Genomic DNA, 69,595 nt, shown 5'->3' with positions numbered 1-69,595 from the left:
TCATCAGAAGACCACGATCTTGAGGAAAAAAAAGCCTTTTTGGTGAACTTGTAAAGCCACATGTTGTTTCTGGACAGGGACTCCAGGTCAAGAGTTTGTTCTTGTTGAAATCACAGCTCTAGGTACCACATCACCCGGCAATTTCTGTGCTTTGCAGCCACCTCTGGTCTCCAAAGGAAGTATTGAAACAGGGGTTGCTTTAAAGCACAAGCAGCAGAGCGCACAGGAGCTGTGGGGTGTCTGGTGCTGCACGTGGGTTTCCCCTTGCACAGGAAATTGTGGGGTTTGTTTTTAACTATTTATCAAACAAAAAATTCACCTCAGTGCTCGAGAGCTCAGTTGTCCAAAGAGAAAACCTAAGACAAGCAACGGGTCCCAAACAAAAGCAAAGCAAAACACAGACAAAAGATCCATTAGGTCCTCAATAAATTCCGTTCAAGTGAGTCTAAGACCAGCGGATTCAGAAATGGGATCACTATAACCTTCAGCGATGCAGCCCATTCAATTTCAGTGAAATCGCCTTCGCTTCTTCTGGGATAACGGATGGCAACCTACATCTCACCCAACAAATGTCACCTCTTCTTGGAACACGTGGCTCCTACCAGGCCCCTCACCCCAACTGGTGTCACACCTGATCACAGCAGCACCTTTAGACAAATCCTGCCCATGAGAGGCCTCGCTCGGCTTAAAATCTTGGGCACACAGGTAAGTTTGCTGTAAGATGGGCAAAGACAATTCTCAAAACAGTCCTGTGCTGCAGGGCCTTCCCAGCACCCTCTTGCTCACGTGAGCTGTTAAAATGGCCAGAGCTGGCGGTAATTGCTGTTGACATTGTTGGAGCCTTGCCTCACCGCCACAGACAAATCTTTCATTCATGAAGAAGTGCTTGTTAAGCCAGCGCTGGACTCCAAACCCACTTAATTAGATTGGGGAGAAAAAAATAAAAGAAGTTGCCTAGCTGTGGTGGGAAATTTGCACACAAAGGCCGGTGTCTGGGCCATCCCTCCGCTATTGTGTCTCCCCAACAGTTTTACAAGAGAACAGCATCTCTCTCCCGTCCCTTTCGTCCCCGGCACTGCAGAGGCAGCGGTGACCCTCATTAAAGACCAGTTTGTTAGGGAATGTTTTCCCAATGATTCACTAACAGGGTTTTTCTCCTCAGCAATCAAGGGCTCGCGAGTGTTGGGTAAGAGCTCTCCAAGGGCTGATTGCTTCGAGAATTTCCAAAGTAAAGAGTGCAAACAGGTACGTGGAAAAAGCCTCTTTCGAGCAGTTATGTAAACAGGCCCAATGCCGTTTCAAAACCTCCATGCTCAAATTGTCAAGCCTGACTCTTGTGTTATATTCACACCCCCCGTTCTGCAGATCCCCACAAGCAGCGCTCGTGGCAGGACACAGCGTGCAGGACACAGAACAGCACGCGGGGTGATTAGAAAATCAACAAAACCTCAACACCCTCCCCAAACACAGCTTCTATTTTACAAGGAGCAGACACCTCCATCCTATCCACGCTGAATTCCAGATGGCACAAGCTCTTTTGTGAAAAAGGAGTCAGGAAATGGAGTAAGAACATGGATTTGGCTTTGCCCTAATCTGGCAATTTTCGGTCTTCGTCTTGGCTTTTTTTCTTTTGCCCATCAATTTACCTGTAAGCCCTTTGAGGCAGTGGCCGCAGCTCTGAGTGCTACAGCACATAAAGCAAATTGCCAGTATTAATAATGGATTGCAAGAGCATTTCAGAGAAAAGTACATGGAAAATATCACTAATATTTAACTGCAAATGTTGTTTCTCCTCTGCACATATTTCTTTCTGTATGAATAACAACAATCTGTTCTGTACTAACAAATCACCATGGAATAATTTTTCTATTATATGGTAAATAATGTTCAAAGTAAAATTACCTAATTCCGTATGACAGCTGCATTCAGCTGTTTCTATATAATTCTCTACCATAATTGAATATTGTTTTACATAAACCAAAATGCTTATGTCTTTATGTGAAACACAATAAACTCATAGGAACTATACTGTCTTATTTTTTGAAATTCCGTGGAGTCAATATGAATTTACAACACTAGAATACTGAGAAAAGTTAATGAAGATCACAGAATCCCAGAGTGTCAGGGGTTGAAGGGCCCTGGAAAGCTCATCCAGTGCAATCCCCCCATGGAGCAGGAACACCCAGATGAGGTTACACAGGAAGGTGTCCAGGCGGGTTGGAATGTCTGCACAGAAGGAGACTCCACAACCCCCTGGGCAGCCTGGGCCAGGCTCTGCCACCCTCACCCCAACAAGTTTCTTCTCAAATTTAAGCGGAACCTCCTGTGTTCCAGTTTGCACCCATTGCCCCTTGTCCTGTCACTGGTTGTCACCCAGAAGAGCCTGGCTCCATCCTCCTGACACTCCCCCTTTAGATACCTGTAAACATTAATGAGGTCACCCCTCAGTCTCCAGATCCAGAGTTAGTTTATAACACGCCTTTTGTCCTCATAATTCACGTACATTGATAAGAAGCTGAACACATTAATTTGTCAATCAGTCCCGTGCTATATCTAGTCTAATTTCAAACAGACTGAGTACACACACACACACCAGATCACTATGGATTTCCCAGAGGTAAACGAGCTTGTAAACATCCAGGTATGCCAGGATTTCCTGAGACTATTCGCTGTAATTCTGAAGCATATCGCACACATATGACAACAATCCAGGAAGTTTCAGTACAGAAACCTCCTTTTAATCTAGATAATAACATGAAAAATTACTTGGTTCTTTAAGATCAATTTTCAGTTCACAGATCAGACCCAAGAGTTAAAACAAACCACTGCAAACTATTTATTGATGTTAAACTGAAAACCCCCCGGAAATCTCTGTGAAGAATTTCAGGGCACATCTAATACTGGAAGGAGTTGTGTAGAATTTCAGAGAGAAAGGACAAGACACAACCGAGGGACCATGGAGCAAAAGACAGAACACACCGAACCGGCCAACACACAGAGCCAGATTTGAACCCTGCTGTGTTTGAACCAATGAGGCCTGGACAACAGCAGCTCTGGCGACAGCAAAAACACAAACAAAACCAAACCCAAATCATCCTATCAGTCATAAAAAGCTTCTGCCCACGGCCCTTAACAATATGATGATTTATTTAAAACAGATACAGTCCTGAAAGTGACCCACTTAAAATTATTAAAAAGATAGGGTGTTTACTGTCCATAAAACAGGCAATGGCTTATGAATATGCAAACTGATCAGATGTAATTAACATGATTGGCTCCTACTGAAATACAATCTTCTGTGTTTAAGGAAGTCGGATGCAAAACCTAATGAGGTCAAGTTAATATGCTCGTGAAGAAAGCATCAGCTGTCACTGCGATTAACAAGAATGCCGGTACTAATCCCCTTTTCTGAGAAAATCATTTAAATTTTCCTCGATAAACAAAGAAATCTCAAGAGCGTGGAGCCAACCAGCAATGTGGGACGATTAAGGAGGAAGAAATAACAGCTTGTGTCCAGTTTATAGTAACAATAAACACACTTAATTAACTAGAAGGTTTTCAACAAGTGTTATGGGCGCTCATTGACCATCACAGCTCTGGCCTCCTCCGGCCAGCACAAGGTGCCCAGTTCCAGATGTTCATTCTCAGAGCTCAAACATGGGCACATCAGCAAACATAAAGGACTTTACAAGCACTGCGGGCAGACTATGCAAATACCCTTTTAGTGTATGCTTTTCATATAATAGTTCCCACAGTTCTACCAACTCTACATGCCGCTGCCATTTGTACTTCACATCCGCCTTTAAGACCTTTGTAATAGGAGGCCAGAGAAATCCACTTTCAGGCAGAGTCCTGTGGTGGAACAGTGACACCCAGTGATGAGTTTTACACTAATCTCCCGTGAGCAGCACTGTAACTCCGGCCAGGACCACATGACGTGCACTAACAAGGAAGAACAAGGGAATAGAGTGCACTATCAGCAAGTTTGCTGATGACACCAAGCTGGGAGGAGTGGTGACACTGGAAGCTGTGCTGCCATCAGAGACCTGGACAGGCTGGAGAGCTGGGCAGGGAGAAACTGAATGAAATAGAACAAGGGCAAGTGTAGAGTCTTGAATCTGGGCAGGAACAGCCCCAGGTTCCAGTGTAAGTTGGGGAATGACCTATTAGAGAGTAGTGTAGAGGAAAGGGACCTGGGGGTCCTGGGGACAGCAGGGTGACCATGAGCCAGCACTGGGCCCTTGTGGCCAGGAAGCCAATGGGACCTGGGGTGGGTTAGAAGGGGGTGGTCAGAAGGTCAGAGAGGTTCTCCTGCCCTTCTGCTCTGCCCTGGGGAGACCACACCTGGAATATTGTGTCCTGTTGTGGCCCCTCAGTTCCAGCAGGACAGGGAACTGCTGGAGAGAGTCCAGCACAGGGCAACAAAGATGCTTTCGAGGTCCCTTCCAACCCCTGAAATTCTGTGACTTGCTTGACATGTTTGCTATAGGTGGAAACACTTGTCTATCAGCAAGTACAGATGAAATTCAGGAAGTAAAACGCCTCTATATGGCAGCTGAGGAGGAGATTTGGATGGTCCAAATTGCTCCCTTTACAAATCACTTTGCTGATTCCCAGGGTCACAGCGTCAGAACAGATCCTGTCCTTTCGGAGCTCACTTGGAACACACTGATGCTCTGGGTTCTTCTGTTCTGCAAACCAAAATCTCCATCAGGTCCTTTGTGTTCTGGCCTCACGTGATGGGTGACAACTTCTGGAGTTCGCTTCAAACCGCTGCCACGTCTACACCGCATTGACAAGAAAGTTCTGCAGAGACTCGACATCAGAAATCACCAAGAATGTGAGTTGTACGGCAGCTGCCGAACCACACTCAGTTTGCCAAGTCTAAGGAACATGCTAAAATCTTCACACAGTACACGATGTGACACTTATTAGTGTCTTAAGTCCACTTTTCCGAAGTTAACCTATCGGTCGTCTCAATTATCCCATTTCCTAAATTCATAGCTTCTCCCTCACATGCCTTCAGCTTCCTTTGTGTTGCTCCTTCCTCGTACTGCAATTCTGCCTTTCATCTATATTCTCTACATTCCTCTGGCCTTCTCCCAGGGCATGTGCATAAAAAACCCTGTTGGAACTGGAGTGCTGCCAAATTTAAGTTCACTGACACTTAAAGGAATTCCAACTGTCCTCAAATCAGACTGAAAAGAATCTCTAATGATGGCTTATTTTTAATTCTTCTTAAGTAGAGGACGCTAATGAATTTCTCTGATTTATTGGGGGAGTAAAGCAGATCTAGGTTTTCACAGATTCCTTCATGAATATTTCTCACTACATACTGGATGTCATTATTCTACTGAGAATCAATTAGCCCAAATGCTGTTATGACAGTTACAGAGAAATTGTATTTTTAGCTACAATTTCTAGTGTTCAGTCTCTTCCCAAGCAATCTTCACAGAAATGCTGAAAACTTCAAATCTAATCAGGTAGTGAAAGAAAATCTCTTGGAAGAGAAAGAAATATATGTGATTGGGAGGGTTTTCTAGAAGAAAACATGAGCTTTTTACTCGTAGAAGTACTCTGTCCAATCGAATGTATAAGCAATCAAAACACAGCAAAAGGAGAATTTATTTTCTCTGTTTCATTTGATTCAGTTGTAGACACTTCCCAAGGAAGTGACAAATAAGCAATGCTCTCTTTGGCCATTTAATACAACAGATGCTGAACAATCATTTTCCATAAGCTGTAGCATCACAAATTCACCATGTCTGAGGCACTTTCATTAGCAAACCCTCCCCCCCTTGCCCTTCTCCTGTCCTTTCACAACTACCATCAATATTAGAAGAAACGTGGCAATATGGGAGATGACTTACAAGGCCAAAGTCATATTCTGTGTGCTGCAACACGTGTTCTTACAGAAACCGTTCAGAGAGCCAGGCAGGCTCACCATCATACACAATGGACACTCATGGACCAAAGCAAAAAACCAAAGACCAAGTGTGAAGACGCCCTCTTTTGTAAATATATTGCCCCTTGCGATGAGGGGAACCAAGAATAGGAATATAAGGAGAGGCAAGTAAGTGCAAAGGACAGGGGAAGCAAACAGAACAAAGTGCGATGGGGGTGCCACATGATAACATCAATGGAAGAGCTGCTAACCTTAGATAAGATCAAACCTCACAGAATCCCAGAGTGTCAGGGGTTGAAGGGCCCTGGAAAGCTCATCCAGTGCAATCCCCCCATGGAGCAGGAACACCCAGATGAGGTTACACAGGAAGGTGTCCAGGCGGGTTGGAATGTCTGCACAGAAGGAGACTCCACAACCCCCTGGGCAGCCTGGGCCAGGCTCTGCCACCCTCACCCCAAACAAGTTGCTTCTCAAATTTAAGTGGAACCTCCTGTGTTCCAGTTTGCACCCACTGCCCCTTGTCCTGTCACTGGTTGTCACCAGAAGAGCCTGGCTCCATCCTCCTGACACTCCCCCTTTAGATATCTGTAAACATGAATGAGTCCCCCCTCAGTCTCCTCTTGTCCAGCTCCAGAGCCCCAGCTCCTCAGCCTTTCCTCACACGGGAGATGCTCCACTCCCTTCAGCATCTTCACTGAAGATTTGTTTTTGTTGTTTGACCTCAGTCACACATCACCACGCAGACGGACCCTCCTCTTCTCCCCAGCACACAACCCGTTTCTCAGTAATCACCCACATCGCTGATATTTCTGAGCTGTAGAGCCAGGACACACAGCACAAAGTACGAAGACCGTAACGAAGCTTTCTTCCCAAGGAGGCACTAGTCACGGGAAGAAGACAATTTAATCCAATTTCAACCAGCAGCACAGGTAGCTGCAGGTTCCTTAAAATAATGTGGTGTGTAACAGCTCCACTCGAGGCTGTCTTGTGTGAGTGTATTGCCTACCAGAGCTATAAAGCCTTCACATCCAAACACATTAATGTTTGAATGTACAGCTTTCTTACCACCCACGCCACCCTGCCTGGAACTGGCAGGAAAAATCAGAGAAAAACTGGTATCAGTTGCATTCTAACAAGAAACTGACAGCCACTTTGTCACACAACCTAAGCAAACCATCACCACCAATGACTGCAGACAGTTGTTGGAGTGGAACTTGATTTTATTTGAAGAGATGTCACTATATTTTTCTGCCGAGAAAGAATGCCGAATTACCTGTCTGTTTCAGTCACAACATGCTATGCTGAGATTATTTATCTTCTTTCTCTCTGGATCCAAAACTGAGGGGGCACTTCAGAAAGAGAAGGAGGACGCGATCACCAAGGCCCTGGAACATCATACTGAAGACGTTCATCCACTTGTTTCCTCTATCACAGGTTGGCTTGAAACTCGGAGGGTAATACAGAATTCTGGTATTTTCTAACACAACTCCTCTCCTGTTTTCTCCTTAGCTCTTACATATAGTCCTTAATACTACAACCTCCAGTCTTTCAACTGTTGGTGGATTTTACCTCTAGAAGACCTCTGGAAATGAGGAACAGAAAAAGGGGCAGGCACCCTTTCAATGGATGGCTGTACTAGTTTGGATTTGATTTCAAGTGCAAGAAGTTTGCATAATGATCTGATCTCATCACTGGCATCAAATGTATCCTACCAGACACCTGGAAAGAAATACATGCAACTCAGTGCAGTTGTGATGGTCACTGGATCCCCGAGTGTGAACGGCCACTGCAGACTTGGGGAAGTGTCTGTCATAATTCATCTATTTTCATGTCTATTATGAAACCCTCCTGGGGTTAAATAATACACAGATACAAGACAGTTTCACCTTCCACTGGAAGGTTTTTAAAAATGAAAACAGACATGTTTTTTGAGGCAAAATCTTTTGCAGTTAACTCCTCAGTTCTGCACATATTCCTATAGAATCTGTGGCCAAAGGAAGCTCCTCTAACCCATTTCCCATCACCTCCTCTGATCTGTCAGCTTCAATCGGGCTTTTCTTGTAGCACTGCTTGTCCTGTACTGAGAGGACAACAAACAAACAACTCATCCTTCTGGATGTAGAACTGCAAACTACAAATTTATTCTACTTGCTTAAAAGCCTGAGCTGTTTCACCAGGCATTATTCACTACTGCACATTCTGGACTACCGGACTTCACCTATTTCCATCACCTGTCTCTTCTCTCCTACTAGCTCTAGTAAAATACTCAAGCCAGGCAGAAAAATTCCAAATGCAGAAACATCTATCGGCATATTTACTGATCAATCAGGCAAATTTGGTATGTTTTAATATGCTGAATCATTGTGGCTATCATTTCACTGTTTATTTTACAATTAGCTTGCATTTGGAAGCAGTCAAATAAATGGAGGGCTTCTGAATGGAACTGTCCGATCACCTTCCCTTTGGGGGAACAGAACTTTAAATTGGCAGATTCAAATAACTGATTTTGCAGCCAAATGTCAATACAGCATAAAGGGACCCTCAAGATTACGTTGATGAAATGACTTATACCGAAGTACCAATATTGTGTTGTGTACTAGAAAACAGCATTAAATCAGTAAATAGGGATTTTTTTAGCCTCACTAAGAAGAGCAAAGCGGAATGTCTATGTTTAGATTAACTACGAGGGCTTGGGTTTGCTTATGGCCATTGACTGTCGGGACATTTAAAGTGTCTTGATGGATTAGACGTGTGTTACAGAGACTGAATTCCTCCTGCCTTAAAAAAAAGGCACCAACATATTCACGACCAGCTCACATCATGTTCACTTAATATATTCTGGACTTGGACTGGAATAAGTAACACAGATGGATCAGCGGTAAATATTAAAACAAGCGAAGCAGAGGAAAAAGCATTAGCAGCAGTACAGAGAACAGAAGGGAAGCAAAGGTGACTAATACTGAAGGAAAATGGGTTTGTATGTTGGACGCAGTCATTACAACAGGGTCGTAAGTGACATAAATGATAAAGGGACACGTGGAAAGGGAGAGGTACAACGGGAAATCATGAGATAGTAGGTCATGCTGAACAAATCTGATTAACTTCTGTGAAAAAGTCACAATAAGAACTGATGGGACAGACTAACAGACATAATGTATTTGGACTTCAAAATGGCTTCTAATACTTCACAGCAGCAAAAGCTAGGGGAAAAGGTCAGTAAATACAGTGCAGATAAAGATGGAAATTCTAAGCTGAATTTAAAACAAGGTCAGGAAGAAGCAGCAGAGAGGTAAAGGAGAGACAGAGCACCGCCAGCTCTGCCAACGGCGCAGTGTTTGACCCCCTCTCACTCAGACCAAGTGCCAAAGAGAAACACAGGACTGAGGAAGAAATTAAAGCTATGGCCATAAAATATCAAAGTGGAAAGGAAGGTTTGGCAATGCAAAGTCCCAGCAACCTGCTTAAAACTCAACACTAGATTAATTGCTTGCTGTTAAGTATTCTCTTCCATGGCGTAAGATAATTGTAGGAAAACCTTCAAATGCCTTATTAGTTTGCTTAGTTATTCTCTCATAATGTTAGAGGTTGAAATAAGCCAGTAAGAGATCACTTAACACGGGTGACCACGTCAGACAAAACACACCAACAGTCCCCAGTGAGGAAAAGGCAAAAGGAGAAGAAGCCACTTGCCATAACCAATTCATAGAAGACTCAGAGGAAGAACATTCCCTGCAAGTTAAACTCGTGCACTAATGCAGGGAACCAGATGCCTTGGACAGAATGCTTAGGACATTCTTTTTCTTGCCCTGGTACACATAAGCTACAGGAATTTAATTACGCTGCATCCATCACCTAAGAACCTTCAAGTATGCCAAGCCTGTTGCTTCCAGCGTTACAGGGACTCGGCAACATCCTCAGATGATCACAGTGTTTCGTGACCCCTTGTCAGACTAAATCAAAAAGCAGCTTTAAAGCAGACAGTCATGCAGAAATCGCCCAGCCTGTCAACATGTGTGCACTCGGAACATCTCCAGCACGGAGAGTGTGGAACTAGATACGTAACTGAAAACACTGTACACAGCACAGCTGCATATAAATCAAGCCCGTCTTATCAAGCCCTCTTTCTATAACCTTAAGCCCTGCTGCCTCTGCAAATTTTTAGTTGTAGCCTCGGCCTCTCTAGACTGTCAAACATCTACCATCCAAAGTCAAACCCACCTCCCAAATATCACAGCATCACAGAATGTCAGGGGTTGGAAGGGACCTCAAAAGCTCATCCAGTGCAATCCCCCCATGGGGCAGGAACACCCAGGTGAGGTTTCTTTTATTCACCACTCCTTTAATGTAGTAACAGGCTGTAGAATTTCTTCTTGGATAGTTTCTTTGTTCAGAAGATTGTTTCAAGGGACTGCTGCCACTGGAGGTCACTATCTCCTGGAGCAGGAAAAGAATATGGTCCAAAATATACCGCCAGCTCCAAAGAAATCCATTTCTAAAACTAAGTATTCCCAGTAATTCTGACCAATAGACAGGGAGACAGTAGCACATGTAACAGGAGCTACTGCACAGCCACAGAACAGGCTGCTCAGCATAGCTGCTGTTGGCTCTGGGGCTTTTAGATTTAGCTGCACTTTATACAGATGCTGTTGAAGAAGCCAGTAGGGAAACTGTGCCCCAAGTTCTTGGCAGTAGGGGTAATATTCGAAACACACATCTGGGAGCAGCACTGTTAGATAGAGGACGTTTGTTTGAGATTTCCAGTAGCAGTTCTGTCACACGGCAAGAGCTCCCTCTCCATATTATCTTCAAACAGATCTGAGTGAAAGGGCAAACAGAAATTTGAAAGAGATGATTGCTGCCTTTGTGAGGGACACGGTTACCTGCGGAGACGGAACATATATGAATTCCTATTTGCAATCATTTCCACTATTTATGAGGTCACTGGACTCGCTCCTGCTGAGCTCAATTTAGCAAGAGCTCCGGCTGGATCAGTGCAGAGAATACCACAATCACATTGACTTGGTGATGTCTAAGCTACCGCAGATACACAACTCCAGGCTATCAATAGGCTGAAATCTATGCACATTTCGGCAGACAGACAGATTTAAAAAGCTAAGATGTAAATACAAATTAAATAATGGTCTAATTAATTATGAGTCAAGAATAAAAGGACGCAGCTCACGCACTAGACCGGCCACTGGTTTAAGGCCACACAGGAACTTTCTTCCTCCCCAAGCGCCTCATGCTTTGGTGGCAGTTCTTTCAATTACAGTTTACTTAAGAAATTGGGCGGGGGGGGGGGATGAAGACTTGTAAATGTTTAAGGTTAGAATGTTTGGCAGTCATTGTCATACTGATTATATAAATAGAAGAAAATTGTATATAGCACACAGCTTGAAATGTAAATTTCAGAATGTATGTTAGGTCTCATATTACAAGTTTTGATGAGTCTAATTGGGGGCCAAGAGCAACAAAAGCACACTGAACTCTGCTTTGTGCCATGCCCGAAACCAAAGAGAATGAAATGTGCTCTGTGCTTCTGAAATCAACTACATGTCAAACTTCAGCCAACAGATTACAATTTAAATAACTTCCTGACAAGTGGAACCCTTCGCTCTAGATCCTCTCTTGAGAAGAATAACCAGTTGTCAATCTGCAGAGTTTTATCTTACAGCCTTAATGAGTTCATCACTGAACTAACAGAAGAAATAAGGCACAGGACCACAACCAGTATCTCCAAACACGTCAGATCACAAAGGGCAAGCTTGGGGGTCTAATTCCAGCTGTATCACTGCACTAAGCGCTTCTGAAATATGGTGCAAGATGCAGAGAACGGCTAAAGAAGTGATCTACAATGTATATCGAGATTAAGATGATACCTCTTAACCAGCACAACATATACATTTCCGAATGGACTGCAGAAAACCTGTCATAATCAGGTTTGCACGCGCAATTTTGCAGGCTGTCAATGCTAGAAAGGGTACAGAGTACATCAGGCCAGTTCAGCTGTTTAAAATTTTATGCTTAACTTCTGACTGATAAATACAAACCTCCTACTAATTTTTGTTGTCCTAATTCATAAATATTTACTAGCATTAAAAAGACAATATCATATTTGGGTTGAAAGATCTTTAATATATGTTGTACATCCCTCTATTTTCACTTCCAGGAAACTTCTTTAGCAATTCATGTCCCAGGCTTTGGTAGAAACCCGTCCGTCAAAACCGGGATAGCAATGGAAATGGAATCAAAATGTTCCATCTAGTAACATTGGCTCATTCTTTTTTTAAGTGTAACACTTGGTTTCATTATACTTAAGTATTTTTTATCGGTGTTTGCACAGAAAAGCAGCAATGTGCATTTTAAAAGAACTGTGAAGAGTGTTGCGAAGTCGAGCATAGCGTGTGCCTTTTCTCCCTGGGAAACGAGCCCAGAGACAAAAACCCATTCCAGTAATTTAGTTTAGTCCTACATATAAAATAACTGAAGTCGAGGCGCCTGCACTGTTATTATTTTTCTGATGTTTCTGACACCGATGTGCTGAGCTTTATGGCATTCACAGTTTCAACAGCAGTTGAGTTTCCACTTGGTATAGTCGTAATACTCCTTAATATTTTCGTTTTGATGTAATTTGCGGCCCCAGCTTTTTAAATATCCGCTCTGTAATAATGTTTAATTTCAGGGGTCACTCCGCCAAGGAGTATATTAAAGCTTATAAAACTCATTTCCAAAGCTCAAATATCAAGCTGTGATCAGGTTAGGAGGGCAGCATCTGTGAATATTTCATCTTTTATCATGCTGATAATAAGGAGATGACAGAGGCACATTATTACAATGAGAGAATTGCTCATTTCAGCCCCGGCTGCTGGAAGCTGGGTCTGCAGCGTGCGTTCCTCAAGAAAATCAATTCTTATAGGAAAAGCAAGTTTACTGAGCCACCACTGTGTCTTATTTGATTGTAATGAATAATATATGGACCCAAGAGCTTGCACATCTGGTAGGGAGAGGGAAAGGAAAAGGTTTAAGTTTGGAGGGGCACTTGAGTATAGACAAAAATTGATCAAAACCGTCTTTTATTGTTTAGAAGCAATGTTATGGGACCGCTGTTTGATAGCCTATAATTTTAATAACAAATCTTGGAAGGTTCGCTAACACAAAGGCAGGACGCTCGCCTGCCCTGGCAGAGCAAGTTCCAGCTTCCAGTCACCTGTTCATGCTCCAACAATGCCCAGCGGTGTGAGAGCTCAGGGACGCCGGCGGTTCCTGCCGCAGCCTCTGGCACCTTCACTCTTTGGCCACATTTCTCACTAATCTCTACCTAAAGAAGAAACATCTGAGGAAAAAAACCTCACCTATCACCTTTTGTAAAAGGCTGAAAATGCCCTTCTATTAAAAAGCAGCAGCATTGTTCCTACTTTAAGAGGGCCAGAAGAAAAAAAGCTGAAATCCTCTTATTTCTTGGGTTATATATATATATATATATGAGGTTACACAGGAAGGTGTCCAGGCGGGTTGGAATGTCTGCACAGAAGGAGATTCCACAACCCCCTGGGCAGCCTGGGCCAGGCTCTGCCACCCTCACCCCAAACAAGTTTCTTCTCAAATTTAAGTGGAACCTCCTGTGTTCCAGTTTGAACCCATTAGCCCTTGTCCTACTGTTGGTTGTCACCCAGAAGAGCCTGGCTCCATCCTCCTGACACTCCCCCTTTCCATATTGATCCCCATGAATGAGGTCACCCCTCAGTCTCCTCCACGCTAAAGAGACCCAGCTCCCTCAGTCCTCATCAACCCAGGCAAGCTCCCCCATTGTCCTGCCTTCCTCTGGGGCCTCAGCGGTGCGGGGCTCCTCAGGACAGACTCCGGCAGAGCAGACACAGACAAAGAAGCATTCAGTAACTCTGCCTTCTCTGTATCTTCTGTCACCAGGGCACCCACCTCGTTCATCAATGGGCCTACCTTGCCTCTCTCACATCTTTAAAAATAACATGTAAAACGACAACCACTAATGTGAACTTCCCTTGCCTTATTTGCCTGTTGATAGCGCTAATATATGAAGATGAAAGACGAACTCATCTCTGATACACTATCAGGGGAGCAAAACTCCCTCTGCTGAGTTAAACCTGCATAAAGAGCAGGACTCCAAATACAGTGTCCTCTAGGAGACAAGGCTTTTTGATTTCAATATTGAAATAGAGGCATTGTTCAAAGAGATCTGCGTGTGAAATAATTATCTCGAAAATAAACAACTTAAAAACATTCAACCCCCAGCCCGGCACTGGCACCAGCCTCTAACGCGCAGGTTTCAGAGCTGAAGGTCTGGGATTTGGTGTTTGCTGCACAAGACCACAATTTCCTAGTTGGTTTCCCCCAACCCCCAAACTCTTCAAACAGGCATAATTTGATGGTATAATTATGCATACTTAATCACAAGTCTCTTTTATTAAAAAGGTAATTTTATAGCCATTAAGTCTTAACAATGGGTAACTTTCCAGCACCAGGGAGGGTCATTTTTACTGAAATACATGTCACAAAAGTGATGTTTTCTTCCTACCTTCAAAACGCTTCTCAAAGTCCAGGCCCTCTGAGCGAGACAGGAAAGTAATTCCTTACCATTTTATTCCTGCTCTTTAAATTCCTCCTAATGCAATGCAGTCACAATGATGCAATGCAGTCACAATGATGCAATGCAGTCACAATGATGCAATGCAGTCACAATGATGCAATGCAGTCACAATGATGCAATGCAGTCACAATGATGCAATGCAGTCACGGCGGCCCCCATTTATGATCAAAATGAAAAAATATTTTAAAAAATAATAAAAAAGGTAGCTTCGCAATGATTCAACTTCAATAACTTGGCCTACAAACCACCTTAATTAATCATTTGAAATTATCTTCTTACTTTTACTTTTTGTTACAGCACAGAATTAGATTTACTATTAATGGACAAAGCAGCACTTACTAGTGAGTATATAACCTTAAATACTTCATTAAAAAGTGCCGTTTCCATTAACAGAAGGTATTACCGTAGTTAGTAGCTTTTAAAGGGCTTGTTAATGGCTCACTCTTTTTATTCATCATCAAAATTGAAGTATTACTAGTATATGTTTTATGAACTTAAGCCAAGAAATATGCTTATTCAGCTGTAACAGCACACTTACAAATGATACCTGCTCCTTAAAATAGATTTCTGCTATTCCATGGTTGTAACGGTCTTACTAATGGAGTAATAACGATGTGAACGTTATTAGCACACCTTGGATGATGGGATGTCCATCATGCTCATGACAAAACATAAGTTGAAGCCATGCAAAACTTTCACCCAACTTCATATGGGACGTTATAGAGTTTGAACGTGAATTTGTAAAGAAAACCAAAACCCATATAAAAAGCTACTTGCAGACACTTTGTTCCATTTAGAATGCAACAAGCAGAATCCAGTTTACAGGATGGAGGGGTGGACAGGAAAATATCATTCCTTAACCACTAAAGGACCCCAACTCATCACAGAAAGGACAGCCCAGCCCTGGAGACCAGGACTTGGCTTCTCAGAATCTTAAAGTTGTCCACGAAGGAGAAAGGAGAACTCTGGACAAGCGAGACAGCAGCATCCCGGCCCCTCTGATGTCTCTTTGAAACACTTACAGATAAGTAACTATAGCAAGGTCAGCTCCAGGGACACCGGTATCAGTGGAGAAGTTGAGGTTTTAGGAATCAGGGACAAGAGGGATTGCTGCTAGAGAACACTAAAAATGAGCCACCAGCATAAAGGGGAATAGCAACTGTAAAATCTTGCAAATATCTTGTAATTTTGCATTCTTATACATTTGCTAAGGTTTGGGCCAAACCCCACACTCCTCACTGAACAGTTTTCTCCCTGCTTCAGTTTCCTGTTTAGCAAATACTCCTTGAGCCAGTATTATACAGTACCCTGCAGAGAAATCAGGTTAGAATGATAGTCTTTACCTCTCAAACACAAACCTTCCAGGCAAGGAGAATTCATTCTGCACACATTACAGACACGCAGTTTTTAAAGGGGTGGGGAGAGGCAGAGGAACTAAAACCAAACGAAAAGCAACACCACCACACTACAACGTTCATCTTTTCACCCGGACGCATTATTTGCAGTTTCCCTAATATTAATATATGCAAGCTGCTGCAGAATCGCTAGGTGTTATTATTCACTACAATTTTCTATTGCACTGTGATAAATGACACCCCCAGGGGTAGTGCTGCTTGGTGAATGCTTATTACAATCATTTAAGTAGGAGCTGATTTACCTTAAATAGGTTGGTTCATATGGCTATATGCCACAGCTGTATAGGCCCAGCACTGCTAAAAGGTGGAAGTGAAAACCCAGAGCAAAACCACGTTAAATATAGAATATCGTGGCAAAGAAGCACAGACTGAAGTTAAAGATCTTACTCCTACGTAAAATTCAGATGAGACAAACGGCTAGGGAAATAGCTGTATATATCATTGTTTTCTCTGATGTTTGGCATTCATATGCGAGTCCCATTAAGGCTCAGCTCCAGGGCTAATAAAACTGTTTCACAGTACAAAAAGCCTCTATGCTATTGAATACTGGGAAAAAAAAATCTCATATAAACACATTGGACATCATAATGAAGCCAATACACAAAAATTTTTCATCTGATCCCATAGGACAAAAATTCTAAAGATAAGCAGGAGTAGTATGCAATACAAACTGTGAAGCAAAGCTCAACTTCTTTCATAAAGACACCTGAGGTACCTATTGGCAGCACAGCTCTGTATAAGCCACCTACTCTTACAACAGTAGAAAATCATCAACATAAATGAGGATTCTAAAATTGTATCACTCACATATGTGCACTATAACAGTAAACATGTTGATAAATAAGCAATTTTAAACAGAAAAGTAAATTTAGTTGATGAGCGGGTAGTGAGGTGACTGCGAACTGGCTGAAGGGGAGAAGCCAGAGTCGTGGTCAATGGGGCAGAGTCCAGCTGGAGGCCTGGATCTCTTCAGATCATCAGACCCAGTTACAGCAGGAGTTTACACCAAGTTTGTCCAGCGATTTCAATAAGTATTTCAAATGGAGAACAGTAATGAATTAAACTCTAGCTTTCTAAAGTAAACGAGTAAGCCAGCAGCCAAAAATATTCTGATGAGAGTAGGTAAAGCAATTAAACTTCAGCTACTTTTTAAAACAAATTCTTTTAGATGCTAATGGCCATTGTTTTCTCACTTAGTAAAATTTTGTGTCACAAAAGGTTAGATGACTGCAAAGATTTAATTGAGTGTCTAACAGAAAGGGAAACGTTTCTTCAAAAGGCTAAGATGGACCTCTTACCACCATTCCTCCAGCTAAACGTCCCCTAACAATAGAACTGTGATTTGCTGAAATTAAAATGCTATTATGGTGGAATTAGGGCTTCAATATTTTTAGCAGCTTAAATAGGCCTTCCATTTTTATAGGACATCTGATAATAGATAATTACATTTCAACTTAAAGAAACTGAGTTGTTTTCCTACGGAAAAAGACTTTTCTTTTTTCCAGAGAGGCTGAAGTACAGCAGTGGGCTGGAGGTGCCTACAGCGGATATATATTAGCATATAAATGGCCCTTAGCGGCTGCTTGATTCCACCTATTGCAAATTCCACTGCAGCATCAGAATGCACTGAGCACGCGTGACAAAGCGGTTCCGTAACACGGTGGTTTTATACAGAGGACAACTTTCGGTGTTAAAAAAAAACCCTGTTCCCACGTCATCGGGTTCTCTTTATGTTTACCGTATCATTCAGTAGTCTAATTAACGAGTTCTAATGAGCAATTTGACGCTGTGTTAGAGGAAGGTGCATTGGTTTAAGCAGCAGCTCTTTTCTGAGAATATGGAAATAAGTCCAAGTAGTGCATTTTCTGTAAGATAGAGGTTATTTATTTTATATTTACATGAAACGTGTCTAAAATAATCTCTGTCCTTTCTATTGATCAGAAACAATGGAAAAGCAAGGGGCTGTTATTACCCCACCAACACTCGCACGGTACATCTCCTGGGAGTCAGACAGGGAAGGAAAGCCACGTGCATTCCCTGTCTTCTGTTCCAGACTGACCTTCAAGATTTACTGCTTTAAAATGTTAATCATGCTGAGTGACATTTCTTGTGTCACTAAGTGGATTGTAACAGCAGAGGGAGAAACATTCTTTTTAACAACTTTCCTCACAGTCAGAGAGGGGTGAGCGAAGCCAGCGCCGAGGCGAGGAGACGGCTCGAGCTCCAGGAGAGCCGCGAGGGCACACACGCTCCAGTCAACGCATCGTGATCGGGGAGGCGATGAGGGCCTGCAGAGGAGCAAGCCCGCCCAGTTCCACACAAAGACCTTTCACTGAATCACACACAACTGGTCCAGTGGCACCTCTCAGCCTTCCACTGATCTAGGGCCTCAATGGTGAGAGCACCGGGCAAGATGATACGACCAACGTGAAATGAGAAGCATGGCTGCACGCGGCTCAGAACCGCCACGCTGTTCCTTCACCATCACCCCGAGTATGGAACGGGAAACTCTATCTGTATTTGGAGATACAACAGCCCCATTCAGGCAATTTCAGGGCAATTAAAGTATTACCCATGAAACATGATTAGGGTACCTTGGCTTTGGCAAGATAGTCACCATGCAAAAGTACCCGACTTCTGATACTACACAGTCTGAGCTCGGAACTTTGCAGAATCCCTTGGTAATCACACAAGATTTGCAAATGCAATACAAGGCAGAGGAGAGTCACACGCGGCTGGAGAGTCACCTGCAGCACCTACAACTCCATTGGGGTTGGCTTTCAGGTAACTGAACTGAACCATTCGTATCTTTGAAAATAGCAGTGATACGTAGACATCTCACAGGCCATCCTCATCCTCATTTCTAACTAATCGCGTCTCTAATGTTCTGAAAGGTTTGTTATGATTAGGAAGCAGCCAATGCTGCAGGCAATGCTTTCATGAATGCCACTCTTGAACAACCTGTCTGCCAATGCAAAGCCCTCCGAACTGCAGCCTAGAATTTCTTTTCCTAACCTTCCTGCTTCGTCTTGGTCGTTGGCAAATCTCCCTGAATCAATTACGAAACAATGAGGTCCACAAGTGGCAAAATAAAATTTGCAGCACAAATACCAAAACTTGAAATGCTGCTTGTAAAAGTACAGTAAGAGATTTTTAGATTTGGCTGCTTAAATTGTCCATTAAAAGTGTTACTGTTTAATTATGACCAATGCATCGGAAGAAATTAAATACCAGTCCCATCAATTTTAAAATTATCATTTCATTCTCAGCTAATCAAGCCAAAGAAAGGTCAAAGACCTCTATCTTCTAACAAACACAGTTCTTGATTCATTACGTTTGTCAAAAATTTTATACTGTAAGAAGTGACATAACCCTACTATTTTATCTGCATCATTATCATTTTTAAATATGTTATTTAATCTCCGTGACCTTTGCATTACCATTTATACTGAATGAAGTAGGGCCAACACCCTGCAAATGACATGGGAGCCATAACCACACACTTTGGATGTCTCCCCTTTATTGGAAGAGCTGATTAAAAGAATTATTTTTCAAATTAGTAAAGCCTACTTTAATGCATTTTAAGTCACTAAACCAAAACTAAAATATTTGCACAGTAAAGAAAGAAACATGGGAGTATAGTAACAGAACATAAAATGATTCAATTCTTTCTTAAGAAGTTTCAAATAGTGCAGATCAACAACACAGAACAGAAATTAATTGCAAATAAATCAAATTTCCCAGAATCCCAGAATGTGAGGGGTTGAAGGGCCCTGGAAAGCTCATGCAGTGCAATCCCCCCATGGAGCAGGAACACCCAGATGAGGTTACACAGGAAGGTGTCCAGGTGGGTTGGAATGTCTGCAGAGAAGGAGACTCCACAACCCCCCTGGGCACTCTATTCCCTCATCCAAATCATTGATGAATATATTGAATAACACCAGCCCCAGCACTGCCCCCTGAGGCACTGCACTGGATCCAGGCCCCAACTGGACTGTGCCCCACTGACCACGACTCTTTGGCTTCTTCCCTTCAGCCAGTTCACAGTCACCTCACTACCCGCTCATCCAGACCGCACTCCCTCAGTTTAGCTGAAGCTGAAGCAGTTCTTCCTGAAGCATTTCAAACTGACCACAACAAAAGCAACAAGAGACCTGAAGATCATCCATGTCTGGGAAACAATCCATCCAAACGCAATTATTTCTCATGTGTTTGGTGTCCTCTGTACACTAAGATTTGTATTTTATGTACTTACATAGAATTAAGTACTTTTTCACATATCGCCACAGTACACAGCTTTCAGATCTGATAACTTACTGTGAAAAACAGGCAAAAGAAATGGGGCTGTCTGGCTCCACACCTCCAGCCTGCGCTGACGTACTAAAGCAGAACAGTGGAGCCGTGCGCTTCCCTTCGACAGCTCTACCCACTGGAGTTTAAGGGACAAAACCAACCAACCAGAACACAACAACGACGAAAAAACCCAACATCAGATGTAATTTGGATTTGGATTTCCCAGACCAGGAGTATTTTTCCTGTATAAACAATCTGCCATTTCAGAAACTCTCCCAGTAAGGAAAGACTTCTGTAATAATTACACCACAGTTACTTTCATGCAGTTTCTGTAAAAATATCCCCAGCAGTTAGACAAACATTGGCCTAATGATCAAAAGTACGCAAGTCCCACAAGAATAAGGATTTAATAGTGCAGTATGACAATGCTTCTAACACTGTACAGCTTAATCAACAGAACCATGAAGCTAATTTTGCCGACAGAGTTACGCCGTTTTATGTCTCAGCTTACTAGATACTGCCCTATCTGCAGCCACCTAATTAGAGAAGAAAACCTAATGGAAACCAAACAAGGGCAATCGTAGGCATCCTTTTCCAAGAGAACACACCTTCAAAGGAGCCATCGCACGATAGCTGAAGTGCTCTCCCGGGGCAGAAGAGCTCAAGGTGGTACAAATACGGCACCATCGTACGCTATAAATCAGGCTCATCTTATGTAAACAGTGTGGTTTTCCTGCTTTTAATGAGACAATCTTCCCCTGCACGGGAGAAGCTAACAATAGGAAAAGTGTCTTTGATTTGATTCATGGGAAGCTTTATTTTCAATTGCAGCAGCTCTGTTGCAGGCCCCAGCCCTTTCATCTCAAAGAAAAACCTAACACGTCTTACCTGAAAGCGCAGGGGATGTTAACAGCCATTCCCAATCCATCCGTCTAGAGAAACGAACAGTTGTGCGTTTACCCTCATCTTGATCAAATAAAAAACATTAGTCTGAACGCGAGCTTTATTTCTCTTCTTGAGACGGAGCTGAGAGGCTACAGATTTCACAACTGAAATAAAGCTCGCGTTCAGACTAACGTTTTTTATATGATCAGAATGAGAGTTTACATTGATGCGGGTTTTCTTCCCGTTGGGAGGTCATTCGGAATTTTCTTGCAAAAGCAACCCAGAAACGTATTTCACGTTCTGATCATAGAATGGGCCAAGACAGACAAGGCTCCTGAGTGCAAAAATAATCCCTAATTATAATTAACCAATAAAGTGCTGGTAGCATCTGTTTCCTCACATCCCTGCAGGGCTCATGTGTAGCACTTGAGGTGATCTCTGTATATTGGTCAAAAGGGTTAATTATTCTACAATGGGAAGCAGAAAAAAAGTAACACTGAGGGAAAGTCTCACTGAGGAAATGTGCATTACTGAATCAATGGCCAGCAACTGCAGAACTGACTCACAGCGGGCTGCTAATGATGAGACAAAGATTACAGCGAGATACATCTTGAATATCTGGAAAGGACATCAACTCAGAAACAATAACACTGAGGCAGCACACATTAGAATGGATGGTGTAAACAGGGAAAAAAAGAGAAGGAATGAAGATTAAGAAGGTGGGAAAAAAGAAGGTCTCAGCTGATACTTATTCATTCTCTAAGTATTTTAAGTTTTGTGAGTTAACCACAGCCTCTTTCTAGCCACGCTTTAGCAGATGAGGGGTTTTCCCCCTCTCCTTAAAACTGTCTCCATAGAGGTCTGCATTGCAAAGCCAGCCATAAAACTTGAGGGTTTTTAAAGGGTTATGCTCACAGGGCCAGACACATATATTCTGTTATGACTGTTGAACGTATAAAAATGTGTCATTTTGAATTGTGAGGATGAAGTATAACACAGTGAGATATGTTCAGTTTCCTCATGCCTTAAGAATATTTTGTTCACTGTATAGTTACCACACACTTATTTCTGCGAGGCATGCTGCTTCTTGTACGTGTCAGCTGAACCGACAGCAGCCCCATCCAGAGACAGATGATGAACCTCCCGCTGTGCTGGCAAACAGACGCTCAACCAGATCTGACTTTCAGTGCTAACAGGCACGGACACTGAACTTTGCAAATGAAGCCTCGCACTGAAAGAATGTGTCCAAAAGGCCCAAAGCTTCAGACTCCAACTTGTAATCTCTGCCTCTCAGCTCGAGCGAAGCAGCTTCCTCACTTGGCCTTGTTCTTTTCAGATCTTTAATTCAAATTGTGAATTAAAGAACCATTTGAAGTGGGAAAAGACACACAATCTGACTAACTGTAACACTCTGGAAAAATCAAGATGGTTTTTATTTCATAGAAGGGTAATGTGATTCCCTCATGAAACAGAGACTTTAGTTTCTCAGGAACGTACCATTATATTGCATAAGAGCTTTTTCATATAGACACTGAAATCACTGAAGTAATTTTTCTATGTTGAACTCTATTTCTTTGTAGTAACATAGATTCTCCTAGTTAATTTATCTAACCATCGACTTGGAAGGCAAACGGGGAGAATGCCATGGACTGTGTCCCAGAATTGGAAGGATGACAGTAACTGTGCACTGTGTAACCTCATCTGGGTGTTCCTGCTCCATGGGGGGATTGCACTGCATGAGCTTTCCAGGGCCCTTCCAACCCCTGACATTCTGGGATTCTGTGATACTGCAAATCTGAAGGGATAATACCACATGACTTAAATTACAAAGTCTTTACAAACATTGTTTCTGCCTTTGGAAATCTTAAAAATTTTGTTACATGGTCATTCAAAATATAAAGTAATGCAAGATTTCTTCTCTCCCAGCAGGCAGATTAAGTAGATGTAGCTATGTAAGTATGCTAGTGCATAGTATTTCATTCAAAGACAGGTGAAGTTGTCTTGTTGTATGTGGATCTCTACACCACCACTAGAAAAAAACAAACCGCAGTTAAGAAAACGGCCGGCTAGTGATATATTTAAAACCCCACCTGACATGAGAAATGAAAGAGAATAAATGTATACGGCTAGTGAAACTTCCAGGGAACTGGAGGAGACTTGAGCACTTTTGCTGACAGTGACTTTGCTGTCAGTGCCGTCTCTCAGGCAGCTGTCAGTCACAGCCCATCCGTCTGTCCCGCGGGAGTTGGTTGTGCCTGCAGACAGCTCTGGAATAACCGCTCCTGGGCGGCAGAGCGGCAGACGGAGAGGATCTGTCAATCATTGTCACTAATTATTAACTTCTGTCACTCAGAGCAAGGCAACATCTCTCCGCCTGATCCGCTGTGATTTGATCTGCTGCGAAACCTCAGAGACAGACAGTTCAACCTTTCATTATGTGTCACACACACCGCGCTCTGCTGGGTCAGCCCTGGTGACTCAGTGTTCCAGCAGAATTCTATTTTCGCCACTAAACATTACAGGGAGAAGCTGGCACGAAGGGCACACTCTGCGTTCAAATACAGCGGTCACTCATTTTCTGTAAGCATTCTGAAGCTAGAGAAGCATGGAGGTATCAGTCTGCCAAATTTTAAGCAAGGGGAAGGAAAAGAATCTCAATATATGCCAAGTAACTCGAATTTTCACAGGATAAGCTGCCTCTTGTAATTTACTAAAACGTTAATTATCTTGTCTCAAAAGACTTACTCTGAAAAGAGGCAACTTATTCACAATGTAATTCGCAATTATTCACAACAGTTAGTGAGGTTAGGGAGGCAGAGCAGACAAGAAGGGTCAGCCCTTCCCTTTCCACTGGCCAGAGAGAGACTGGAAATCATCATCGGTGATTTCTGATTGATCATACATTTACCTGCATTCTCCATGCTGGAATTATGGGTACTTTTAATAAAATTCCACGCAACAACGTTGGCCACACTCGCTAAAGGAAAAGGATCAATAACCGAAACATATTGCTGCAGGAAAAGTGTATTCTTCTTTATATTTTGTGTATTCTCTCTTTATATTTTCAAGGATACATGCAATATCCCTCTAGAAATTCTACTCAGCCAAACCCAATGCAGTATCCCAGCCCCAGTCTCAGCGCCTCCCTCCCAAAAAACCCACCCACGTCAAGCTGAGACCATGGGACTATTTCTGTTTCCTCTGGTTTAGACCCTGACCATCTGCTGTCATTACTGCTCAAAGCACATTTAACTTCCTTTCATAACCTTGACAACAAAAGTCACTAACAGTATTTTAGTTGAAACTTCTATAAAATATTACAATCAAATCAATTGCATTAACACATTTGAACCTCTAAGTTCAACACAGTGGAAAACACAATACTACTTTATTACATCAGCTGTCTGGTCATATATAAATCTTTTATAACCAAAACCAAAGGTATTGAGAGCACTATTTATCCAGAGTCAGCAAAAGGAATTATCCGACAGCTGAAAATGAAAAGCCACTAATAAGCATTAAGGTGTATGGAAAAGCTTAAACAATGTGATTACTGAAACTTTTGCAATAATAAGGAGGGTATGTGATTCTATTTTACCTTGCTAACAAAACTCCTTTGGGTTTTCTTATTCTGTTATACAACAACTAAACTGGAATACTATGTTAAACAAGTCTCATATTCTACCTGTATTCAGAACATATTTAAAATTAAGAGAGAATGTTCTTTCAGCATATTGTACTTCACTAAAGAATTTGTATTTTCACTCAAATTACTTGCCCAAAGCAATAAACAGAAGAGGAGGAAAGCCAAACTGCGAATATACACTTGGTTTAGAAAATAATTTTCTGAATCTCATCAGCTCATGTTTCCAAGCAAGACAACTAAAAGTCCCAAGAACCCGTAACTGTTGTCCCTGACATTGTTTTGAGCCCAAACAAGTTTTACAGGTTCGGTCACATACACAGGCATAAAAACCAACACATTCCTCTCCTAGATCTTCAAAAAAAGGAACTATGAAACTCAGAAGAACCATTCAGCAGTAGATTTACAAGTGGGACCTACACCCCTAATCCCAAACGCTCTCCTCGGGTGACAGTCAGCTCTGACGGGTTGCTGAATTCCCAGTGCGTCCAAGTTTCCACTGCACAAACTCCGAAGGCCCTTGAATTCCTACCTGTCAATACGGGGTATAAGTGAACTTCTCCTGGCCATATTCTGTATCAAAAAAAGACCAACCTGCCTCTGTTGTTTAATGAAGTCAGGCATCCGAATCCTTAACAAAGTGGAATCTTAAGCCCATCATTTTCTCTGGCATTTGCAATTTGCCATTTAAAGCCATTCAGTAAGCAGGTTGTTGCAGAGCCCAATAGCAGGCACTGGGCCTTTTCTCTAAACGGTACAATAAAAATGAGATGCTTAAGACTGGAGTCCCTGTGTCAAAATAAAGACACAAGATTCCGCCAATATTACAGTTCCCGTGCTGCCACTATAGTGACGGAGAGCAGCACCCAAAGAATATTCATTCAAGTAATGCCTTTCCTGGGCTAATAGGAAAATATTATTCTAATGCTGAAAATCAACATCCTGCCCTGTCCAAGTCAGAGAAATATTTTACAAAACAAAAGGTCAGAGTTGCAGCAGTTCCAGAAGGACATTTTATTCTTCCCCAGAGAACTGAGGCTGGTAATAATGATAATAATTTGTATTATTGTAACAACAACATTTCAGACCGAATAAGCTGGGATGCTTTGTGCCCTCACAGAAACGCATGAGACTCACTAAGTCTTAATGTTTGATTCTGAATCTGTCTGTCAGGAAACAAGCACAAGCCTTCAGCAGCCGCGGTGTGATTAGTCTCGCAGTCACTCCAAGGAGCTCTCAGCTTCTCAGCGTGAGGTTCTCCTGCATCGCTGCTCCGAGCCTTTAGGCGAAGGATTCTAATAATGAGTCACAGCGCCTTGACTGAGCCCACACTTCTGCTCTGCTGAGCCGCTTGCTGAGAGGCTGCACGCTCCCGCATTAGCATTTTACAGCTTGCCCTTTTTTAAAAAATTTTATTTCTTCTTTTGTATTCCTTTTCCTTCCTCCAAATGCTCAGTGCGTTTCAGTGACAGTACTTAGTGCTACCACCAGGACAGAAGCCATATGCTCACGTTTAATAACCTTCTGGTGTGAGGTGCTCATAAAACTTAAGGCAGAGTGTTATGTAGAAAAAATAAGGTAAGATAGAGTCTTCTGTCACATGCTAATAAATAGGTGTAGACATACTCCTTCAAACCAACAGAGGTTACAAAGGTAAAATATTTTACACATTTCTCTTTCATCAATGGTATTTTGCAGAAATAAAAGAAAAGAAAAAGGTGATTCACTTATTTAGCTCCACACAGGATTTAAAAGAAGATTTTTTGATGGAGGAACACTATTGTAGGCATTGAAGCAAAAAATCACTGGGGTTTTTTTCTGTTGTCTTGAAAACAGGTTTTCAAAACTTCCCCAACAACTCTTCCATTCATTTACTTTTGACAGATTTCAGTGACAATCCTGTCTCTTCGAACATGACCACCTTCCCTGTCACTACTCCTGGCGATGAATCATTCACATACAAACACAACTGCACGATTAATAAACCTGAGTCTTTCTCCTGCTCCTTGAGTTCTGTGGGTTTTTTTGTTTGTTCGGGTGACCATGCATTTCTCAAAGTCAAAACAACAGCAGGTTTTGAAGCTTTTCAAGAATATTACCGAGGCACCTACTTGGCTGGAAAGTGGCTTTGAAAATTCTATGAAAACAAATAACTTCAGAAAGTCAAATGTAAACCTCGTGATGGGTTTTTCTTAACGTCAGAAGACTGAGATTTGGCACTTTTTTTTTTAAAGTGAACTGAACATTTATGCTCATCCTACTCCTTGAGAAGCTGTGTGACCTAATTGCACTGGATTTCCTCTGCATTCCTTCATCCCTAGGAGGGTTCTGCGGTACAATTCTGTGTAAAATTATAGTTCTTATTCACTAACAGGTTCATGTATTCTTTAAGACTGATGTGCGGTGAGCCATTACAGGCTAAACTAAGTTGACAGACTCTATTAAAGTGCAACACTGTCATGGAAACTGATCTTAACACAAGTGTATGTGACGGATACCAATTACTTTGCTCTTTTTCATAAAAACTCTGCATGACACAGGCGTTATTATGAATGACTGATAAGATCACTGAATGCTCTACATCATGATTTTCAAACATGATTCATCCTTAAACACGGAGTCAGTGTAACTGCTTATCTACCACATCATGACCTGTGGTTTGCAGGAGAGGAAGATTAAACCAGTCACCTCCTAAGCAAAGTTACTATCAGACTGTGCTAATTGTCACTTACAGAAACTGGCATTTTTCTTCATGACAGTAGAAGGATGTTTAATGATCTTAACATCTCCCCTTCTGAGGCATTAACTTATTAGACAAGCAAGTCTTTTCCAGAAAGCAATTATTTTAATCAATGCTAAATCATATAAGTTATTATCCCTTAACAACTGTCTTTAAAAGCAATTAACTGGAGAGTTGTTTCTAAACACCACAATATTGGTGCTACAGTCAAAAGGATGGCACTTATGGAGAAAACCCCACTTTCTGTACTTCAGAACACTGGGGTGTATTGGAAGGGGGTGGTCAGTAGGTCAGAGAGGTTCTCCTGCCCCTCTGCTCTGCCCTGGGGAGACCACACCTGGAATACTGTGTCCAGTTGTGGCCCCTCAGTTCCAGCAGGACAGGGAACTGCTGGAGAGAGTCCAGCGCAGCCACCAAGATGCTGAAGGGAGTGGAGCATCTCCCGTGTGAGCAAAGGCTGAGGGAGCTGGGGCTCTGGAGCTGGACAAGAGGAGACTGAGGGGGGACTCATTCATGTTTACAGGTATCTAAAGGGGGAGTGTCAGGAGGATGGAGCCAGGCTCTTCTGGGTGACAACCAACAGTAGGACAAGGGCTAATGGGTTCAAACTGGAACACAACAGGTTCCACTTAAATATTAAAAGAAACTTCTTCTCAGTGAGGGTGGCAGAGCCTGGCCCAGGCTGCCCAGGCGGGTTGTGGAGTCTCCTTCTCTACAGACATTCCAACCCACCTGGACACCTTCCTGTGTAACCCCACCTGGGTGTTCCTGCTCCATGGGGGGATTGCACTGGATGAGCTTTTGAGGTTCCTTCCAACCGCTGACATTCTGGGATTCTGTGAAAAATTAGCAGTTTTTTGATAAAATGAAAAATGTATTAGGAAATATTTTCAATTCTCTGAAACAAGCTAGTATTTATTGTCCTCCTGCCCAGCACCAGAAGATATATCAGCTCACAGTTGTTCACAGCACGTTTTCAATTATATAGACATATATCAACACTTTTGCTCATAAATGCTTAAGTACATTGCAAATATGCAAATATGTAAAAAGCAAAACTATTTAAATAAACTTTCTCACTTACAGCTCTACTAGACTCTCTTTGTGTAATAGATTGTTTAAAAGAGAACAAGACAGCCATCTAGAGGGCAAGATCACAAGGGAACACTGAGTGACCAATTCACTCACTGTAAGCCAGAAAAAACCCAGGCTAAACAGATGTGAATCAAAGGGAAAAGGATGTACATTACTCCTCCATTGTCCTGCCTTCCTCTGGGGCCTCAGCGGTCCGGGGCTCCTCAGGACAGACTCCGGCACAGCAGACAGAGACAAAGAAGGCATTCAGTAGCCCTGCCTTCTCTGTATCTTCTGTCACCAGGGCACCCACCTTGTTCATCAGTGGCCTACATTGCCTCTGCTGTTAGTTTTATCTGCCACGTATTGGGAAAAGCTCTTCCTGTTGTCCTTGACCCCTCTCGCCAGCTTTAATTCTAAGGAGGCCTGAGCTTTCCTAGTTGTCTCCCTACGCCCTCTGACAACAGCCTGATATTCTCCCCAAGTGGCCAGCCCCTCCTGCCATGATCTGTAAACTCTCTTCTTCCACTTGAGCACACCCAGCAGTTCCCTGTTTAACCACGCAGGTCTCCTGGCTCCCTTCCTTGGCTTCCTACATGTCAGGATGCTCTGATCTTGTGCCCGGTAGAAACAGTCCCTGGACACTAACAAACTCTCTTGGGCCCCTTTACCTTCAAGCAGCCTTGCCCACAGGATTTCCCCCAGCAATTGTCTGAAAAGGCCAAAGTTTGCTCTGCTGAAATCCAGGGTTGCAATTCTGCTTGCTATCCTGCTCCTGCCCCAGGAGATCCTGAACTCCACCATCTCACGGTCACTGCAACCAAGGCAGCCCTCAACCTTTACCGCTTCAACCAGCCCCTCCTTGTCAGTGAGGATGAGGTCCAGCAGTGCTCCTCTTCTAGTCGGCTCCTCCACCCTTTGCATCACAAAGTTATCCTCGAGGCACTGGAGGAACCTCCTGGACTGTGGCTGGCTGAATGGTCCTTCCAACAGACATCAGGGAGGTTCAAATCCCCACCACAACCAGGGCCTGTGACTGTGCGGCTGCTCTCAGCTGTGTGGAGAGGCCTCACCAACTTCCTCACCCTGATCTGGTGGCCTGGAATAGACACCCTAGGTGGCCTATAATAGACTTGGAACTTCAACATAACTCACTTCATCGATAACCCTGATCATCCAAAGTGACAATTTTTTCCTTTTAGGAAGGTAATATACAGGAAGTCCATATTTTTATAAGAGCAAAATGCCTTCCACTATATAGCACATCAGTGTGAAAAATTCAAAGTACTGGTCCATAATTAGGGATAAAATGTCAGTTCTGTCCAGCTTCTTTACTACATTACTGTATTTCCTTCTCCCGTACTGACTGGTCCGGTGCAGAACAAAACACAGCACAAAAAGGCAACTAAACCAGCAATGAGCTTCCTTACTACAGTATCATAAACCAGCATTTATGGCCACAATGCCCATAGCAGTTCATAACTGGTAAGTTGTAAACCTTCACAATAACTCATACAAGTGGGAGTTCCAAGAGGAACATCTTTACAAGTAGCTACTTCTTGATACATCAGAGAACTGGATTCATTTGAACATTATATTGGGAAAGGATTCTGGATAATTCTTACTGTTTACTCAGATCAGTTCCTGGCAGTGGTAAAGCTGAATGCAGTTCTATTAGCATAGCTGGTTCGGAACAGATGTCACAGATTAAGAAAATGTGCAGAGGAACCATTTTATCATTTGAAGAAAGTACAGATAAAGCTCTTTCTTGAGTTTTGATTCAGACTGGGCAGAGGGAAGACTGTGGGGGGAAACAAATAATTAATCAGCAATGCTCTTCCCTCCCTCTGGACCAATGCTCTGTTTATTTTCTAACCTACCAGAGATATAATTGTTCTTAACACAGCAAGTCCCCTATGACCACTTCAGGCCCCTCTTAAGCCTCTTACAGCTACCTGGCATATGTTTCATTATACGGGGGCAAACGCATACAAAATTCTCTCACATCTCTTTCATTTCCACAATATGGAGGTAAGATCTTGAGCTGTCACTCAGAAATGGGGGGGGTACAGAGGAACTTTTAATTTTACTGCGTACCGATCTAGGAAAAAGTCTGCAGCAGACCGTTCACACTGAAATATCTCATCTGGATTTCCAGTGAGCCCGAGGCATCCCACACCTTCCCTTTGTCTCACATCCAACACGAAGGGGGGATGACCCGCTTACCGGCACCAGCAAGAAATAATCTTTGAATTAAATCCAAGAGTGCTCTTTACAAGGCTCTTTCCACTCGTCTTCTAACGATGACCTCTTCCCTAATTCTGCAATGGTTTCAACCAGCTTTTCGATCATTGGTGTAGCTATAAAAAGCAAAACATCTCCTCCTAACCCCATTATGATGAAAGCTTTAAATTTTATTATTCATTTTTAATGGGAAGAAGTTAAACTCCCTCAGGAACCATAAAAGGTAGGGTTCTGATCTATCAGCTAATGGAAGGTTGCTATAGTCATGCCTTCAGCAGTCAGATAAAGGGTATACCTCGTACTTGGATGACTAGAGACAGAGGTTGCTTGTTATTATTATTTTTAAAAATAATTATTTCATTTTAAACAGGACTATTTTAGGGGTTCTTCTGTTGTTTGGTTTTTGGTGGTGTGGTTTCTGTTTGTTTTCTTAATCTTAATGTGCACGGCACCGGGAAGACGGGGAGACGTAAAGCAAATAAAAAGAATATGGTTTACCTGAGACAGAACCACAGCACTTGACGAGAGTTTGAAGACGACGGTCTTCCTTGGCTGTTCTGTTCGAAAAGGTTCCTCAGTCTTCGAGGAAAAAGCACAAACGCCTCTGAACTCGCCTGCGACGCAGCAGCAACTGAGCAGGTGTTTGTCCCAAGTAAAGCCGGCTGGAGACAGAAAGTTAAAAAGGTGGCTTCGGGAAAGGAAACATTTTTAAAAGTCTCCTTGTAGACGTGTGACAAGAGTGCCACCTATCGCGAGAAAAAAACAAACAAACAAACAAAAAAACCCCACGATATTCTACACTAAAGGGTCTAGAAAATCTTTGGTAAATGAGGAAAGCCCCCGCACCGAGCGCGGCCGCCGCGCCCCGAACCCGCCACGGCCCGTCCTGAGGGCGCTCGAACGTTCTGGACTGCGGCAGCGCGCGCTTCCCGCCCCTCACGTGCGTGGCGGCGCGAGGACGGCTCCCGGACGGCTCCCGGACAGTAACGGAACCGGCCGGAAACCGCCGAACGCACAGGTGCCTTTGCCGCCATTCGAGCGACCCCTGCTGGCCGGGGCAGCCACACCGCGGGGCAAGAGCGCGCTCCCGCCTCACACCGGGACGCCCCTCACACCGGGACCCTCGTCGGGACTGGGACTCCCCTCACACCGGGCACTCCCCTCACACCGGGACACCCCTCACACCTGGACTCTTCTCACGACGGGGACTCCCCTCACACCGGGCACTCCCCTCACACCAGGCCCTTCCTGCTGCTGGGGGACAGGGCGCCTCACAGCCCCACACATCAGAAAGAGATTTTATTCCTTCTCCCTGCAGCCTGGTCACCTTTTCCCTCACACCCTCCCCTGTCTGCACCTTTTTTTTCTCCTTAGAAGCACACAATCTCAGTCGTGTGCAAAGAAGACTGCAGAGCATCTGTACCAGTGCAGGTTCGGGGACGGGGGGAAAATGGAGCAGAAAGGTGAAGCAGCAGTTGATGGTCTCCTTTACCATTTCAGTTCTTTTATTGCAGAGACTGTGATCTTGCCTTATCCCTAATAGGACATCTCCCTGCAGCGACTTTTAGGACTTTTGCTGAAGTGCCTCACCCTCCAACAGAAACAATAGCGTTACAGTTTGACCTTTTTCCATTTTATTAACACAAAATCATGTAAAGAGTGAAGACAAAGACAGGAACGTATGCGTGTGCTCAGGACATGAAAACCTCACTGCACAAATGGGAATGACCTTCCTTGCCGCGGCCTGGCCGACTCCTTCTCCTCCCAGCTCGGGTACAACCACAGTGCGACAGACTTGCAGCTACAAGCCCAGCCTTACAAACCCACAGCGATGCCTTAAAAAACCCTGCAGCTCCGTTACGACAAAGCAGCTCAGCCTGCCTTCAGAACTGCACCTGTTACTAAGAAAACTGAACCAGAGCACTTGAATTCCCGAGTCTCCTGCTAACTGTAGAACAGCAGAACCTTTATCTATTTAATATCATACAACATCTTCAAGACAAAGGAAAAACATTTACACGGTATGTGCATACACCCTAATGTTAATGCATGTATATTCATTTTTACATAGGTTCAATGAAAATCCATTCGAAAAGCACAGAAGCAACCCCATGGTTATTTCTGACCACATAAATATATCAGTCACAGGGATCGCTTGCAGTTACAGATCTTCTTGCAGAAACTTTTATAGTGCTGCTTGTATAGTCAGTTGGTCCAGTGGCTTCAGAACACGCACAGGGACGGGTAAAAAGAGGCGAGATCTTTACAGGCCAGTAGCTGAGCTTGCTGCATAGCAAGGCCAATGTACAGTATGACATCTGCAGTAATAATACCAATAAATTAGATTAAAACAATTCATATATACTTCCCGTAGTATGAAAGCCAGAATTCACAAAAATCAGGAAACACTATTCTATTCAGATTGCATGGTGACAAACAAGGTGTTTGCCACAGTGAATCAATGCACTTTCAATATCCAGTATTATTAGTAGGTTGTGGCACGCTGATATTTAATTGCCATGCAAGGATAACATCCTCAGACATTTTCCTGGGATCTGTCTCGATTATCAGCCAGAGGGCAGAGGGAGATCCACCATCAGAAGTCAGTTACTTTGCCATTTCTTCACTTGGGAAGAGCTGAGAGTGGTTGGTTGCTTTATTCCAAGAGATGGCAGGCATTTGAGTTTAGTTAGCCATGCGGTTGTGTTGTAAATAGGATTAATCACAGATTTATGACATCCACATTTTCGCAAAAGAGAGCAGGGAGTTTATTTCTGGTTTTAACGCTTCCCTTTGGTCAAAGGGGGCGTACCGAGAAGCATGGTCTGAAAGCGAAGTATCACAATCTTAAAATGAAGCTCCAGGTCAGCTCTCCGAACAAGCTTAGGATCACTAGAACAGAGCTCTACCTTCCATCCACTTAGTAAGTACTGAATTCACACGAATACTCTGAGCACACCAGCAAGAGCAAGAACTACTTTATGGAATGATTTGTGAGACCAGCCTCACCAAACAAAAAGCCTGAGTTTCACAAGCCTGAACAATAACTTTTTTTAATTACAAAAGGGTAAACTTCAACAAAAGTGGATAGTCTACGGATTAATTAAAAAAAAAAGTTGAGCAAGTGACTATTCAGTGTTTCACGCACAACTCATCTCAATAATTTGTAGGTTTTGACTGGGCAATCAGTCAGAGACAGACGATTAAAACAGGACTCCAAACTGAAAAACCACTGCACATGTAACAAAGCTGGTTTCAAACCGGCATTTCTAACTCCACTGGCCTCAACGTATTCTTACAGTAGTTCCAGTTGTCCAACGCGAGTTACAAGCTGCTGTTCCCCAGTTAGCGCCACTCTTCTCCGGTGAAAACATCCTTCAGGCTTTCAGATTACCCCTCTTTTGTTCCAGAAAACTTGAGAGTGAAGAGCTGACAAGTCTGTCCAACGTCCTTAGTTCTCTAGACTGCGTTCCTGGGTGTGCCATTGTGAGTCACTGCTTTCATATTTGAGGCGCTTGGTTGATGGTTGCATATCCTGTGGGAGGCAACACCTACTTCAAAGACTTCATGAATGGCTTTGCGGAAGCAATGAAAATTGTAGTCTATCAGACCTGTCAAGAGGAGAGGGAAGGGAGAGGACAAACTGTGATCAGCTTGGCACATTTACATAATCGACAGAGCTTCAAAACAAATATAAAATGTTTTACTTAACCAACAGCTATTTTGCTACTTATTTTAGTACGAATTTGGATTCAGAAGATTTAACAAGATTTAGATTTAGTTACACAAAAATCAAGGTGACTTGTAAAGTCCTATTAATATTTTATAGTTGATAAAAAACATTAGATAAAAGCCGTTCAATGGGGGAAGCCCTTACCTTTGCGCTCAAAACTCTCTTCTCTAAGAATGCAAACTAATGCCAAAAACTTTGTTACTTCTTGTAAGTACAGGACCGTTGTGTTATTGAGCTTGATAATTGCCGTTGACTCTTTATCATAGGCACTTCCAGTGCCATCTTCCTTTAACCTAAAAAAGTATGAGTTAACCCCAGATATAATCAAGCAGGCATGCAGAGGTCACTTCAATACCTGTGAAATGCAGCGTTCATCACTTACCCATATATACAGGAGACATCTATCACTACATCAATCATGTCACAGCACAACTCATATGACTGCATGTCCACAGGGGAACTGTCTGTTGCAATGTAGATTTTGCTGACTACATCGAAGAGAAAAGCCTTTTCAATGCCTGAATTCTTCGGGAAGAGAAAGAATTTGGATGAATTTTTAAAATAAACGCATTTAAAAAATCTCAAGTAGAATTCATACGCTACTCCAGCCTTGTCTCTAGGGTGATATTTTATTGGACTTAAAGTATACAGCAGCATATTTCTATGTTACAAATTCTGTAAGTAATGCAAATGCTAAAAAAATAAGGGCAAAAGTCTCACAGGCCACATGAAGCAGACAATTTAGTTCGAGGCCAAGTTCGTATTGTGAAAAGTCTCTTGCCAGTACAACCACATTAGACTAAACGCCTTAGCAGACTAATCAGTACGTTGTGCTAGCAGAAAAGTTCCGTATCAACAGTTATAACCAGCCAAACTACACTTTGTCAGTATTTAGAGACTCACAAAGCACGCACCAGTACAATTTAGCTGTGGTAAAGAGCTTCTAACGAGGACAACCAGGCCAGCAGAGTGCACCAAGGCAAGAGCCACCTGGACCTCCCGAGGGCACATCTGGCCAGCGCCCATTGGCAGATGGACTCGCTTTACCATTCCGTGTATTTCACTCAAAGTTGTATTAGATTAGCACTTACTGATATAAAGATATTTAATAGATTTTCCAGCGTTGGCAGTTGCGGAATGAGCTTCTGGACCACTTTACTGAAGGCTTCAAATATTGAATGGTCATAGATACTGGTCAAATAAAAGCTGAGATGAGGATGGAGGGGAAAGGAAGAAAAGAGAAGAAAGATTCAAGAGTATTTCAGAATTGCAACAGAAATCTTAAAGCTATGCTTTCTAACATTCAGGCCTGATGGTTCATCTGAGATGCCTTTATCACAAATACGCCTGTCCACTGCACCAAGAATCTGATTGCTGAGCAACTGGAGTAAATGCGAAACAGACTCCCCCCAGCCCCGGGAGATGGGAGAGCAGAGAGAAAAACGCGAGCCTGCTTTCACAACACAGCTTACAGAACGTTCAGCACAAAGGTCTCTCCGGGCAGACCTTATTGCAGCCTTTCTGGACTTAAAAGGGGCCGATAAGAAGGATGGGGACAGACTTTTGAGCAGGGCCTGTTGCGACAGGACAAGGGGTGATGGTTTTAAACTACAAGAGGGGATATTCAGGCTGGACATGAGGAAGACGTTTGGTTTTGGTCTGTTTTATTTTACAGTGAGGGTGGTAAAACACTGGAACAAGTTGCCCAGAGAGCTGGTAGATGCCTCATCCCTGGAAACTTTTAAGGCCAGGCTGGACGGGGCTCTGAGCAACCTGAGCGGGCGAAGATGTCCCTGCTCATGGCAGGGGGGGCACTGGGAGAGCTGGGAAGGGCCCTCCAACCCAGACTATTCTGTGATTCTATGACTAGATTTCCAGTCCTGTTCCTGCCTTCCACTCGGTTCACACTGAGAGATACTGGCAATACTTAAAGGCTTCACAAGACTCAAAATAGCAGTAAAAACAGAGCAAAGATAGCTCGTTTTAAAGGTGTCTGTAAAAGACACCTGGATAAAGACACTATGGATACCAGCAACAGTAGAATCACATGCCAGAATCTTTAACTCACCTAAGGTGAAGTTTTTCAAGCCCAGCATCCGTAAGGTCATCATTAGCCCTCTGATGAATATCCCTCTGAGTTTCTATTTTATGGTCATCCGATAATCCATCAACTTTATGAATAAAAACTTCAAAGTTCATTTCTGGGTTGACCTTGTAGGCTTTTGAAACTGTAATGTGGAGTCTTGTTAAAGCTTCCATGTAGTCATCCTGTAAATCAGTTTTGGCAGGAATGAATGACAAGGGTTTATCTATGACAACGACTCCCTTCTGCACAAGGACAAAATAACTTCACTTCTGTAACTAGAGAGTATTGAAGAAGAGAAAGGAGGGATAATCCAGAGCATTTTAGCACAAGCAGGTTCTCATATTATTGCAGAAAAGTTCAGTTGAGGGTACTCGCCCCTTTCCACTCGAGCAGGAACACACATTCCAGTCACTTCACAAAACCAAAATCACGCACCAAAAGTGAGGTTGCCAATTGATAAACAACAGATGTTTTACAAGCTTATCTAAAAATATATATCATTAGCTTCTTGATCATTCCTCTCATGTGCCAAGCAAAAAGGCAACTTCCTTATGATTTTCTTTTTGCTTGGCACATGGCCGCCATCCAGAGACCTGGACAGGCTGGGGAGCTGGGCAGGGAAAAATTTAATGCAATATAAGAAGGACAAGTGCAGAGTCTTGAATCTGGGCAGGAACAACCCCAGGTTCCAGTGTAAGTTGGGCAATGACCTATTAGAGAGCAGCGCAGGGGAAAGGGACCTGGGGGTCCTGGGGACAGCAGGGTGACCATGAGCCAGCACTGGGCCCTTGTGGCCAGGAAGCCAATGGTACCTGGGGTGGGTTAGAAGGGGGTGGTCAGTAGGTCAGAGAGGTTCTCCTGCCCCTCTGCTCTGCCCTGGGGAGACCACACCTGGAATATTGTGTCCAGTTGTGGCCCCTCAGTTCCAGCAGGACAGGGAACTGCTGGAGAGAGTCCAGCGCAGCCACCAAGATGCTGGAGGGAGTGGAGCATCTCCCGTGTGAGGAAAGGCTGAGGGAGCTGGGGCTCTGGAGCTGGACAAGAGGACACTGAGGGGGGACTCATTCATGTTTGCAGGTATCTAAAGGGTGAGTGTCAGGAGGATGGAGCCAGGCTCTTCTGGTGACAACCAGTGATAGGACAAGGGGCAATGGGTTCAAACTGGAACACAGGAGGTTCCGCTTAAATATGAGAAGAAACTTGTTGGGGTGAGGGTGGCAGAGCCTGGCCCAGGCTGCCCAGGGGGTTGTGGAGTCTCCTTCTCTGCAGACATTCCAACCCGCCTGGACACCTTCCTGTGTAACCTCATCTGGGTGTTCCTGCTCCATGGGGGATTGCACTGGATGAGCTTTTGAGGTCCCCTCCAATTCCTGACACTCTGTGGTTCTGTGTGATTCTTAGTGATTTGTATTTACCTGGGCATCAATAACATATATTAGAGCACCTGTTCCTCTGAAGATCATCTCATAATCAAATGTTGGATCAAAAAAGTCCATCTGTCCAGGAAAATCCCATATTTGGAAATTCACAAACGAGCTGTTGGAAATATCATCTTTGTAGATCTTGTTGGTGCTTTCCAAGAACAGAGTCTCATTGGGAGACATTTTGTGAAACACCACCTGTTAGAAGAACACAAATAATAGTCTTTATTAGAAGACACAGGTAAAAATTCTGTGACTTGAATCTTACAAATAGGTTTGTCCATTCTATTCCGGTATAAAGTCACTGTGCTAATTAAACAACCGCAAGCTTCTGAGAAATTCCTAAAGGCAACTTCACTTTTAGTCTGCTGCCAAGTGTTGTGACACGATATCATCAACCTGTTCCTACACTACAGTAACAGTGTAAAAAGTAACATTTCCCAGATGACCAAACAGTAATCCCAACCAGTGACAAATATGACTGCCACAACATCTCACGGTCTAACGATCAAATACAACCTGCCACTGCAAGACACCTTATCGGGTACATTGTAGCAACACCTATAGGCTGCAAGGAGAAAATCTAAGGCAAGAATTGCAAGTTGCTGAGAAAGTAACCAACATAAGATAGCTTCACTTTCTTTGACACTTTGTCTACAAACAGGAATAACTGAGCAATCTACATCCTTTTCCTCAGAAGGGAAACAACCATCAGAGCCAAAACTCTTATAAGAATCTTCACAGTGACCCAAAGGGAAGAGCCCTTCACCGGGTTGTCCCGGCCACCACTCAACCTGCTACTGAACGTTCAGGTTATACCAGTACGGAAAATCCAATTGTCCAAAAGGAGAAAACAAATAGTTTCTGCAGGGACGGTGTTGAAGAGAAACTTCCTGATACTCCAAGAGCACCTCCAATTATTACCACAGCTGGTTCGCTCAGGCAGCAGCGCAATGAGCTCCCAGGCAACAGAACCACAGCTTCCAATTCCCAAGCCACATCAGCACAAGATAAATGTTATGTCCTCTTATTGCATACTCAACATCGCACTGTTCCTTTCCTGTACAACTACTTGAATGGGTCCTCAGAGAACTGATACTACTAACCTTGGTCATTAAAATAGTCCAAAAGCTACATCTGTAAAGCGACAGCAAAAGCAGAAGCCTGGTCTAGACAAGCTGGCCCAGCACCCTGTGCAGCTGAATCCTGAACGTGTCCAATGTTGGGGGATCCACCACTTCCCCGGGGAGATTGTTCCAATGGTTGAGTGTTCTCATTGGGAAAATTTTCCCTCTTGTGTCCAATCGGAATGTCCCCAGGACCTCTGGAGGACTCCGCACTTGCATTTGAAGAAAGTTTGAGGGCCCTAAGTCTAGACAGGGACTACAAATACAATACTTGCACTTAGGAACAAGGATGATTCTTAGTGCTACACTTGTCTGGAGCTACATAACAAGTGAAAATAGTCAGTTTTGTCTTATTTTTATTAGGAAACACCAGCAACTTCATGAAGCTACCAACAAACCTACAGCCCCAAAACAGTTTCACTTCCTCTTTGACCGCCTGGTTGTACTAAAGGAAACCAGAAGCTGCCTTTCTGCTCACAGAAAAGCAGAAGCGTCTTTCAAAGGATCAAAAGGCAGAACAGCTCAAGTGTCCTCCAGCCCCACTCGCAGGTTGGGCATCACACACCTGTCCCACTGCCACATCCATAAGAAAACACCTCGTGATAAATTTCACACCAGTACCTTCACCTTTTATTTTTGAAGTGTTAAAGGGAAGAACTACAAAGGCTACAACCTACACTATACAACCTTCCTCTCGGAGTCCGTTCTGGGAAGTGTCTTTAACAGGAGCCTCCCATCGCTCCAACTTCGCCCACATTAAAAAGCAGAAATTGCCCCCACAGGAACACGGAAAGGAGCGCGCGCTCAGCGCTGGAGAGGCGGCGTGGCAGGCGGGGCGGGAGCCGCCGGCTGCCCCTCACCTTCTGGATCGAGGACTTGCCGCTGCGCCGCAGCCCCATGAGCAGGATCCGCGGCTTGGAGTCCGCCCCGCCCGCGCCGCCGCCCGGCCCGCCCGCGCCGCCGCCGGGCCCTGGGCCTCCCTCCAGCTCCGCCTCCTCCTCTTCCTCCCCGTAGCCGAAGTCCTTGGGGAACGAGTCCGCAGCCCCGAAGCTGCTCCCCACCAACGCCGGCTCCTCGGCCGTGCCCGCTGCGCCCGCCCCGCCGAACTGCAGCGCCATGTCCGCCCGCGCCCGCCGCCGCCAGCGCCCGTCCCGGGCCTCCTGCTGCGCGGCCAACGCAGCCCGACAGCACACAGCCCGCCCCGGATTGGCTAGCTCCGAGCTCCGGGGCGCTGATTGGCTGAGGACGGCAGGGGGGGTAGTGTGGCTCCGGTCAGACGACACGAGTCACCTGACGGCGCCGCCGCACGTGAGCCGGAGGGGCGGGGCCAGGCCGGGCCCGCCCGTCCCGAGCGAGCGTCACCCGTGAAGCCGGGTCCCTCACGTCCGTCGGAGAGGCCTCGAGGTGCTACGGGCGTCATTTGTACAGGCAGGCACCTCAGCGGACGTTTTAGCAAAGACTTATTGCATTATACTCCTAATTTAAGGCTCCGAAGACCAAACTGTTTTCAGAGAAGTTATGAAAAGCGCCCTCCCACCCCGCGCCGCACCCGTGAGTCCTTGTGAGCAGAGCTGAGCACCTCACTCACAGTGCTGTACGATGCATTTTCTACAGTATTACATTCGTGTTTCTACATACTGCAATTTAACGCCAGGTATATGTTCTAACTCAGAAGTGAGCTTTCTTCTCTGTTGCAGAGGGTGGAGCATTTTCATTTGTTGGTTGGTTTCGGTACGTTTGTGGTGTCTCCCCCCAGGTTTTTCTGGGTTTTTTGTCGTTTTAAAGATTTAACACAGTATTTTCTGCTCACTTTGCTCTCTCCTGGTCTCTTTAGGTCAACAATAGGTCCAGTTTCTGAAACAGGATCAGACACATGAACATGTGGGAATAAGGTACAGCACACACAAATTAAAGAGTCAAAGTACAGGTTGTTCTGCATCTCCAGCATCGTGCTATGTCCGTCACTTAACACCCCTCTCCTCACTCCTTTTGTGTCCCCCTGAGCAGACAGTTCCAACAGAAGCCTAACAGTGCCAAGTACCAACTTGGAACATACCCTGGGGGTCCTGCTTCAGCTTACAGTGGGTCCCATCTGTGTCACGTCACCCCTTCCAGTTAAAAACAAGGTGGAGATCAGTAGCTTCGCAGGACCATTGACCAGGGTGTGAAATATTCCAAGTTGGCAGGCACAGTTATCTGCAAGTTAATCATGACCAGCACCTTTTCTTAAACACAGAAAGCAAGTTGGCCAGTATGCTTAAACTCATCAGCTGCTGCAGCTGCACAAAAATAGCTCTACACTCACAATACTGCCTTTTTTCTTTAAGATGAGTAACAAATTAGACATGCACAGTTCACATACACACAAAGAAAAAGACTGTGGTTCTCAGGAAGCCCTTTATTAAGTGAAGGCATTAAAGGAGAAACTACTGTTATTCACCAAGCTTCTCGTCTTGAGGTGGTTCATACTGAGCCAGCTGTGGATTTAAAGAGAGGAATTTAGTTAGCTGCAACATTTCAGAGACACTTTCTACATTAAGAAATGCATGAAAACATTTGGTCTGGAAGTGTTCCATCTACTCTGAGCATTTTAATCCATCACTGATATTTATGCAGGTCCATTTTCAAGTCAGGCAACAAAATAACCCTTCCCTCAAAACATCCATTTGTCTTGTACAATCACGCAGTTATAACAAGGAGGGCTTTTTAGATGCACTTTCAAGCATTAAGTCTTGCCCTTAATCTTCCCCATTTCTTGTTCTAGGTCTCACTAAGTACTTTTTATTGCAAATAGCAGCTGATAATAACCAGTGCTTTGTAAACATTAATACTGGAAAACATGTGAAGCAAGAGTTATCATTTGAAGGCTGAAGAACGTGAAAGCACAAATAAATCCATGGTTATGAAAAGGGTTACTTTCCTGGAACAAGTTTTGACTTGCTTAAAAGTTTTCTTTAAACAAAGACCCAGGTCACTCTGCTTTCATGCGTCTACTTACTATCAGTTGCATTTTTAAGTCGGCTACGCCGAGTGAACTGCTGGTCTATTGCTACTCCCCCTAAAATTCTGCTCTTTGCCATATTTCCTAGTAAGAAATAACAAATGCAGCCATAAGGACTCACAGTGTGTAACAGAGAGGGAGGAGAATGACTGGGACAGCAGGAGGGCACTCCGGATGAGAAATACAATGGGGTAGTGCCCAGGAATTGCTTCCTACATGTCAGGATGCTCTGATCTTGTGCCCGGTAGAAACAGTCCCTGGACACTAACAAACTCTCTTGGGCCCCTTTACCTTCAAGCAGCCTTGCCCACAGGATTTCCCCCAGCAATTGTCTGAAAAGGCCAAAGTTTGCCCTGCTGAAATCCAGGGTTGCAATTCTGCTTGCTATCCTGCTCCTGCCCCAGGAGATCCTGAACTCCAACATCTCACGGTCGCTGCAGCCAAGGCAGCCCTCAACCTTTACCGCTTCAACCAGCCCCTCCCTGTCAGTGAGGATGAGGTCCAGCAGTGCTCCTCTTCTAGTCGGCTCCTCCACCCTCGGCATCACAAAGTTATCCTCAAGGCACTGGAGGAACCTCCTGGACTGTGGCTGGCTGAATGGTCCTTCCAACAGACATCAGGGAGGTTCAAATCCCCACCACAACCAGGGCCTGTGACTGTGCGGCTGCTCTCAGCTGTGTGGAGAGGCCTCACCAACTTCCTCACCCTGATCTGGTGGCCTATAATGGACACCCACGACAGTATCACCCCTGCCAGCCTGCCCCTTAACTCTCACCCACAGACTCTCAACCCACTCCTCACCCGCGCCTGGACAATACTCAACACATTGTAGTTGTTCTCTCACATAAAGAGCAACTCCACCAGCACTGCACCAGGTTTGCAATGGTTTCCTTCTCCCGCGTGAGGTTTACAGCCAGTGGTAAGGGGAAGCTAAAGAGGAGTGTCAGGGTCATTTTAGCCAAAAAGTGCAAACTCCTGATCCATGGGGATGCGAGTGCTTCCCCAGTAACGTCCGGCTACACGCGAGGCTGTGCCAGGTCACACAAACTAATATACAACATTCCTCCCTCAGTTTGCCTTCTGAAAGCCTTTATAGGAGATAGCTTTTATCTTTTCCAAAGCACTTCTGGAAGTCTAAGATACATAATATCAAGCAACTTAAACACATCCAGACAGGACCGAATGAAGACATGGGTTAGCCTCACTAACATATACTTGCACTAAATTAATAAAATCCCTAGTTTAGAATACTATCCTATGTTATAGAATATAAGTGTCTCATCAACAAAAAAGGAACCTTCACTGCAATGAATTCTGTCAGCGCTTCTCATCCACAAGGCTCAGCAATGCACTAACATTTATCAGTCGCTATAATGAAAGCCAACCGTATTCTAAGCATTAAAGTATTCTTCTTGTGTAATAGGGACCTACTGCGGGACATTAAGCGGACTTTTACCTTGGTTTTCAGTTTTTTATTTTCTTCCAACACGGCTTCGTATTTTTCTTTCATCTCTGTCACCTCCAAGCGAAGCGCCTCTACTTCTGGATTCTCAGGAGTTGAAGCTCCCAGGTGCTGCTTCAGGAAGCTGATATTTGCACGTTAAGTATTCCTTCAGTTAGACAGCACAACCGCCGTCTAGTTTGAACGCTTACGATGAGGTTAGCGCTGCAATACACGCGACCGAAACGGCATTAAATCACTGTAAGATTACTACAGTGCTTTCCATCCTACAGGATGAAGTTACAAAAGTCAGAAAGCTTTTCAATGTCGTTAGTATATTCCTAGAAAAACAAAACAAAGCCCACACCAAGGCATCAGTACGCACAGGACAAATTCTCCTGTTTTACTACACCCTTTTCTTCTTGTAAGAATGCCATTATTAGCTAAAATACGTATATAAAAGCCATGTTCTCAGTCTTCTAAACGAGCCTCTCCAGTTCACCCATGAGTCTGAAGTGGTTCTAGAAACAATTCCCAGAAGAGAAAAAGGATACTCCAGTGCACTATTTGGTTTCTCTGGCTCCTCATACAAGGCTACCAACACTGCAAACAGAAAATATTCAAAGATTGCAAGAAGTTCACAGAGCTCTACGTTTTTAAAACGCACCACAGTCAGCGGCACACAAGTTGCATGCCGTTTTTACAGAACGCTTTTCTGCTTCACAAGATTTTCACCTGTGTACTTCAACATAAAGAGCAGGACATACAGGAGGGAACAGGGCATCCCACCCGCTAACAGCTGACAGGAGTTTTGTTGATCACCTAACCACCATCTTTGGCTGTTCTACCACAGAACACAAAGCAGCTTAGACAACTCTTGCATATTCCACACACAACCCTAGTATTGGCTTCCACGAGAAAAACTGAAATGCTAACTCTTTTGAGAGTTTGAGAGCCATTGCTTATACTTAAAGTACCGCAGGACAACATCAGCGCTTCCATCAGTTTGAGCATAAAAACAAAACCTCCACTGAACACCTACAGTTATAAAACTAAATGGCCACCATGACAGCAGGTGATACTGATCATCTTTATGGCTGGGGGCTCCAGCGGAGAGCCCGAAGGCTCAGGCACAAGCAGCAGTACCCCGGCAGCTCCAGCAAAACCGGCCATGCAAACACCAGCTCCGTGTCTGGCAAACTCATGGACTCAGAAAGTCCCCAAATGTAACCACCTCCCCTGCTCACAGGGGCACACATGGCTATAGAAGACATCAGTTGCCATAAATACTTAGATATCGCAGAATAAGTTAATCAAACTAACTTTTAAATTGAGTTCTATTCTTTTAGTTTGAACAACCTGTTTCAGTGTGAGCAATCAAACTCTACAGGAGAGGAACCGTTTCCCCGTTCTCACGTGTCTCAACCATTCCTGCCCCACACGCCATGAACGGGTCTCGGGGCCGCGTTACCGGGGGGGACCTTGTTCCCATGGGGGGCTCCGTGCCCATGGGGGGCTCCGTGCCCACGGGGGGGGCTCAGCTCTGTCCTGCCCGCCGCTGCCCGGCTCGGTCTCCATTCCAACCGCCGCTCCGAGCTTTCCGGGAGCGCTCGGCCGCCGCGCAGACTGAGGAGAACGGGCGAGCGGCTCCCCGGGCGTGGGGCCGCCGGACAGCGCCGGGGCAGCCCGAGGGTGACCCGAGGGGAGCGGCCCCCGCCCGCAAAAACGCCCCAAGGGTTCCCCGGGCGGCAGGACGCAAGCCGGGGACTTACCCTTGGTGAGCGTGTCCAGCACCCCCGACTTCTCCAGGTACCGGCGGAACTGCTCCCGCTTGGAGTCCGCGGCCTGAGGGAGGACGCCCACACGGTCAGATCGGCGGCGCCTCCCCCTCGGCTAACGGAGCCGGCTCGTCGGACCGGGCCACCCCCCCTCTCCGCCGCGGCGGCGGCACGAAGGACCGCAGCGGTGCCGGTGCCGGTCCCGGGCCGGCCCCTCCGCGCAGCCGGCTCGGCAGAGCCGCACCAGCCCCGCTCCGGCTCGCTCCCTCCTACCTTGTAATGCGCCATCAACGCCCCACGCCCGCACCGCCCCGCGCCTGCGCGCGGCTCTTGTACGGCGCGAGCGCTTCCCGCCGTTACCATGGCGACGGCAGCGCGGCCACGCCCCGGCCTGGGCCTCGGGTTGTTCCGCCGGCCCTGCTCGCCCCGCTCGCCGCCCAACGGGCCCGCCGCTGCGCTCCCTTCCCCGGGCGGCCGTGGCCGCTGTCCCGCGTTGTCCCGCTCTGCCCCGCACTCCTCGGCAGGTACGGAAGCGCGTTTCGGGCCCGGCGGTTCCGGGCCGCACCTGTGCCGGGCCCTGAGGGAACGGTCGCCCAACCGCCGCCCTGGGCCGAGCGGCGGCCGCACCGGGCGGGCCCGGGGAGCCACAGCGGGAGAGCTTCGCCTCCTGAAAAAGGCCTCTTGCCTCGGCCCGTTTTGAGAAATGGAAGCGGTTATACCAGCTTAGTTTTGTGAAGCGCTGTGGAATCTACTGATAAAACCTTATTACAAAAATTAAACCCAGAACCAACCAATTCACCTTGCACCCGCGACGCTGCGGTCTTTCCACGCGTTTTCTACACTTCTGCAATGCCTTTGCTTGTCACTGGGATTAAGCTCCACTTTTTGGCTGGCAAGTGACAAAATAGAATGTTTGACCTGTGCCCACACACACAGAGTTATTAAAAATCCGCTGTCAGCCACAGAGAAGTGGATTGTTTTGTAACCTGTCTTGAACCGACAGAAACGCAATTTTGTGACCATCTAAATGCCGATTTTCTGTTATTTAGACAGTGGAGCAGAGTGCAGTAAACCAGGCTTTTTATTGCAGAGATTTTAGATACAAAACATGCATTAGCACAGTTATCACCCACAGAAACTTAGGTCTCAAGCCACAGTAGCAGTATTAACTCAGCTAAATCGTGCTATACATTTATATAAATTCCTGTGTATCAAACAACGTTAAATTGTACAGTGTCAGCAGAATTACGTGGGTTTGTATGTACGGATACGTGTAGAGCAACACTAGAGGTGACAAGAGCAGCTGCTGGAGAGGAGTGTCCAGTGAACAGATTTAATAGTACTAATGCATATTTCTTGTGTGGACAGGGCCATAATGCTTGCAGTAATGTTAGAATTCAGGGGAGAGACAAACAGACCCCGTATTGTTCGGAGAAGGAGTGGGTTTACACTTTGAAACACCTTTTCTATGGTTTTTGACACTGAAAGCAGCAAGGTGCCACCATGCTTTAAAATTACTTATTTTTTACCATAGTGAGCTTTCTGGTTTGGGAAATCCAACATTTCTGATCTATACATTTCAGTGGTGTGTTTTCTGGTTAAAAAAATTCGCTAGCTTGGTAGTGTGATGCGAAATCCCACTTTTAAAGCTCACAGCTCATTTACAAATGGCGATAGTGGATTTAGTGGCGATAGCGCACAATGAGAGACTCGCTCTGATTTCCGCGGGGGAAGCCAGTGGTGATACACTGAAAAGAAAGCGTAAAGGGACCGCGGGGCCAGAGAATTAGTGATACGTGTATCAGATGGTCTGTTCCTTCTGTATTTAGCCCAGCTGGAGCGGGGGGATACGCCTGGTGTTCTGCCTTCAGCCAGCAATCAAATATCTGCTTGAATTCCTACAGAGATTAAGCAAAAACATGTTTACCGATAGTTAATTTCCGCTGAGAGCACCAGTGCCATCTTTAGCTTAATTTCATTTACATTTGTAAAATATATTGTTAGACTGTAAGGTTTGATTTCTAGCTTTTTTCTTTTTCCGTTTAAAGAGCATCAGCTGTGATTTTACGCCCGACTTTTCCTAATATGTGGATTTACACAATGTACGTTTCCCTTTTTAGCCGAAGGGTGCTGTGGAAGTTCATATGCCGAGCCCCAAGCCGCCTCTCATCACACAGGAAGCAAAGAGACCGTTCAGACGTTACTCCGCTAATATTCACCGCTCTCCACAACTTTTCCATCGTCGTGGGCCGGTGGTTAAAGCTGGGCGATGCTCTTACACAGGGCGGGCTCGTGTCGCGGCGTTCCGACAACCCCAGTGTCGACGGGCGCGATTCGGGGGCTCCCCCGCTATATCTGCAGGTCGGTGGGGGCCCGTCGGCTGCTGGCGTTGCTGGAGAGCGAGGGGCGCCGGGGCAGGGCCGGCCGGGGGCTCCCGCGGCTCCGGCTCTCGTGGGACCCCGAGCTCGCCTCCCCGGGGGACTCCGGAGTGGCTGGTCGGCTGCAGGTCTTGGCGCCAGCGCTGTGACTTTGGGCTGTGCTTGCGCCGAGGCTGCTCTGCCTTCGGTTGCTGTTCTTGGGAAGAGAATTAGCTGAAGCTCCTGCGCCCTCGGCCGTCGCCGAGCAGCTCCGAGATGAACCGATTCTGTGTTGTCTTCTGAAAGCAGTGACGGGCTGAGCTGTGTCGGGCTGCAGCAAAGCTTGAGGTGGCGCTTCAGCGAAGCCTCTCGAAGCGATGTCTGCACTCTGAGCACCAACGGGGAAGTGTTTCCTTTCAGCTTCTTTTTGAGCATCCAGTTTGCCAAGCAAGGCATCGTTATTATTTGTGCTAATATTTGGAGTCTGATTGTCTGAAGCGTTTGTAGCCGGCCTCTTTGGCGATTTATACTCCTGATTGCGACATGTGTAGTTGCTGCTGCTTTCCGTACGGTTATTTTGCACAGACTGAAACGTGGGAGGAGAATTTAGGACGGGGTAGATGGCAGCATCAGTTTGCTTTTCCATCAGGAAGGTGTAACCGCTAAGCGCAGAAGGAAGCGTTTTCTGCGGGGTGGTGGATATTCCCAAAGACGGGTGCGGTATCACCGAGTACTTCTTGGGCTTGTTTCCGTAGGAATTGTCAGGGTCGTCCTTGTGTTTATTGTGCCCACAGAGTCCCAGTTTAATTTTTCGGAATCCTAGGTGGATAATTTCGAGGATATTTAAAAGCAACGACACAGTCGCTATCGATTGCATGAATAATATGAACACGGTCTTTTCCGTCGGTCTCGATACGAAGCAGTCGACTGTGTTTGGACACGGGTCTCTCTGACACTTGTACAGGGGATCTAGATGGAAGCCGTACAGAAGATACTGGCCGATCATAAACCCGACCTCCACGGCAGACCTGGTGAAGATGTGCACCACGTAGGTGCAGAGCAGAGACCCTCGCAGCGGCGCCTTGTTCAGCTTCCTTTGGTCCAGTTGCCGGAGCTCCCTCTCCAGCCTTTTCCGATTTTCGGTCATTTCTAACTCAGTGCTTTCCAGTTCCACTCTTATCTGAGCTTTCTTTTTCTGCCTCTCTTTCTCCAGGGCTCTCAGCCGGTATAAAGCATGACCCATGTACACCAAGGAAGGGGAAGACACGAATATAACTTGCAAGACCCAGTATCTTATGAGAGAGATGGGAAAGGCCTCATCGTAGCACACGTTTCTGCAACCGGGTTGCTCAGTGTTGCATATAAATTCGGATTGTTCGTCGTTCCAAACATCTTCGGTCGCCACCCCGAGGACCAGCATTCGAAATATGAAGAGAATAGTTAACCAAATCTTGCCAATAATGGTGGAATGAATGTGGACCTCCTCTAAAATGCCTCCGAGGAAATTCCAGTCTCCCATTATTATTCTGCCATCTTAACACTAAAATGTAGGAGAGAAGAAAAGCATCAAACACTGTAAAAGCTGGTGGGACAAGATTCTAAATTCCTTTTCAGTGGTGTTTTCTATGGAAATAGCGTTAATTTTCACCTGTAAAGCAGGAGTGTTAAGAAATCAAATGGGAGTTGCAGTCTTACGGCTGCAATACTGACGGCTATAGAGAAAACTTGCTGTTAAGGCAGCCTGCCAAACATGGAAATACTCCTGCCAATCAGTTTATAAATACGCAAGTTGCACCTTTTTTAAAGATAAATTAAAAATAAACAGCAAATTAAAATTAAAACCTACCTTTCTTTGCAAAAATGTGTAAAGTTAAAGATCTGTGGTGTCTGGGAAGAAGTTATAACCCCCACCATCTTCCCTCCGGCCGAGGAAATTTCACATTCTAAGCTGTTTATTTTGCTACAGGAACAAGTGATGGAGCACGAGCTTTGCACATTGAATTTATATTCGCTGGGGATGGAGCGAGGAGAAAATCGATCTGCGGTTCGGTCTGTTACCGCTCCCAGCGTCGTTCAACTCTGACCAGCGAGAGAACCTCGTTTAGAAAGCTCGAAATGAAGAATCTGCAGCTCGAAATCCCTTCAGCTGATCTTCACCCACCCAGCGGCGGCACAAACGCCCTTTAGTGCCGGGCCCCAGCAGAACAGCACCCGCAGCGGGCTCAGACGTTTCCCACACCTCGAACGATCTGCATCTGATGTTCTGGGACGCGTGACCTCGCGGGAAACGGTACGGCAGCCAAACAGCGACCGCACAAGTCGAGCGGCAACGACGTGAATTGGAGCGCAAAGGAGGATTTGATAGCACCGACGCTGCTCTTTACCTTGGTGCAGACATTTTGCAGATGTACATTAACTGTCCTAACCAACATTCAGCGCTTAGGAACAAAATAATTAGCGATGCGAGGAAAGAATACTCATTTCTCTTCCAGGTCTAAAGCCACCTCGGTGCCTTTCACTGGTGGCGGGTTTGCCGCAAAACATCCCCCAAACTTGAACGCCTGTTCTATTTCCTTAGCTCAGGGTCAACCACCACAGAAATCATTCAGTCGTGGAAATATTCTCCAGAGATCAAGCCCTTTTCATTCCTGCTCATCAATAATGTGCACTGAATGCGTACAATTGATTTCTATTTTCTACTGTATTTGTCTGACCCACAATGGTCGGCTGGACATCCAGCGGCACAAACAGCAGCGACGCGTCCTCGGGGCGTTCGGGGTGACACGACTCGCTCCCATCGTTCTCTTCCTGCAGTGAAGGTTGGATTACAAATGATGAACCGCTAATGAGAAACTGGGACAACCGGTCTACTCAATATTGTCTTTAGGGCCACCGAATGCAGCGGTCCTGTGTTTGAGAGCAGAGCAGACCGAGGTGCGTGTTTTCTGAGCTGCCTTACAGGTTCACTTTTGATCGCTAAGACACACGCAAATCAGTAGCTACAGATTAGTGGTTTTGTTTTCATGAGCAAAACTTCTGAAGATGCCCTGGAATTTATCCAAAACTTTAAGTTTTGTGGTTGGTTGGTTTGTTTGGGGATTATTTTTGCCTTTTTGGCCCCATCCCCCCCAGTCTCTAGTTGTCTACTTTTAAGCTTAGATAACACACCCTGTTTCCACTCGGGACGTCTCTTTGCCCCACATAAGTTCTTCAATGTGTTGAAAAGAGCTTCTTGTCCAATAAACAGGACTATGCCAGAACTGGATAAAACTTCACTCGTAAAACAAAGGCGACTGCTGGTTAAAATCTGCTGTTTGGTGTCACTCGTGTGCAGAAGCGCGGCGCACGGCGCCGAGCGAAGGAGCCGGAGCAGCCTTCAGAGCTGCAGCACAAAGCAACCCGCAGGCAGAGCCGCCCGCGGGCGCGCCAGGAATCCCGCAATACGCCACAAAACAACGTGGGGGCTCAGCTGCCCAAGCGCACACTGGGAACGACCACACTACACTCTCCAAACTGGCAAAATCTGCATTTAATTTACAACATAGTAAAGGTTACAGGTAAAAAGCTCAACAGAAAGTGTGAAAAGGCCTATTACATATTACACAAGTGTACAAACTTCTGTACAAAGCCCCAGGTGTTAAACTGTCCCCTCCTGCACTGGGCAGCTATGGCCCATAAGCTCTAAAATAACGAGAGCTTGTTCAAATCCAGGGAGGAGAAGAGCTTTAAAAACCAATGAGCAGTAAAGCTTCGCTTTTCAAGAAAAATCTTGCAAAGATCCACTTGCAAAAAAACACAACAAAAAAACATCCCCCCCAAGAAGATGACCTGTTCAGCTTTTACTTGCCCTAACTAATGTTACCCTAAAGAGTTGCCTTCATAAAGCAGACCGGCTGGAAAACGCAAGTTCTACATACCAGAGAGGAGCAAAACTAAAGGGAGATTTTAAGAGTCCGCATGGAGTATCTGGAAGAGCATCTGAGGCCTGGATGCTGTTCGACAGCAACCGCACAGGAGCTGGAGGGGGAAGGTCCCGGGTTCATCCACAGGACAGTCTGAGCTCCATCCCACGGGGAGGGGAACGAACCAGCCTCTCAAGCCATCGCTCGCGTGAACGGGGGAGGTACCAGCGCGTTTTACATCAACATGATCGAAAGGATCGCTCTGCGCATGCAGAGTGCACCCTGATTTTGGAGCATCCGCTGCTGCAGCCGCCAGCTCGCCCAGCTCGCCCAGCCGGGGACTGCAGAGCGAACTGCTGCGTGCGGCACTGCCAGCCCGGCACACGGCTCCTGGAGAAATCCCCCGAACGACACAGAAATTCGACTACATAGCTGAACTGCGTTATAGAATGTAAAGAAATCCAGAGTCAACCTAAGAAAAACAGCTCTGGCCTTACCTTGTATAAAGACATTATGTCTGAGTACAAGGGAATCGGAGTTTGAAAGGATTTGGAGGGCTAGAGCAACAACCCAACCCAGCTTCTCATTCTATTCCATGTGAAAAAGTGACACAGTCAAACAACGTAATACCATGAAACCAACTTGGGCGCCGTTTTATTCACGGCAAGGCAGATTCTCTACTGGAATTCACATCCCAGCTTTAGGGAGCGCTCAGTTCTCACCCGCTGCTAACGCAGCTGAAACAGCGTGCGGGTGGCGGCTTGGTTGTTAAACGTACAAGACACTGCTGATGGCTGCTCAGTGTTACGTGTCTCGTTGCATCTCGCATATAATCCAACCTCACAGGTTCTGTTTGCAAATAAAACGGAACTACTTAAGTGAAAAGGGCCACCAAGACGCCGTGATGCACCGTCCGACACCGCCGCACGGCCACGGAACCCCCGCTGCTCCTCCGCCACCTCAGCCCCACGCGTTCACCAGCTAACGGGGCGCTGTAGTGTTTTTGGGTGGAAATTAAAACAAACCGCAGCCAGACTGAACTTAAAAAAGGTCCCACATCAGCGGGGGCCTGGAAACATAAAAAAGAAAAGCTGACCTATATTTTGCAAGTTCTAGAACTCACAGCAATGGGATTTCTGAAAGGCTTGGCCCCACAAACATTTACTTCTGATACAGCTGACCTGCTACGAGCAAGTCCAGCAGGAACAACAATATTCATAGTGAGCACGACACCTAAATACACGAATTTGCAGGGTCATCCCATAAATGATAATTAAATTGTATTACTCTGCCCCTTCGACTTACGGATCAAAATTCAGAGTAAGGACCTCTGGGACAGTAATGGCTAAGAAAAGGCTGCCAGAGGTTTTTGATTCAAAAGGAGATGGGAGCTGTATTTTCTTTTTAAACAGACATATAAAAACGTTTGAAGACAGATCTTTAAAGGATATTTCACTTCTCCAATCTTGGTATTCCATCTGGTTAGGACACTGAAATTTTAAAAAGACGATACTGCACATAAAGAGTTTCTGGAGTTCGTAACTCCTGCCCCCCCTCGACAGAACCCAGCTCAGATCAGCAGGGAAGGGGTCGGCTTCTTGCCCGGCCATGCCTCCTTTGCGTATTTCTTCTTCTTGGGTTCATTCACAGCTTCGGGATTAAAGACAGCGGGGTTGGGAGCTGGGTTCATGTTAACTGTTGAGGGCACGACGGGAGTCAAGTCCACATCTGGGGCGAGATTGGGGTAGGGCATGGGCAGCCCCCCAATGAGCGCTGTCCCGTGGACGCCGTGCGACTGGGAACCCGCCTCATTGTGAGTTGGGGGTAAACCCCCATATAATCCTCCGCTGTAGGGGAAGTTTTGCATACGTCGCGATGCAGAATCATCTGTGGTCAATGAGCCTGGATTGTCCAGCCGTTTTTTCTGCAGATGGAAGTATTGAAAGAATTACTCAACATACATGAAACAAGGAATCTCCTTAAACTGGATGCCAAGGCCATTTTCCCCTAAAAGGGACCTAGATCAGCCACACACCAACTGGTTACAGACCATCTCCCAAGAGTTCTTCTGGGTTTCCCTGAAAACCACTGAATAACAAACTCTTAAAGGTGCACAACGCAGGAAGTGAGTTCATTAATGTAATGTATTAATTAGAAAGACGGGAGTTATTCTGTACCTTCACAGGGACAACTGCTGTCTGTACCATGTTCCTGAAGCGCCCAACAGAAGGGTCCACGTCCTCTGCAAAGGCAACAACAGGGAGGCTGTCAGTAGGAACAGGAAAATATAACCATCTATCCGGTAAAGGAACCTGCATGAAGAACTGCTTCACGGCCCTTCTCTCCCAAAGCCAGCGCTGCAGCTCTCGGGAAGCACAAGTCTGCCCAAATAAAGACAGGAGCTAAGGGGACACCTGGTGGTTTTGCCTCAAGGTAAGAAAGGTGAGAGCCAGTGTCGAAGGCTTTACTGAAATCCAGAACGATCACACTGACTGGCTTCCCTTGGTCAACTGGGTGGGTATCCTACGAGAATACTGGAAAAAGGGCCTTAAAGGCATCAACTAAAGACAAAAGCAAAGTACTTACCTGGATTGATGATCTCATCATCATCACTGAATGTCACTCGGGAGTTCTTCCGTTTTCTCTTTGGTCTCTGAATATCCAAGTTTCCTTCCTCAATGGTTAGCGTGGAAATTCTTTTGTTGTGGGCTGTATTAAACTCTGTCAGGTTCTAACGACAAATTTAGAGACGAAGCAGTTTAAGCACCCAGTATGTTGATTTAATTGTGTGATTGCGCGTATCAACAGACCACAGCACACGTGTTCTGCTTCAAGTGTGGACCCTGGGAGGGAAGAGCGCTCCGGTGCCGCAACGCGATGCCCGCAGGGGCGGTGGAGTCTCTGCAGAGACATTCAGAACCTGCCTGAGCACAGCCCTGCGCGACCCGCTCCAGCTGACCCTGCTTGAGCAGAGGGGCTGGACTAGAGGATCCCAAGAGGTCCCTTCCAAACCCAACAATCCTGTAAATGTCACACACACTGCTCTCTCCCTCTTCACTAGACAACTGTAGGAAACAGGGCAGCGTTTGCTGTTACCTGCCAACAGGGAAATGTGGGAAATCACCCCTGATGTGGGGACGTTAATTGGCAAGAGCTTTGTGAGACAACCATTGGACCAGCAGGATTATTAGATCACAGATTCTGGGAAGCAGCGTGACCACAGGCTTATCGTGGCAGAACAAGACACCTCAGGCTGTCTTCAAGGCCAAGAAATTAAGCACCCGAAGTTAAGGAAACAAGTGGGGAACGCTATCCGTTTAGCTGGAAAAGCCATCTAGGTACAACGTGCCATCGCACTCACATCAAGTTCTGTCTCCTCCTCTGGCAGCCCCAGCAAACCCTTGAGCTCTTCATCTTCACCGCCCATCTTCTCGTCTCCTTTAACTGCTGACGGCAGCGTCTGGGGCTTCTCTCGCAGGGTATACGCTCGTGTAGAAGCCCCAAATGAAACTGTGGAGTCAATGGGTATCTGTTGGGGTTTGTGAGCTTCCAAACGGATGTGACCCAAGAACGTGCCATGTGCTGAGAACACCAAAATCATCTGTTAGTCATCAGCTCAGGCTCAGGACATTTAAGTCTTGAAAAATTCAGAAACTGCACATATTTGGTCTGAGATACAAATCACTGAGATACTGCTGAAAACGTTAGCTATGTTCATTTTACCTACCGTCTCACAAACTAAGGTAACACACATCAGAATTCCTCAAAAAGTCATGGAAATAAATGACGAACACCATTTATTTCTGGATTCTTGTAGGTCCCAACGCACCATATCTGGAACCATTCCCTCGCTGGAAAAAACAGTATGTCAGGTTTTAGATCTTGGGCAACTACCCTCAGAAGAGAAAACTGCATTAAAAGTGTGAAGGGAAGGCAAAGTCACCTTCCTTGTGTCTCTTGGCCTCTTAGAAATGTTGTTTTAAGCACCAGAAGCAGATGTAAGCTGGCTGGAGCAAACACTCCTAACACTCACCGCTCTTTCACTAGGATGCTCATTCGGATTACAGTCATCTAGCCACACAGGGCAAATAGCAACAAAAGAGCAAAAAGTCTCAGATTCAGAAGTGTTTAAGCACTGCAATATCGTACTGCTGGCTGGTTAAACGGCACGCTACTTACTGCTGTTCAGATCTATGAGGAAAACCCTCTTGAGATGTTTGTGGTAGACCAAGGCAGCATGGACCCGAGAGCAAGACTGGTGGTCAATGGTGAAATCACACAGATCAGGATTTCTCCCAAAGAGATAGTATTTCTTCTCATCAATGATGAGTTTCTGAGGTAGAATATCAAACAGAAAAGCACATTAGACTCCTACAATCTTTTGGACCTTCCTGAAGGAAAAAAATGAAAAAGAAAATGAATATACAGAGCAAATTCAAACCCAAGCATCACAGCTAATCGATATTTCAGTTCTCTTCTCATTGTAAAATCAGAACAGCTGAATATGGAAGAGTCCTGGTTAATCCCCTCTTTAACAGCCAGCACAAGGCAGGCTGGGAAGGACAATAACTCTTCACAGCAGATCATCTTGCAGCAGAGATTCTCTCACATCTGCTCCCAGTGATTGTTACACATTGCTTGGTGCAGGTGACCCTGGGTCTGGTCCAAGCCAGGAATCTGCGCTACCTGATCTTCAGTCCAGCACAGAGCATCTAAATGACAATTCTGTACAGAAACGGACACAGAGGAGATTTCAGACTTTTAAAATAAAGATGTAATACTATCCTGAATATGCGCTGTGGTACGAATCCCTGTTAGTCTATTCAAGCAAACTGTTAATTTTAGGCTTAAATAAATTAATTGAATTAATTAAATTACTTTATTTGGATTTAGTTTGAGAACAAGATGATAACACCCCAGGACAGAGTTAATGTTTTCCTTCAAGTAACTTTCCATTGTTTTTGAGTTGGAACATAGCAAATCTAAGGACTCACTGTTATCTTGGTTGTCTGGGAACCAAAGTCCTTGTGAGCTCTGCCCACAGGCGCGAGGCAGCTGGAAGGGGACACGGACGGGACAGACCCAGACTGACCACTGAGAATATTCCCCGCCATTAGCACCAGGCTTTATATTTAAGGAGAGTCGGGTTCTTCTGGCTGCAGAGACCCGTTCTGGTTCTGCCCTGTTTCGCTGGAGTTTTCTTTTAATTCGGCTTTCTGCCATTCCACCGTGTTGCAGAGGTCTCTGCGCTTTTCTGCCGCCTTCTCTCTTCTCTCTCTGGCACCAGCTGTTTGGAGCCAGGAGCTGCTTCTTGGGACCAGCTGCACTGAGTATCTTTTGTTTTATATTTCCATTTTATATATATTCTTAGTAGTAGTGGTATAATAGTACTATTTTGTTATTTTATTAAACCACCTTTCTCTCAACCCACAAGTTTCCCCCTCCCCTTTAATTCTCTCCCCTATTTGGGGTGGTGGCGGGGGGAGCGATTGTGACTGCGACACACACTAAACAAGACCGTTCTCACTTGACACTGTTTCAAGAGATTTTTGCAAAGACACAAACGATTTCATAAACCGGAAATATTGCAATAAATCAGAGAAAATATTTTTATCGCCTTTCCTTCAAGATAATGTTTCCAAATTTTTCTGTGCCTCTGAGCTATAACCCAGTGTTATCCTTTATACACTGAGCTTAAACACTTCATGGCTTGTTTTAATGTTGCACTTTCTGGACCCAGCGATCACAAAGTGAACCCCAGATCTCTGCACGAGACCCGGGACACGGACGGCTCGGTAAGTATCAAGTGCTCAGCGATCCACAAGAGGTAAGAAAGTTCTTTCTTGGTTACTGCTGTCTACCGTAAGACACAAACCTGAAAAACTATTTGCCACATGTACCAAACAGGGAAACAGATGGATCACATTGAAAACCTCGCCTGGTTCAGGTTAGCCAGAGAGCTGATGGGAGGAAGAGGGAACCGGGATGTTTGTACCACCAGCTCTCCTAAGGCAGGCAGAGAGCCCAGCCTTACAAAGCCAACTTGGGTGTTAGGGGACAGACTTGCCGGAGCTTACGGAATTGTTTGGCACGCTGCTGCTTCTAGAACTTGTTTAGAAGCTGCTGATATAGAATTCAGAGAACCAATGAAGCATGGGGAGACCCAGACTCTAATTTTGCAGTTACTTACAAGTAAATGTGGAAAACGTTGGGAAATTTTCTACTGCTGGTGTCTACATGTATTATACACCAAATACATACAAAACCTATTTTCATACCTCAATGAGTTTGTCTCCCTTGACTACATCCAGATGTAAGCCAGGTGGAGGTTTCCCTGCCCTAGAAAATAAAGAAATGGAAATATAGTATCAAAATATTGAATAAAAATTTTATTAGTGTTAGAGCTAATACCCTATTAGAGCCACAGAACAAACCTATACAACTGTAAGCAGATTTATTTTGGAGAAAATATGAAAACCCTATAATTTCCTATTGTTCCCTGCAGATTCATTCTAACAACACATAAAACCTGATTTTTTAATAAGAATTAAGTTAACAGGACACGAGACATTTCAGCTGTTACTTCTCCATGTAAAAAAATGTCTACAAAATGAACAGAGCAGCTGGACATGCTGAAGTTCAGGTTCTCCCCCAGCAGCTACACGTATGGATTTGTTTGCCTTACAGAAGACATCAACTCCTCAGAATGATAAAATATTGAAGAGAGATGGCACTGAACAAAGCCAAGTTCCAGCAGAGGTTTTTCAAAGATCAGAACTACAAGCAAAAATTCTTTCTTCTGCATTAGAAACAGAAGAACGTGTTTCTTCAGTTGTTGCCCTTGTGCTCTGCAGGACAGTCCCCGCTCTGGGCCCTACGTCAGGACGATCCCGTGACGAATCTGTACAGACTATTTCCACCATTGATGGCAAATCCTCTACTGCAGGACTACAGAGTAATGGGACAGTCGGTCCAGAAGAGGAAGAAAAGCCCAAGCTGAGCTTAACTCTGGATGGAACATATTGAGTAACAAAAATAACACATGTCAGAAAGAGAGGACAAAGCCATTAAGGCCTTGGGATGTGATGCTCGTAGAAGCACCGGATGGCAGGACTGGAGCTTTCCAGAGGAGCTGGCAGCAGCTCATCTCCTCCGTGGTGCTCAGACCCGCAGCTGGGTCACAGCAGCCCCGTCCAGCTGAAGCTCCGCGGAGGCCGGTCCCACCAGCCCACTGACAAATTGCGAGTTGTAGCTATTAAGGCCATAGGACGACTTCAGTTCTACTGTGTTGGTTTAAAATTAGGTCAATTATTTAAGTTTCTAAATGTGGACTCAGAAGCCTAGATTTAGCCACCTCTCAAAACTCTCGGCCGACGTGCCTGCTGTGCACGCCGCCGTGCCCGGCTTCAAGGACAAGGGGGGATTTCCAGCACTCAGGAGCTCATCGTCTCCAGAAACCATGTGCAGTCACCGCCAGGAACAGCTTCTTCTTGACTCAGAGAAACTGCAGAAGAACAAGCGTTGCCTCTCAACCACACCATTCCAAATATATGGACATCCCAGAGCAAGCCTGACATCCCAACTCATGGTGTGGCAGACAGAGGAAAGAAAGATCCACAATCCCAAAACCGGGACAAAAGGAGAGACTGGCAGTATCTATTAAACATCTGACGGTCACCTCAAAACTACACCCCAGACCATTCGCGCCTCGCTGAAATTCCTTTGACTCGCTAGCAGCACCTCAGAAGGTATGAAAAAGTCTTGAAACTAGAATAGGGAATTGCAATCTGAAGACATTTTCTCATCTCATGGCATGGCTACATTTTAACCCACGGAAAGTACCGGCAACATCTTTCTTCCAATTTTAGATGCATAGCCCATGCCTTCGCTAACACGTATGGAGGAATTACAGTACGTTCATAAACAAGTGCTGGCATGAGCAAGTACTACTAAGCATTCATTATTTCTGATCTGTCTTGAGCTAGTTTAACCACTGGAGACACAAGAATAAGTATTTCATATACTATGAAGAAGTAACTTATAACAGCACAAAATCTAAATCAAAGCAGAACTGAAAACCGATGAAAACCTTGAATTTCATTATAATGCAAGTTGTGAACACTCTTGTATAAAAGCAGCGAGAAAGAAAATAATAAAGATATGACATTTCAAATTTCAAGTTGACCATCCAGAATAATTTTTGGCTTTATCTACTCTATCACGCCACCATTTTACGGAGGCCCATCTTGTCTCGGATAGACGTTTGTTACTGTGGATGTTCAGCACAATTAAAATCCATGAGTAATTCTTCTCTATGAGAGGGTTAAATGGTTTTCCTAACTGAAGCAGGCACTTCAAAACCAGGTGAAAATTTAAAAGCATATCCGCTAAGCACCCATTCACTGAGCACTGTCATCAAAGCACTGGAAGGCAGGGCACCTGTAGTGAAAAACAGATGACTGTGCAATTAGGGACTGCAGTGGTGCACACACACAGGCAGCTCACGCAAATGCTTTTCGGCTCTAACACTGGGTCACTTTCTATGCGATTTAAGATATAACTGCGCACAGCCCGTGAATAATAAAGGCTCTGGCACCCAAGGAAGATGGTACAGCTAAATCCATGCAGTAATGTAGCAAGAATACAAAGCAAACAGCACAGGGCCCCAGATAAATCAATCTTAAGGCCAAAAGGGCTGGACCAGATGATTTGCAGAGATCCTCTCCAACGCGGACTTTTCTGAGACTCTAAAAGCGGCCAAATTCACAATCTCAATGTTGCTGCTCCAATAGATCACTCCCCCCCGACTTCTTAATTCACTATAATTAAAAAAACGCAGGCTAGTTTCACACAGATGAATTTCTTGTAGCGAATACACGTCAAGAGTGTAAAATGCAACGTGCGGTTCATCCCGCGTTCTGTGGCCCCGGGCAGGGCTCCGAGCCCCGGCCCGCGCTGCCCGGCGCCCTCAGGCCGAGGCGGCCGCCATGGCTGCACCCGAGCCGGGCCCCGGCAGACCCAGCGCCCCAGCCGCCGCCCCCGCGGGCCGGGGAGCCCCGGGGCCCGGGCAGCGCCTCAGCCCCACGGCCCTTCCCGCCCCACGCCCGCCCGGCCCGGCCCCCTGGGCCCGGCCCCGCCGCCACCCCCCGGCCCGGCCCGGCCCAGCGGGCACCACACCCCGCCGCTCCCCACGGCACAGGCAGCGGCGAGCGGCCCGGCGGAGCGGGACCCAGCGCCCCAGCGCGCCCGCTCACCAGCTGGGGCACTCGAACAGCGACAGGCCGCCGCCGGAGTTCGCGTTCGCCGCCATCTTGGCTCTGCCCCATTCAGGCGGGCGCGGGGCAGGATGGGAAGCGAGAGGACCGGCGCGGGAGGCGATCCCGGCGTGCAGCGCGCGGCGTGGGCGGGGCCCCCGGGGCCGCTCACTGACGAGTGAAGCACGAGGGGTGCCCCGCGTCACCCCCGGTTTGGACTCGTAACGTCGTTGTGGTTGGAAGAGACCCTGAGGACCATGGAGTCAACCACAACCCACCCCGGCACCGCCCCGTGTCCTGAGACCCTCATCTCCATGTCCAGCCCTCCAGGGCTGGTGACTCCAGCACTGTCCTGGGCAGCCTGTTCCAATGCCCCACAGCCCTTTGGGGGAGAAATTGTTCCTAAATCCACCCTCAACCTCCCCTGGCGCAACTTGAGGCCGTTTCCTCTGCTCCTGGCGCTTGTTCCTGGGGAGCAGAGCCCGACCCCCCTGGCTCCAAGCTCCTTTCAGGCAGTTCAGAGATCAGAAGGTCTCCCCTCAGCTCCTGTTCTCCAGCTGAACCCCCAGGTCCCATCACCATTCAGACTCAAAGTTCTACCAACAGGCAACTTAGTCCAAGTTGTCCCAACACAGTTCTGGGGCAACAGATTTCTTTTTCTGCACGGGATGTTGTGTATGTCCATGTGAAAGTTACTCAGTGGTTCATCAGAGACCACAGAACTAAAGCTGGAGGGAACGCTGCTGTTGCTGATGTTAAGTCAGAGGGAGCTGCAAACATACCAGTGCCAATGTCTAAACTGCAAGAGAAAGAAGCTCCAACATAGGCTTTTAAAAGTGTTTATTGATGGTTATTAGATGGAATGATGGCGCAATAGTGCAAACCACTGTGCAACCGGGAGAACACGCTCCCTTCCCAGCTTTCACATTTACTTTATGATACAGGAGACATGGAATAAGGATTAAATACAAAATGGGTCAGTCTGCTGCATTTACCGCGCTCCATTGGGCTTTGGACAGGCTGCTGTTCCCTCAGTGCACGTCAGTTCAGAGCTACATGGAAGGAGTGGCTGCTACGTCCTGTCCAGCTCTACCAGCGAGACCGTTCCAACCACCCATCGTGAATTCGCACACACATCCTCAGCCTGGAGAACCTGGCACTTGGCTCAGCCAGCTCCTGCACTTTCTGTTTCACAAAAAACGGACAATACCAGATGTTCACAAGCCACACGTAATATTTACTAGTACACACTACAGTTGAGCTTCAAAAGTACTTCTTCAGAAGCAAGATTTCAGCTAGTACTCACCTATCTTGCTAGCTTGTAAACTTAGGTGCCCACTTCCTCATCTCGGCATGATTTTCTCCCTGGAAGCTTCTAGAAACAACTAGGAGAGAGCAGCTAAACTCTGTATTTCTAGGGCTTGAGAGCCAGCGTTGGAAGAAATTTATTTGTCCAATAATAAACCACCAGCTAGTTTCTCTAAGGAAGCTGCATTCTTCAATTATAAATCAAAGAACATCCTGTCTCAAATGGTGCATTTTGGAAAACAAACGACCCCACCACACTCAAAAATTAAACACGGTTACACGTCTCAAGGCTGAACTGACCAGCACATAGTGGTTCCAACCATCACCCGTGCTTTCCAATTCTGTAACATCACCTTTCTGCCCAAGCGAATCGAGAACCACAGCCACTTGGAGGTAATAAAACCATGGGGCAGATACTGGAGACTTTAGAAACTGCTGGATTCAGGCAATGTGAATCGGTGCTGTGCCCTCTTTGAATGCCACTCTTATTCCAGTCCAGCAAAGTTACCGATAAATACAACAAGTTAAGTTGTGCCATTTGTCATAAACAAGGCATCTCCAATTATGCATCACACTTCAGCATACAGTTGGGACAGGGAATAATACATTACAGAAAGCAAACCCACAAGATTTTAGTTACATAAAACAATATAATTTGTAAATAAACTGATAAATACTGTCTCCATGGTTCACTAATTCCAAATACTAGTTATCTGCACATTAGTTGCTAATATCTATCACTAGAAGTAGTTCCAGCTTGCGCTCTCTCAGGGTGGTCAATTCATTTGAGACTAGTCAGCCTGTTCACTCTGAGGGGAAAAAATCTCAGCCATGAGACTAAGTTCCATGGGGAGGTTTCGTCGCCTGCCAGATAATGAGTCCTATGATTAGAGAAGCCACAGCAAGGCCAAGAATCAGGATACACATCTTCTTACGGGACTTTTTCTAATAAAAGAAGAAAAAAAAGCCACTGACACGAGGAAGAGATGACAAGAGGAAAAAGCATGTCTACCGGTTACTAACTGTGGTGAACTAGAGCACTCGACACCCGTACTTACTCAAGAGAAGTAACGAGTGCGTGATCCTACAGATAAAGGTGTTTAGTTTTAGGAGCACAGAGGTCTAAGAAATGAAATTAAGTCCAAATGTGACAAGTTTTGCTTCTCTTAAGGAAAATGCAAGCTCTGCTTCAAGTTGGCTACAGAAAGAGGAATTGACAACATCTACCACGTGCTCTCATCCCGATGGACGTCACCGTGGCTTCAAAGGAAAGCCAAACGCCTCTTTGCGATTTAGATTTTCCAGCTAAGACCAAGTAAACTGCTAAGCAGTTCTCTGGTACAGTCTCCCCTTGGCCAATTGGGGTTGGTGTGGAAATAGTATTGCATTTCTACAGTTTAAATTATCTAATATACAGTTACTGTACTTGGATTTTACAACTTCAATCATTATATTAATCATAGGAAACTCCAGTCTGTCCATATGCCTACAGTCTATGTCCATAGATACCAAGTTTGAGGACAGTTATACATAACCACATCTCCATCCAGAAAACCACATTTAATACATGGCAAATAGCTCCCAAACTGAGATTTATAACACACCTCAACACTTTATATAGGAAACCACGGGGAGAGAAAACACTACTAAATGCTGCCAGGTGGTAAGAGCTACTTCCCCTCCCTTGCGCTACCCAGCACTGGAGTTTTGTCACCTTCTGGGAATCCCGTGTGGAAAACTGAAGTCCCAGCAGTGAAATTGCGTATGGGACGGACTGAACCCTTATTCCTGCACAGAACATGGACACACGAGGACAATACTGATGAAAGGAACGTACAGAAAACACTGAATATCACACACAAAGGAGATTTAAGCAGCAGTGAGAACCACTGCAAGAGATTTGATGGGACAGGGAGGGCAGACTATGGGAGAGAAACTCGGCAGTTAGACAGAATGCTGCAAATCCCAGTCACCAGGAGCTGCCCTGGTCTGGGCAAGGAGTTCTACACATCGGCCTCTTGTCCGATACATTTACAACATCAGAATTTGCTCTTTTTTTACTGTTCTGCTAAATCCTGAAAACAGCAAAAGCAGCTACACATTTCAACTTGCTGAGCACACCTCCGTGCAGGAGACTGACTGCAGATCCTCTGAAGTAAAGGCCAACTCCAATGCCATGTTTTTGACTCAAGTGCGTTAACTATTCCTTGCAGCACAATTTGGAGCGAGTGCCAGCTCGCACAAGCTGTTTTTAATGACTTGGTTTGTGTGCTGCAGTCCTTGGTATGTGTCTTGTTATCCCTGTTCCATTATTGCTCAACTGCACATTGACAATAACGTAAGCACGCAGAATTTACCTGATAATAGGCAGCTCTCTGTAGCTGCTCGCTGGCTCTTTCCACGTGGACTTCCGCACTTTCCACATTTGCCTCTATGCTATCTACGGGAAAATAAGAGAACTCATTGTAAAATATCTAAGAGCTTCAGGGTTTAAAAAGAAAAATCTGAAATACGATACTTTTATTACGAAATACTGGAAAATGTAAACTATGTAGGCCAAATATGCAACTGAACTAAAAACAAACTTCCTGTTATCCAAACACACTTACCAATCATGTCTCCTTGGTCATGAATCATCATGGCTAAATCCTTAAATATCTGATTGACATCCAGAATGTCTGCCTGAAGACAACAGTTCGACAAGTTATAGCAAACACGGGTTACAATCTTTCTAAGCCTCATTCTTGGCAGTGATTCCAACCATTGCTCAGAATGTCAGAGCAGATCCCATCGTTCACTGACTGAGGCGACTTGATGCTGCTGCCTATGGAACTTGGGGTTAATCCAGGAGCCTCCAGTGCTCCCGCTACTCAGTATTTGTGTCATCGCTCTGGCAATCGCCACAGTACGGAACTGAGATGGACACTGTGACAGGAGCTCCCCTACCATCTCTGAAGGACCACCAGTCAACACCAAAGGAAAATATACCTAATGTCCTTCAACAGGAGCAGGGAGATTGATCTCGGCATCAATCCTCTCTACGAGGAACTCTGCTCCTCCACCTGCAGATCTCCTCAGCCCAGCCCATTAGTTAGCACTGCACGACTTCTTTGGTTTATCTCCCAATACTGTTAACTGTGCAGGATCTACTGGTCACCTCTAATTGCCTGATTGCTGTTTCTCTTTCTTTAATGAGTTCAAGGTCCTGTTCAGTTATTGCCACATCATCTTCCTGAGACTGCATTTGATTCCAATCTTCACCACTGCAAAGAGACAGAAAGAAAGCACAGTTCTTTTTCCCAGTAGAGCTGCTTCCACAGACCCTGGCCCAAGTTACAAAAACTTTAGCTACGCATAGTTAGACCTACACATCAAGAGTACAAGAAGCTGTTACCTATCAAATGAAACAAGCTGTTCTTCTCTGAACCGATCATCAGCCTGGAAGAGAAAAATGAGTTATTAGTCTTGCAGGCTACCAGGACCGCTTGCAAAATCAACAGGAGTATCTTAAGACAAAGGCATCTATTGTCCAGAGAGCTCTTTGACAACGCCACTGTCACTTCAACTTTCAGATTTAACTTCGGCTAATCAAGATTAGATTGAGATTCCTCTTTAGATTTTAGATTCAGTTTGTCTCCGCAAATCAGAGGCAACCGAGAGATCAAAAGCAGCTAGTCCGTTTACTCAGATTAGCCATGACCGTTTGGCACTTCCTTTCTCAACATGTAATAAAACCTTAGAGCATAATCCAACTGATACATGTGTGCTCTTGTTAATTAAGCCTGCACACTTAACACAAAGCCCCAAGGCATGGGGAGAAAAATGCTTTCGCTGGCCTTTTTATTAGGGATTCTTAGCAGCCACAGGAGTTTGTCAAAACATAATACGGAGGAGGTTTGAATGTACACTGGAGATATTAGCAGGACGGAAACTATAAGAGAATAAGGAAACATAGAGTGAAATTTAAGATGTGATTTAAGGTGTGGTAAGCAGCCAACTGACCAATTTACAGCCTAGGGCTGACATCAAGCAAAGAGCAGCCTGCAATACTTTGCTGTTAACTACACTTTGCCTCCCCATCTCATCCTCCATAATATCTGCAACTACCAGGATTCCTTCGCTCCTCTACTAACATTGACAAGGAGGACACTGAAACGAGTGCCTGGTGCTTACAACATCTGCAACGACAAAACTAACGCACCGAGGCCTCGTCTGCACTCAGTGATGTGTCAGCGGATGGCTATGAAGCTGGGAGACAAGGGCAAGGGCTCTCAGAAGACTTGTAGATCACTACAGCAACACAAGACTCCTGTAAATACTCACAGAGATCCGGGAGCCAGCTCTCGCCCTGGCTACAGTCTCTTTTTCCTTCTCTGACACTCGCCTCTGTACTGCCTGGAAGTTATTTAAGGCCGCAGAGAAGTCATTCATTAAACGTTCTTTCTGAAGCCTCTGTTGGCGCTGAAGAATTGAAGCAAAAACAAGTGTTCAGATATTGCCATTCACGATAATGTAACTGTCAAACTTTCAAAACAAACCCCATCATCATCATCATCATCACAACAATGAATGCTGGCACGCAAGTGATCTTCTGGATCCAGCATTCTGAGGCACTCCAGAGAACACAAAGCCCAACATATTTTCTAAGCCTAAGCTAATTTCATGGAAGTAGTGATTTAAGAACACATCCAGACCTGCTCAGATGCAGACAGAGGAAGCGGCAGAGACCCCAGCTCCTTTAGATATTCATTTGTCTCTTTGGCAAGGCGGTTTGCAGAATGCTGTAGCTGTTGTCTGAAATCAAAGTTCAAAAGCAGTTACACAAGCTTCTACCTAAAAAACAGTCTGTGAGCATTTCAGTTTGGAAAATAATCACCATGTAGGGGTTCTGAGATCACACATCTTCATGGTGGGGTTTTTTCACCCTAGTGGAACAGAGATGTACTCTCAGCTTTTACCATCAACTTGACTCTGAACTTACTTTCAAGTTTTAAGACTCCAGAAATTACTCTTCTCATAACTTGCTGTTTATACTTCACAAGTTTGTAAAAGCTGCACAGACAGACAGACAAACAGACTCCTTGTTCAGTCTCTCTAGCAGTCAGTTTGGACCACGCCTGTTTGAATGTCTTCTAGATCATCCCCTGCTGGCATACAATATTTTTGAAATTACATGTGGCATTTTGGCTGCCACACAGGATTGCTAATCTTCCTAGTGCGTAAATCCACCTGTACTACAAGCTACTTTTTCATCAATTATGGGTCTTCTTGCTGTTTTTCCTTATTGCTCTTATGTGAGGAACAAGCACCTACAGACAGAAGGAAAGAGAACCTTGACAAACATCAGCCCATTTAATACTTACAGGTTCTCCTGGAGCTTGCTGGAATCCTGCTTGGTTCCCAGCTGGCTCATCAAATTCTTTATTTGAGTAGCTGAAGATAAAGAGATCACAAGATGAGTTAGTAAGACAAGTTCTAGTGTATTTTACTCCTTCTTGGATGCATTCTAGCATGACAACCATACGACCAAGAAACTGCAACGCCATTTACTTAACGACAATCTGTTCAGCAGCAGAACGCTTCCTGCGGAACTCTGTCAGCACGTTCAAGAGGAAACAAGCAGATCAACATCGGTCATCAGAAATTCCTGCGCCAGCAGCTCCCCCCAGGTCCCCCACACAGGGCGGGGTGACAACCTTCGCGCGCTGATTCCACTCGGGCACCTCACTGAAGGCACCTCAAGGCGAGCAGACGCCGCGCTCTTGCCATGGGGACAGAGGGTTTCAGTTCTGCTGGGGAATCCCAGAATCACAGCCTGGCTGGGGTTGAAGGGACCTCTGGAGACCATCCAGTCCAACCCCTGCTCACGCAGGATCACCGAGCAGATCACACAGGATCCAAGGGGTTTGAATGTCTCAGAGAAGGAGACTCCACACCCGCTCTGGGCAGCCTGGGCCAGGCTCTGGCACCTCCCAGCAAACAAGTTTCTGCTCATGTTCACATGGACACTCCTGTGTTTCAGTCTGTGCCTGTTGCCCCTCACCCTGGCGTCGGGCACCACTGAACAGTCTGGTCCATCCTCTGACACCCACCCTGAGATATTGATCCATTGATCACATCCCTCTCAGCTTCTCTTCCCCAGCTCAACAGCCCCAGCTCTCAGTATCTCCTCATCAGAAAGATGCTCCAGACCCCTCAGCATCTCTGTGTCCCTCCCTGGGCTCTCTCCAGTGATTCCTTGTCCTTCTTAAACTGGGGAGCCCAGAACTGGACCCAGACCCCAGATGTGGCCTCCCCAGGCAGAGCAGAGGGAGACGATTCACCTCCCTGACCTGCTGCCCACACTCTTCCTCACACACCCCAGGTACCATTGGCCTCTTGGCCACAAGGGCACATTGCTGGTTCATGGCCAACCTGTTGTCCACCAGAACTCCCAAGTAAAATGGTATAAACGACATAAACACCGCATGGGAACTGACAACAGCGCATATTTCACCCAGGCCAGAGGCGGCGGACCAGCTGTTAATTACAGCGCGGGGAGGGGGACGCTGTTCTGCGGCCGCGGGGAAGCGGGGCCCGCACCCCCGGGAGGCCTCGGCCCGCCCGGCGCCTCCCACCCCACACCGGCGAGGCGGCCGCTCCCCGCGGGGCTCCGCCGGGCCGGGCTGCCCCTTCCTGCCTGCCCGGCCCCGGCCGCACTCACTGTACTGCGCGATGCGCTGCACGTTGGCGCTGCATGTCTGGATGATGCCGCCGAAGTCCCTCGGCGGCGGCGCCCCGGGGCGGTGCGGGTCCAGCGGCCCGTACGACATGGCCGGGTCGGGAGGGAGCGCGGCTCCGCCGGGCCCGGCTGACAGCGCCCGCCGCTCTGTGCGCATGCGCGGCCGCCAGGCGCTGCTGACGGAACGTCCGCATATGCGCGGGGCGCGGCCGGCGGCGCCTGCGCGCTAGAGGGCGGTGAGGCCGCGGGGCGCCATGGCAACGGGGCGCCATGGCAACGGAGCCCGCGTCTGCTGCTGGAAGGACCCACAGGACCATGGAGTCCAGCTCCTGTCCCTGCGCAGGACACCCCGCAGCTCACACCGTGTGTCTGAGGACGTTGTCCAGTCTCTTCTTGAACGCTGTCAGGCTTGGGGCTGTGACACCCCCCTGGGGAGAAAGATTTCCAGGGTCCTGGCTCTTGGCTCTGATTTCTGTGGGTGCGAAACGTGAAGATGTCGCTGCTGTTACACACAGTCCACGCATCCTCCCGTGTCTGGAAAGGAGGAAGGAAGAGACCAGCATCAGCTTCCGAACAGTGACCCCAGTAGCGTGAAAACCAGGACTCGCACCCAGCACCCGCGGCCTCAGCGCTGTGGTTCTCGC

General features: G+C 45.7%; 5 protein-coding genes, 1 long non-coding RNA gene and 1 other non-coding gene across 9 annotated transcripts; 1 reads left to right on the top strand and 6 right to left on the bottom strand.

The window, feature by feature from the left end:
- Nucleotides 1-32,433: 32,433 nt before the first annotated feature.
- Nucleotides 32,434-40,553, bottom strand: RRAGC (Ras related GTP binding C). Its single transcript, XM_065041412.1, has 7 exons — nt 40,050-40,553; nt 38,057-38,260; nt 36,624-36,823; nt 35,647-35,761; nt 34,938-35,080; nt 34,700-34,848; nt 32,434-34,433 (listed from the first exon to the last, which is right to left on the bottom strand). The coding sequence occupies exons 1-7, from the start codon at nt 40,305-40,307 to the stop codon at nt 34,282-34,284; spliced, it is 1,221 nt and encodes a 406-aa protein (XP_064897484.1). The 5' UTR covers nt 40,308-40,553; the 3' UTR covers nt 32,434-34,281.
- A 151-nt stretch (nt 40,554-40,704) lies between these two features.
- Nucleotides 40,705-42,092, top strand: LOC135576412 (uncharacterized). The gene is made up of 2 exons (XR_010468132.1): nt 40,705-40,843; nt 41,024-42,092. It is a non-coding gene; the product is annotated as an uncharacterized LOC135576412 (long non-coding RNA).
- MYCBP (MYC binding protein) lies at nt 41,573-45,849 on the bottom strand. Its single transcript, XM_065041418.1, has 5 exons — nt 45,683-45,849; nt 45,404-45,476; nt 44,186-44,234; nt 43,647-43,776; nt 41,573-41,666 (listed from the first exon to the last, which is right to left on the bottom strand). Exons 1-5 carry the CDS (start codon nt 45,770-45,772, stop codon nt 41,622-41,624), a joined length of 387 nt encoding a protein of 128 aa, XP_064897490.1. The 5' UTR covers nt 45,773-45,849; the 3' UTR covers nt 41,573-41,621.
- A 631-nt stretch (nt 45,850-46,480) lies between these two features.
- GJA9 (gap junction protein alpha 9) lies at nt 46,481-51,101 on the bottom strand. Its single transcript, XM_005509657.3, has one exon. The coding sequence runs from the start codon at nt 49,283-49,285 to the stop codon at nt 47,759-47,761; it is 1,527 nt and encodes a 508-aa protein (XP_005509714.2). The 5' UTR covers nt 49,286-51,101; the 3' UTR covers nt 46,481-47,758.
- A 179-nt stretch (nt 51,102-51,280) lies between these two features.
- PPP1R8 (protein phosphatase 1 regulatory subunit 8) lies at nt 51,281-61,071 on the bottom strand. 3 transcript variants are annotated; one of them, XM_065041415.1, is made up of 8 exons: nt 60,923-60,993; nt 57,947-58,007; nt 55,848-56,001; nt 55,396-55,519; nt 55,030-55,250; nt 54,255-54,399; nt 53,846-53,910; nt 51,281-53,592 (listed from the first exon to the last, which is right to left on the bottom strand). In XM_065041415.1, exons 5-8 carry the CDS (start codon nt 55,093-55,095, stop codon nt 53,239-53,241), a joined length of 630 nt encoding a protein of 209 aa, XP_064897487.1. In that variant the 5' UTR covers nt 55,096-55,250; nt 55,396-55,519; nt 55,848-56,001; nt 57,947-58,007; nt 60,923-60,993; the 3' UTR covers nt 51,281-53,238. The 3 variants fall into 3 exon arrangements, with proteins under 3 accessions (XP_064897487.1, XP_064897485.1, XP_064897486.1); XM_065041413.1 differs by lacking the exon at nt 55,396-55,519 and having other exon boundaries at nt 60,923-61,071; XM_065041414.1 differs by lacking the exons at nt 57,947-58,007; nt 60,923-60,993 and having other exon boundaries at nt 55,848-57,929.
- LOC135576448 (small Cajal body-specific RNA 1) lies at nt 57,315-57,480 on the bottom strand. The gene has a single exon (XR_010468194.1). It is a non-coding gene; the product is annotated as a small Cajal body-specific RNA 1 (non-coding RNA).
- A 674-nt stretch (nt 61,072-61,745) lies between the features above and the next one.
- Nucleotides 61,746-69,138, bottom strand: STX12 (syntaxin 12). Its single transcript, XM_065041416.1, has 9 exons — nt 68,934-69,138; nt 67,594-67,663; nt 66,925-67,024; nt 66,554-66,691; nt 65,625-65,668; nt 65,388-65,493; nt 64,840-64,912; nt 64,588-64,670; nt 61,746-63,175 (listed from the first exon to the last, which is right to left on the bottom strand). The coding sequence occupies exons 1-9, from the start codon at nt 69,106-69,108 to the stop codon at nt 63,068-63,070; spliced, it is 897 nt and encodes a 298-aa protein (XP_064897488.1). The 5' UTR covers nt 69,109-69,138; the 3' UTR covers nt 61,746-63,067.
- Nucleotides 69,139-69,595: the final 457 nt, after the last annotated feature.

Source organism: Columba livia, chromosome 26 (assembly GCF_036013475.1).
Source record: "Columba livia isolate bColLiv1 breed racing homer chromosome 26, bColLiv1.pat.W.v2, whole genome shotgun sequence".
NCBI classification, from domain to species: Eukaryota; Metazoa; Chordata; class Aves; order Columbiformes; family Columbidae; genus Columba; species Columba livia.
This window is presented reverse-complemented; position numbering and strand designations above follow the sequence as displayed.

What these genes read in the sequence shown, in the direction of transcription:
- MYCBP (XM_065041418.1), bottom strand. Translation starts at nt 45,772, where the DNA reads ATGGTAACGGCGGGAAGCGCTCGCGCCGTACAAGAGCCGCGCGCAGGC. An exon ending in CGTTGATGGCGCATTACAAG is followed by an intron (nt 45,477 to 45,682) that starts GTAGGAGGGAGC and finishes GTCCTCCCTCAG; the next exon opens with GCCGCGGACTCCAAGCGGGA. An exon ending in ATAAAAAACTGAAAACCAAG is followed by an intron (nt 41,667 to 43,646) that starts GTAAAAGTCCGC and finishes TTAAATCCACAG; the next exon opens with CTGGCTCAGTATGAACCACC.
- STX12 (XM_065041416.1), bottom strand. Translation starts at nt 69,108, where the DNA reads ATGCGCACAGAGCGGCGGGCGCTGTCAGCCGGGCCCGGCGGAGCCGCG. An exon ending in GAGCTGGCTCCCGGATCTCT is followed by an intron (nt 65,669 to 66,553) that starts GTGAGTATTTAC and finishes TTTCTCTTCCAG; the next exon opens with GCTGATGATCGGTTCAGAGA. An exon ending in TGACCAAGGAGACATGATTG is followed by an intron (nt 64,671 to 64,839) that starts GTAAGTGTGTTT and finishes ATTTTCCCGTAG; the next exon opens with ATAGCATAGAGGCAAATGTG.
- RRAGC (XM_065041412.1), bottom strand. Translation starts at nt 40,307, where the DNA reads ATGGCGCTGCAGTTCGGCGGGGCGGGCGCAGCGGGCACGGCCGAGGAG. An exon ending in TATTAAATATCTTTATATCA is followed by an intron (nt 35,081 to 35,646) that starts GTAAGTGCTAAT and finishes CTCTTCCCGAAG; the next exon opens with AATTCAGGCATTGAAAAGGC. An exon ending in AGAGAGTTTTGAGCGCAAAG is followed by an intron (nt 34,434 to 34,699) that starts GTAAGGGCTTCC and finishes TCCTCTTGACAG; the next exon opens with GTCTGATAGACTACAATTTT.
- PPP1R8 (XM_065041413.1), bottom strand. Translation starts at nt 60,978, where the DNA reads ATGGCGGCGAACGCGAACTCCGGCGGCGGCCTGTCGCTGTTCGAGTGC. An exon ending in CCTCATAGATCTGAACAGCA is followed by an intron (nt 55,251 to 55,847) that starts GTAAGTAGCGTG and finishes TGGTGTTCTCAG; the next exon opens with CACATGGCACGTTCTTGGGT. An exon ending in AGGAGGAGACAGAACTTGAT is followed by an intron (nt 54,400 to 55,029) that starts GTGAGTGCGATG and finishes ATTTGTCGTTAG; the next exon opens with AACCTGACAGAGTTTAATAC.
- GJA9 (XM_005509657.3), bottom strand. Translation starts at nt 49,285, where the DNA reads ATGGGAGACTGGAATTTCCTCGGAGGCATTTTAGAGGAGGTCCACATT.